The sequence below is a fragment of the Rana temporaria genome, chromosome 9 (assembly GCF_905171775.1).
Source record: "Rana temporaria chromosome 9, aRanTem1.1, whole genome shotgun sequence".
Taxonomy (NCBI): Eukaryota; Metazoa; Chordata; class Amphibia; order Anura; family Ranidae; genus Rana; species Rana temporaria.
In genome coordinates, this window is record NC_053497.1 from 41,501,749 (window position 1) to 41,557,496 (window position 55,748).

At 43.2% G+C, this 55,748-nt stretch overlaps 1 protein-coding gene across 1 annotated transcript; it reads right to left on the reverse strand.

Annotated features, from left to right (window-relative positions):
• Positions 1-2,109: 2,109 nt before the first annotated feature.
• NOP53 (NOP53 ribosome biogenesis factor) lies at positions 2,110-32,443 on the reverse strand. Its single transcript, XM_040323272.1, has 13 exons — positions 32,220-32,443; positions 28,715-28,779; positions 26,784-26,865; positions 24,492-24,685; positions 24,348-24,418; positions 22,754-22,849; positions 21,504-21,608; positions 18,518-18,673; positions 12,634-12,809; positions 10,447-10,513; positions 7,944-8,020; positions 6,707-6,763; positions 2,110-2,894 (listed from the first exon to the last, which is right to left on the reverse strand). Exons 1-13 carry the CDS (start codon positions 32,411-32,413, stop codon positions 2,888-2,890), a joined length of 1,347 nt encoding a protein of 448 aa, XP_040179206.1. The 5' UTR covers positions 32,414-32,443; the 3' UTR covers positions 2,110-2,887.
• Between the last annotated feature and the right edge of the window lie 23,305 nt (positions 32,444-55,748).

Below are 55,748 nucleotides of genomic sequence, written 5' to 3' on the forward strand. Positions count from 1 at the left end.
GTGTGAACCGGCTCAATTGAAAGCCAATCGCATTCACCTGTAATGCAGCTTAAAATACATTCAATTTGCATATATGTGAACCCGATTCCCACTGTGCATCAGGAAGGATATCACATTATAGGCTAGGGGTAAGAAGGTGACCAAACTATTACCTATATGGAAAGGGAAAAGTCAGGTCACCAACACATCTCTGCTTAGCATGTCATATCTCCAGTTTGACCAAAAATACAAATCCTTTTACAGGTAAAGCAGCTGCACATTTAGCTGTCGCAATGGAGTTTAGTTTTAAAGGAAACCTTTGCCGAGAGACATTTAGAGCCTGTCATTGTGGATTTCTCCTCAAAATTATGCTTGCTTGGTTGTCCTACTGATCCAATGGTTTCTGCACTTTCAAAGGCACCTGGAAGGATGCATGTTTACTCTGGAAGCAGCCCAGTGGATTTAGAAACTACTCAGGTCAAAGTATATGCACGGGAGCCAGGCAACCAGCATTTTAGGGAGCTTAGCAATGCAAGAGGCCAATGGAAGGAGCAGTGGCTCAGAGCGCGTAGCCCAATCAGCCCCTTGCTTCGCCTGCGTGAGCCCCCACCTAGAAGTGCGTTCCATGCTGGACCAGGCCTCATCCTGATGGCCACAGGACAAGCCTGAGGAAAACAGACTGCATTTTCTACATCTGTGCAGCCCACAGACCTGGGACGAGGACTACAGGATCTTTATAGACGAGCCTTCCTTTCATGCAAGTGTGGTCGATATTTGTGTCATTAAAATAATCGTTTAATACTGCACTCAGGTGGTGCTTTTTTTCTCTACCATTTGAACACAGGTTTCATAGTTGGTAAGGCTGAATAAAGACACTAGTCATCCAGTTCAACCTGTGTGGGTGTGTGCATTTGTGTCAACCATTTCCCATATACCTGCATATTGTGTTCGCTAAAATGCATGTCCAAGAGTCTTTAAAATAAAAAAAATCATCAATACTGCCTGCCGACACCACTGATTGTGGAAGAGAGATCCATTCTCATCACCGACGGTGAAAAACCCCCCACATAGCCTAAAGTTAAACCGCTTCTTCTCCAGTCTTTGGAATCACAATTGTATTTGCAGGCGGACAGATGCTCGTATTGGTACCAAGCATTTGCACGAGTATCGGTTCATCCCTAGCTTGCCACGAGAAGAACCCACCATATGTGGCCAGGATGTGTAAAAAATCTCACATGTGGTATCTCCATACTCAGAGGTAGCAGAATGTATTCGGGGGGGGGTGTCTTTTTGAAATGTACATGCTAGGTGTTGGAAAAATATCTTTTGAAATGACCAACTTTGCGTTTTTTTTTTTTTTAAACGGCATTTTCACATTTTCCAAACAGTTGTGGAAAAAAAATAATGTTCAGCATCGCCATACTTGGGAGGAGTAGCAGAATGTATTTTTGGGTGCAATTGTGGCTGTTTGAAATATCTTGGAAAAAGGACAACTTTGTGGAAAAAAGTGAGTGTTCAAAAGACTAATTCTGCCTCGTGAACGTGAAAAAGAACGCTTTATTTTTTTAACACATTTTTTAAATGACACCGACAGGGGCGCTGATGAGTACCACTAATAGGGTCGCTATGATGGGGCACTGTGATGAGCACATAAATAGCAAGCAGCTGCTCATGTCAGTTTAGCTCCTCTCACCAACACAATGAGCTAAACCGACAACGCCTGTTTGTTGACAGAGCAATCACATGGTAAAGGAACCAAGTCATTGGCCCTTTACCCCAATCCAGGGGGTATTGCATTCGTGGGAGATGCTCTCCCAGAACTAGCCAGCCATGCTGTAGCCATCAAAACTGCTAATCCAAGTCCTGAGCTTCATTATTAGCTGCTATACCAACCATCTTCACTGCCAAGGATACAAAATCAAGTTATGTTCACCACACTAGCAATAGATGCACATAGAGGGGCAGGGTGGGGGTTTAGTCTTGTCACAGTCAGGAAGAGCGTTTACAAACCAATGAAAGATCAGCCTTTATATTCTATCCAGAATGATCTACTTTTGGTGGGGTTGTGCTTGCACACCAAACTAGATGTTTTGGGTTATCTACAAAAAAAGGACAGGAAACATGGCAAAAGTATTTTATAAATTTGTTTATTCTGCACAGAAAAATAAGTTGTCTTTTCGTACTGGGAAACAGAAACCTGAACATTGTTCACCAAATACCCAAGAAGTTTTATGGGGAGGATTTCTATGCATAAATATGATGAACTCAGGTTAGAGATCTGACACAGTGGGGCCCAAATCACAGACATCCTCACTCAAGTTAAAAACTTTGTCAGATCAGATAATTATCCTCATGTCTACATGTGCAGACTACCAACCAATTTCAGGGTAAAAGGCCAAGACCTGTATTGGATCTTTAGAGTTGTTAGGACTTCCCAAGCACTACGTGGCTGACCCTTCTGTGGGAACACAAAAAAATTGTGCGAGATACCAGCAAGTGTGTTTACGGGAAGATCTTTGAAAAGTAAGCACTATTAGCAGATGGTGCATGCACGTCTGACTTTTTTCTTAGGTCTTTTGGCTAGCTGTAGTCCTGAAAGTGGCTTATTCTCAATGATGGAGTATAAGGAGGAATTTGATTAGATTATGGTGACCTGTGGTGGAGTTAAGCAGACATCACATTGACAGCGTCTAATGTGAAATAATTCAGTTTGGATAAACACGTAAACCAGAGGCCTGAGTCTAATGAATCTGGTTAATCCAATAGACAGAATTACAATGCAGGAAAGAGAGGCATGTCTGGGCTCAGTCACAACTGTAGCAGCTTCCAAGCCAAGCTTTCACGACGTCCACAATAAATAGAAAGCCCCATGCCAAGGCCAGGTGCTGAAATGGGTCCACGGTGTTGACTACAACCTAAAAATAAATAAATAAAAAAAGGAGATTAGGACAGTGCTTAGTTTAGAATAGACTTAAAACCAACCCTCAGTGCCATTATAAAAAGGGACATACTGTTAACAGGTTAAAAGTGATACCAACACACACACACATTCACATTGTTCCTTATATTTCTGTAAGTGGATGATGGCACTAATTTTTATTTTATTTTTTATAAAAAGGAAATTGGTATATTTTTCCTTTTTGATATACTACTGTCACATGACCCAGCTCTTTCCCAGCCTGTCTGCAGGGAAACATAAGCAGGAGGAGCCTCTCGTCCACTGCTGCTGGTCACATGTTCAAATAAACATGTTTAAATTGTCATACAAATATACATTTGAAATTAAATCTTTATTTTGTGGAACATGGTGTAGGCAGATTTCTGCCAGTCACAACCCTCCAGCTCGTGTCTTAAGATAAGAGGGAGGCAAAGCCTCCATCAATTTATATTCAATATCCCACCCCCATTGTGTTTAGCTGGTTAGTGGTCATGGGCTGCACAGATGTGATGGGGAGGAAACACTCAGCATAGAAATGCACTGCAAACTGAGCATGTGCAGAGTTACCACCACAGCTAAATTGGGAACATGAACAGAATGGGGAGATATAAAACAGCAGCATCTACCAGGCTTTGTGCAGAATACAGAAAGCAAACCCCATAGTGACCAAGTATGAAGAGCATGCAAGACATTTATAGTTTTATGCGAGTTTAGGGATTTTAACAGCACTAAACAGAAGGGAGAACATATTCCATGATTAGGTTATGTAGTTCTAATTATATATATATATATATATATATATATATATATATATATATATATATATATATATATATATATATATATATATATATATATATATACACACACATATATATACACATATATATACACATATATATATACACACACATATACACACACATATACACACACATATATATACACACATATATATACACATATATATACACATATATACATACACACATATACACATATACATACACACATACACACACACACACACGCATACATATTCTAGCTAGCTCAGACATTTTGACCACAAACATTTTCTCCCTATAAATGTTTATTCTTTTGAAATAAATTCATTAAAAGAAAAATTACCACACCTATATTGCCACATCCTATACTCTGCGCCCTCAGACCCCAGGGGCTGGAAAGCACACCAGACCCTGAGACAGCAAACATTTGCCTCACATTCCCAGCATCCAATGCTGAAAAGCCTCAGTGCAAGGATGGATATCGTCATAGGGCAAAGCGGATGTTCAGCAATTTAAGTACCATAATTCAAACACGTGACTGTACTTTTAAAAGAAAGTTTCCTCAAGGGACCCCAGTAGATATTTAAAACATGATTAAGGTTATGGGTAGAACCTGTAGACCATTTGGGCCCTCCCAAAAGCCTGGCTGAAAAACTCAGTTAGCAACTTCTAAGTCCTGTCGCTAGGATGTAAAAGCATTACAGGAGTGAAAGCCAACAATTTTCATGCCATTTTTCAAGTTGCAGTTTAATACTTACTGTGGCGTTTTCTGAAAAAGGTGATCTGACACGTATTTTAGCAGACTTTTTAAACCGGATGCAAACCCGACTTTCTGCTCAACTTACTTTTCAGTAAATGCAAAATAAAGTTTTGGCTGTACCACAGCTTTATATACTTAGGGTAGAGTCAAGAAATCCTTGTTAGGGTAAAAAAAAAAAGTGCCCTCTGACTTTGAAACAAAGAAAACTAGGGTTGGGACTTTATGAGGCGTATGAAAAACACACGCCTCCATCCCTATTGGATACAAAAAAAAAAAAGGTTTTTTTTGGGGACTTTAAATGAGATGCGTTTTTAAACAGTAGTATAAATAAAATAGTAAACGTTTATAACCAGGGCAGAGCCCGCGCCAAGGCCCTCTCCGAGAGCCTTGGTGCGGGCTCTGCAGCTTACTCATGTAATTGCAAATGCGTGCAACCAATCTCTGCTTTTAACATATACAGTTAGACAGTTGAATTTGGCTTGCTGTTTGGGTGGTATGTATGAGCCTGGTTATAAACGTTTACCATTTTATTCATACTACTGTTTGTTTAAAAACGCATCTCATTTAAAGTCCCAAAAAAAAAAAAACTTTTTTTTCTGACTTTGAAACAGTACCAGCATATACCATTGCCATCTTATAAAACAGCTTTAAGCACTTAGCTTGGTTTTGCTGAAACTCCAGACTGCACATGCAGCCAAGCAATCTTCTGATGCTTCTGGCTCAAACCATGAAAGCCAGAACTTGGGCAGGAGCCATTAAACAAACATCAACTACTAATAAAGTTAAGAGAAAGCAGTACAAGCTGCGTTTTTGTGGATGTCAACGTCATTGTTTATACAAGGACCTTAAAGTCTAAAACATATAAATTTACCTACGAATGGTTCAGATATTAAAATTAAAAGAGGTCCTTCAAAAGGGTAGGCGCAGTTTCAGAAAGCCTCACCCACTTTGTCATCCTTCCCAAAATATTAAATTGTTTTTACAGACCCCAGCTGTAGAGGAACGGTGATGTCCATGCTGTGGGGAGTAACTACATTGATGTTGCAGAGAGGGCTCACAACAGTGTAAGCTCAATCCGTAGGGTTAAAGCAGTCTCCAGAGACAGAAAACATTTTACATGGTTTTTACAGAAGGAATTTCAGAGATAGACTGCCCAGCCCATTGGCAGATAAATCAGATTGCTGCTCCTTTATAACTCATTTCATAATTTGAAATGGAAGGCAAAGGGGATGTGGGCTTTTTATCAATTACTGCTCAATTTAACGCTTAGCGCTTTGATTATGCAAACAGGGAAGTTGCAAGAGGGAATTTAAGATTTATATCCAAGTAGAAAGTATACATTTGCATACAATGCACATTCCCTGATTCAGGGGTGTCAAAGGCATGTGCAATGGAAATGTTAGGAGAAAAAAAAAAGTAAAGAAGCCTTTATGTGCCTGCCTTCTGCAGAATTAAGGTCTTCATAACAGGCTCATTTTGACACTAGTGATGCACAGTTACCTGTAAAATGTAACGCCCATGTTCAGCTATCAGCACCAAGACAAGCACCAGCAGGAATGCAGAGGAAAGGCATTCCATTGGGTACTGAATACTGTAAAAAAGTGAAGAAAGCCTATCTGAAAGGGTTTCCTAATGCTACAATGGACACAAAACCATACATGCGGCATTGTGTATTGCACCATAATGCATGTTCGCAGTTATCGGAACACAATGGTGGAAACTGACCACTTCACACTGCCCCTCACACTAACCCACAGCAATTTAGTGTGCAGGAAGCTGTCCATTTTGGCTGCAGTGGGTGGTGCAACACCCATTTTAGCACAACGCTTCCTTTGTTTGAACTTTGTGAAGTGATACAGCAATGACATGCAGGGCCATCCAGAGGTGCAATAATATGCAAAAAATTTGTAGAACATTGCATCTCTCTGCAACACAGTGAAAGTGCCTTTTGATGTAAACATGACATGCAGAAAACGTACATGTCATTGCAGTTCCCAGCATTTATGCATGAGGAAAAACGCAGGCAACTGCACAGTGTGACCAGATTCTAAAAAAAATTTCTTCAGCCCTCAAATTTCCTCCCAGATTTCTTTATTCCCTCAACTACATTGTATTTCCTTGGTGATGTGCATGCCTGTATAAACAGTTTCATGGATTACCATTTCCACAAGTGCCTAGCAGGAGAAGACATCAGATAAACCTACAATACCATTCAAAATCCCCATTTTCTTTAGTATAACTTACGTGATCTCCCGGAATGCCCGCTTCTCCACATATTTTACCTTCAACTTTCGCTTGAACCTGTAGGGAGCAAGAAAAACTGTTAATTGCCTAAAAAAAAAAAAAAATATATAAAACATTTTCCTGCAGCCATTACAAAATGTTAAAAAAGATAAATATACTGAATTTTTGGGACCAGTTTGCTATAAAAAGGTGTTAAACTGGGTTCACAAAACTGCATCCGGAGTCGTCCCTGTTAACCGATTCAGCTGCGAATCAAGTTAGAATTTTTGCCTCAATCCGAAACTGAATCTGAACCAAAAAGGCACTCTTGGGCCCTTTTTAAATGCAGACCGTGGTCACCTCAGAGCTGTGTGAACCGTCTCCATTGAGAGCTGGTCACTCATGTGAATTGGATGCAGAGGAATCTGCATTTGTGAATCCAGCCTCAGGCTATTTTTACATTTTGCCATTGTGAAAACCAGTATTTTTTCACATTTTAGATTGCACAATTACATAAAAGTTTAAGACCATAGTCAATTTCTCTTAAGCCCAGTAACATCTGGTTCTCTGCAAACGATTAGGGTTTGTAGTTAAAACTTTTAGGTGATTGGCATAAAGACACCCAAGGTTTTCTGACATCTATTGTGGACATCAATATCCAACAGATTCGATTTCCTTTCGCATATTCCCCTGCAATAACTTTACATAAGTGTAAATGCTGGCTGAAGCTTTTCCAGCTGACCTTTGTGTGGGATTTTAGGTTTAAAAGTTGGATACTACTATAGATAAGTCATTATCAGTGGGTTATTGTTCGCCATAAGCGAGATAGTAATGGTTAAAAAAAAAAAATCACCTGAATACAGTTGTCGTGTCACCTGAATACAGTTGTAGTGTCACAACAGATCTACTGGCAGCACAAGTAATAAGACTATATTGAAGGACATTGAAAACACAAACTACTGCGGTTTAGGGCTAGCGAGACTGAACAATGTTTTTTTCCCCCTTTTTGCAGATGGTATTATATTCTACAAAATCTGCAAAGTGAGGTGGACATTTATGCAGGACCCAGGCAGAATTTAGGAGCCAACAAGAAGTTCAAGCCAAAAGAACAAATGCTTCTGCTGACAATAGCAAAAGGCATTTAAAAATGTAGGCGTCAGCTGTAAATAAGGCACCCTGGCCTTTAGGATTTATAGAACCTGCATCAAACGAGTTTACTGATTACAATAATTCAACACCATACTCAGCCAGCACTCACTTGGCTCTCTCTCTTGGTTCAATGAGATTTCTCCTCTGGAAACTTTTGAATCGGTCCTTGGCAAGGCTTCCCGAAGGCTACATAAAATAAAAATAAAATTATATTAATGATACATACAAGGTCTGCTGATACTAGACATTTAAGACCGGGCCATTTATTTCAATCAGCGCATTCTAAATACCCTCTTCAACACTCCCACCCACAATAGGTGTTCAAATCCATCTACGCAGTCCAAAACTATAAAGACAATTTTGCCTTTAGTTATGCTTTAAGCAAGCTTTCTATATTCCACACCATATTTGCAAAAGCTCTGAAACCAGCTAACTTTCACACGTTTCTCTATAGCTGTGGTGACCGAACAAGCACAACTGATTGACTCCTTGCGATGCTTCCCTCTCAACCAGGTAGGGCTCTGTGGTACAACGACTACAGGAGGTCGATAAATCTTATTCAGATGCGTACACCACATACATTTAATAAAATACCGATTCTGCATTGTGTTAAAAGGGGATGCATTGCAACGCAGACTTAAAGTCTGGCCGCGGACATGACAGAGCAGATTCAACTCTGCCCTGCACAACAGATGACGGCAAAAGCACTTCACCGCTGACAGATCCATTTGTATCATCTAGTGTGCGATAGCACCAGACTGACAGAAGTGAAAATTGGTTCTATTGTACATTTCCCTGGATGCCTTTAGTGCCATCAAATTTCATTAAGCCTCAACACAGGCCTTTTTGTGCATTCTGGGTGTTTTTTGTTTTTGTTTTTTTAAACATGGACTACTAAAGGCTTCTCTCCCCCCCCCCCCCCCCTTCTGAAATACATTGGATTTGAGGCTACTTAATAAATGTGTGAAAAAGGCCTTCAAGCGAGATGAACTTCTGAACCAGGCACTCTGTACACGTCCAAGAATTTGTATCCTCAGATGTACAGGTATACGTCTTTTACTACCAATTCACAATCATTTACATTGCCCCAAACTGATACTGTTCTTCATAACACAACCATTTTCACAAGGTCTAAAGTGCCAATCAAATCATTGAATTTATAGTCATACCAAACTAGATCAGGATCAATTTGTGTGTTTAAATATATATTGTAAATCTTATCACCGTTACAGGACGCAGATTACATCTCTATATGCAAAATAGGCTTAAAAGTTAATGGCAAATGTGGCAGGGGGGGATTGCGAACAAGTGGTGCTTTCCCTTTAAGGAGGTCGTAAACCAATTTTTCGAACGAAGACGGCTGCGGGGGCTTCGATGTCAGGTAATACATAATGAGCTAGTATGCATACTAGCTCATTATGCCTTTGTCTTAAGGTATATGTATATGCAGTAAAGCATGCTTGTTATACGCACTGTGTAATCTAAGACCCCATACACACAGATTTTCTTCAGATTTTTGTCCTTGGCTTTACCAAAACCATGTAGTACAAGGGCCAGCCTGATTGCACACAAATTGAAACTTAAGGTTAGACCTCATATATGGTTTTGTTAAATCTGAAGACAAAAATCTGCAGAAAATCTAATAGCGAGGATGAGGTCTAAGGGGTTAATACTCTGCATTTCGTAAAAAGGCTGTTTTGATCCGGTCTTCTCTGATCCTCCCCTCGTTGCACTATCCTCAGTCAATCTGATCGTAGAGAGCCTAGGGGGAACACTGCACATGCTCAGTTTGGTGCGTATTGCTAGAGAGTTTTCCCCCCTTAGGAGGGTGCATGTGATCAGCACTGTCCAGACAGAGGGTCAGAAGTTAGGCAGCCTCACTGAACAGTCAGAGTACAAGAATAACGCCTACAACTTTAATCAGACACTGATAGAAGTTACAAGACGGCTATATACGGCCAATGAGAAAACATTTTTTAGCAGTTTATATTTACTAAAATATTTGCATTTTCATGTTGGGTACGATCAGATATTGTAAATGTAGGGTCCTGGGTTTAGTAACACTTTAATCCTTCCGAATTATGTATTCAAGTTTTACGTTTGTCACATTTGTAGAATGCCTATATATTGTTATCTACAGGTGTCCAGTTTCATTTATAAAGAAGCCTTTCAGAAAAATGACTTGTGATTTTATGAACCGAGTTATGAGCTTGTATGCCAATTAGCATTTAGGAAGCTTAGTTTGGCAACGTTCACTTTTTTTATTCGCTTATAACTGCACACTGAAAAATACATTTGGATTTTTTTTTTTTTTAAACATTTAGTCCTGATGAAAGGGATGATTTTTGACCCCGACATAGGTTGACTGCCATTTGATTTTCAATAACGGAGATAGTTTGAAACTGCCTCGTCACATCTGCTTTGGTGCCGTCAACACCCATTTTCACAATACAACAGAAAGTTCTGGTTTCTACAACATTTTCAGATCAAGAGCCCACCGATAGTCATGCCTTTTAAGATTTATTAAAACGGCATTCCCTCCACTGGATCCAGCACTGTTACACCTACTGCCTAAGAAGTTACACATGCTTTTACACACAGAGAGAGCTCACCGTTAACTTCCGCAGGGAGTCTGTAAGCTCTTCACTCAGAAGTACATCAATATCGGGCGCCTGGTACCTTTAAGAGGAGATAAAGCAGGGGGGTTATAGCAAAAGACAAGCATTTCTATGGCACAGAATACCACCATTACCTGGAATTCCTATAAAGATGTAAAAAAAAAAAAGTCCTCTAAAGCCTTGTGCACACAGTTCGACAGACTTGTCCTAAATTCTTACCGTTAGTATGTTTTAGACAAATGTTGGATGACAGGCCAGTACATTTTTGGTGGTCAACGGCTCCACGTCTGATTTTTCATATGGTCGGTACACAAACCTGTCACACAAAATGTACTTTTGACCAACACATGCTCAGAAACAATGCTCAAACATGAAATTGGCAGAAGGGGCCCAGAGGGTGACTCTCGAGATAAAATTCTGCATAGTATGTCACTACGTTCGCGGCACAACAATTGTGTAACACAAGTATGCAAGACAAGATCCTAGCACACGCTCTTTTGACAAAATAAATCAGGGCGCATGGTTGGCCAACAATCGCACCGTGTGTACAAGGCTTTAGACAACACCCACTAGAAGAATTCCTACATACACATACATATATTATACACACACACACACACACACACACATTCCTTATTTTCATGACTATGAAAATTGTAGATTCACACTGAAGGCATCAAAACTATGAATTAACACATGTGGAATTATACATAACAAAAAAGTGTGAAACAACTGAAAATAGATTTCATATTCTAGGTTCTTCAAAGTAGCCACCTTTTGCAGCAGACACATCTCTAGAACTGGTAAGAGGAGACTGTGTGAATCAGGCCTTCATGGTAGAATATCTGCTAGGAAACCACTGCTAAAAAAGGCAACAAGCAGAAGAGACTTGTTTGGGCTAAAGAACACAAGGAATGGACATTAGACCAGTGGAAATCTGTGCTTTGGTCTGATGACTCCAAACTTGAGACCTTTGGTTCCAACCCCCCGTGTCTTTGTGTGACACAGAAAAGGTGAACGGATGGATTCCACATGCCTGGTTCCCACTGTGAAGCATGGAGGAGGTGTGGGGGTGCTTTGCTGGTGACACTGTTGGGGATTTATTCAAAATTGAAGGCATACTGAACCAGCATGGCTACCACAGCATCTTGCAGCGGCATGCTATTCCATCCATCAGGACAATGACCCCAAACACCTCCAGGCTGTGTAAGGGCCATTTGACCAAGAAGGAGAGTGATGGGGTGCTGCGCCAGGTGACTACCTCTTGAAGCTTATCAAGAGAATGCCAAGAGTGTGCCAAGAAGTAATCAAAGCAAAAAGGTGGCTACTTTGAAGAACCTAGAATATGAAATCTATTTTCAGTTGTTTCACACTTTTTTGTTATGTATAATTCCACATGTGTTAATTCATAGTTTTGATGCCTTCAGTGTGAACGTACAATTTTCATAGTCATGAAAATAAAGAAAACTCTTTGAATGAGAAGGTGTCTAAACTTTTGGTCTGTAATAAAAAAAAAAAAAAAAAAAAAAATATATACATATATACATATACACATACATACGCACACCCAAATTCATGCATCTCAGTTCCACATTGACATGATTTTCTGACAGTACCACATGGTACAACCTTAGTTGTCCCCATCCGCCCCACTAGTCTATTCTTCTCTTATGTACGATGCCCGGTTTGACGGTTGTTTGGTGATAAATGTTCTACTTTTGGTTGTATACCGTGTCTCATTGTTTTGATCTGCTGGAGACTGCGGTTTATAAAGAATGAGTAAAAAATAAAAAATCTTTCCCGATCCTCTGCCCTCAGAGCCCCAGGGATGGCGAAACACACCACTACCCAAGGGCACCCAGTGTTGGCATCACATTTCCAGCATGTCATGCTGGAAATACTCACAGCGCAAGGATGCTTCTCATCACAGGGCAGAGGCCTACAGAGATACCCAAGATTACAAATCTCTGTAGGTTCTTAACAATGCATTTACGTATGTAGCCAATTTGTGATTAATCCAAAAATCCAGAAGTTGGGTGGAAAAAAAAAATATTCAAAATGTAGCTTTCCTGGGAGAAGACTTGCATGTATATCTGATATAGTCTTGACTTTGCCCCAAAAACGCATTGTATTGGATCCCCTCTCAATACTGATAAAGCATAGCCTTTTAATGGTTCTTACTTGAGGCGACCGAGCCGCCGCGGCTGCAAGGCCTGTAATTTGCGTTTCTCCTCCCGAAGCTTCTTGCGTCTTAAGAGCTCGGCTTGTCTAGTCTTCAGTGATGCATAGAGAGACTTCAGCTGGAAGAGGCTCTGACGTCGCAGTCTCTCCGTTTTCTCAGTTTCTTGGCTGAATTTCTGAGGAAAAAGCAGGACAAGCGTTTTACCTTTACATAAACCATGGCAACACTTTCTGCTATAGCAAGCCACTATAAATTTATAGCCCAAAATAAACTTGTTCATTGAGGGGTTTTATTGTACCTGTAGATTTATCCAATGCAGTCTGAATTAATGGGGGATATCGCAGGGCTTTTATCTCTCCCGTATCAAGAGTGCAGCATGTTTTCCCGAACGTTCACATTTTTGTACCAAAAGAAACCGGTTGTAAAATAAACAGTCTGCTGTTAATAATCTCTCCTTCCTAAAGTGTTTGTTGACCGTCATTGTGATCCATTAACTTCAGTACTTTATCTACTTTCTGGTTCTATATAAATGCTCAGACGTTGCTGACTTCCCAAAGCTTTAACCTTGTCCAGGATCAGGGATTCAAAATACTCAGGTCATTAGCTAGTAGGTAGTCCCTATCCAAGCTACTCCAGTCTAATGAAGATACCCCAATATGTATTGCCACACTGGTTGATTGTCCAAAAACAGAATGGGAAATGTAACAGTTGTGCAACCACCCCAGTTCTACTACCGACATATTCCCATCCCTTGATGTCAGGAAACCTGCATGTCAAAATGATCCTTTAGATTGGTAACAGGATGTGACCAACTACTAGCTATTCCATGACCTGTAGACATACTGAAAGTGATCGTAAAGTCTTGTTTTTACTTCTATAAAAATAACAAACATGTTATACTTACCTGCCATGTGTAGTGGATTTGCACAGAGGATCCCAGATCTTCCTCTCGGGTGCCTCTTCTGGGCTCCTGGCCTCACCCTCCTGTTGAGGGTGAGGCACACAGGCACCCCTCAACAGATCATTGATTCACTTTACCCGTTGGGGATATTAAACGTTATGGCTGATCGGTGTATCTTAGAGAAATGTTTTCCATACCCTATACCATACATTGTCTTCATGCTCTCAGTCACTCTGTTATATCCCCCCACCCTAAAGCCCATGAAAGCAGAATTTTTGCTTTTAACAAGATATGTATAAGCTAAAACTCCTCACAGAGCAGCAATAAATCTAACTTTTATATATATTTAGAAGGTCTCAAACTGTTGGAGATGCACCGCTTCAAGGCTGCATATAAAAAATAGGCCCCTATTTGATCCAGCTTATACCTCACACATTCATGTATTGTAAAAAAAAAAAAAAAAAAAAGTCAACTAAAGTATTTGCATCGGCACACTGCTTGAAAACATTTTGTAGGTTTAATGCAATGTCTGTAAAGCACTATAATGTCAGTATTCTTTCACAAGGATAATCACCATTTTAAGACAGATAAAGTGGTAAAAGCATCATTAGGATTTACAAGCTTAGTACAACTGAAGGAACATCGCCTTCTGGTGGTCAGAATAGGCAAGTACTGACTTAAAGGACCACTACCTAAATGAAAGTCAGCAATCAACTACAACCCCCCAGTACACAAAAATTTGCTATGGTAATATTCTAGCAATTGTAATGAAGCTTATTGATCCATAATGTCATGCGCAACAACAGTTGTCCTAGCATACCCCTTGGTAGCTTTTCTATAGGGTTACTGTAAAGGCATTTAACCACTTGAGTACTAGACCAGCAATACCCTTTTATTACCAGGCAATTTTTAGTGCTGTGATAGTTTGACAATTACTTGGTCACACAACAGTGCCCATAATAATGCTACGACAGATTTCTTTTGGCAGTATTTGAGGCAAACCTAAAATGAACTCATCTGCCACCTTCCCCCTCCCAGTTACACAAACGCACATCTTAAGGATCTTTTAGGAAAACTAAAATTACCTTTTATATTACATAGTGGTGTGGCACATCCCCTACCCATGCAATGATGACATAAGGATTGGCCACCTGCTGATGCGCGGGATGTCCACATCACACATTTGAGGCGGCAGTGGTTCAGCAAGGGACCAATTGCAGCACATTATTGATCATGGTAGGCATGCCACGCAATCTGCCAGATATTTGGCACCTGGCAGAGCCATGCAGCATGTTGGTATATGTGCAGGACCTTGCCTAAGCGCATACAAGCAACAAGGGCTCTGCCATATCCCAAAACATGGCAGAGAACTGAATTTCTACACATGTGCAGAATCTTGTGACATGCATGCACATGAAAATCAGGGCGAAAAAGCAGAGTTAGACTTACCGGTAACCCCTTTTCTGAGAGTCTTCCAGGACAGCCTAGGAGGAGCCCTAGGTCTCATGGGCTGTCCTGGAAGACGCTTGGGAGAAAAGGCGTTTCAAGATGGCAGCACAGAAGCAGAGCAAAGAGAACTTTGGCTGCAAGACTGACAACTTTGGACTCCATTAGACTAGTATTTTTACATTACCAAAAAGGAACAAAAATTGAATTTTAGTTTTATCTAGTCAGGTGAAGCTCCTCAAATAAGTTTTTTTTTTTTATAATAACATGCTATGCAATGAGAGCTTCATAATTAGCATTCAAAAGGGAACAGTGACCACCCATTCGTTTTTCTTTACACACACGGTCTGTAGCGCTGGAAGCATGCCGTTTTGGAGCCGTATTCTAGCGGCGTTTGGGAGGGCTGGTGCGACAACTGTAAAAATGGTCAGAGGGTGGCTTTTATACAGACATCAACCACTGCCCTGTATAGGCAAGGTGAAAGTCTCTTTAGACACCAATGCACAATCCCACAATATAGGAAACAGTGCATATAATTGTATCTGTCCACATCTCTGATCTATTGATCATTCCGACATGCAGTTTATGCCAAGGGTGACCCTTCTTCTGGCAAACCAATATCCAGCCATGATACTACTGCTGCTTTAAATGGCTTTTCACTTGCCAAGATGATTTTTTTTATTTTTTGAATTGGATAGTTTAGGGATGTTTTATAAATTATACCATGTAGAAACTTAACCCCCTTTGCCCTTTCTCCCCTCCCACCCCCAAAAATCCCCTGAACAGATAACAAAACCATTATTCACACTCTTATGGTTCCACGTGTTTGACTTTACATATAGAAATAAAGACATGCAATGTCTCTTCTGCAACGATCCATGGACTGTAAACTGAGCTGGTCAGGTCAGGTCAGGTCACAGATGCCAGGCTGATCTTGTGTACTCGGAGTGACTTCACCCCTCCCCAGTCAATGAAGAGGCCGAAACTCGGCACAGGAGAAGCTGCCAGTAAGGGAGCATTGGGAAGGTGAATATTTTCCCTTTAGTTCAGCTTTAACAGTTTGTTTCCACAGATCAAAAGTGGATAGAGATATACATCTCTCTAAAAAATATATATATTCCAAGCACAAAGCACTTAATTTATAGACCGTGTACAGTGCCGATCAAATTACTGGGCGAATGGGAAATTAGAGGATTTCTACCTGGTTTGGGGCTTTCAGGGGGGTTCTGGAAAAGCAGGCTTCTGCTTTTCATTTAAAAAAATGACTGGTTTAGCCTGTTATGGTTTAATTAGTACAGCGTTTACTCCAAAGAAAAAGTCCAGTTCAATGCACTTTTATTCAATGTCAATTTATATATCTGGGTGTGGACATGAGTGGATAATCCTTAAAGAGGTTGTAAAGGTAATTCCCCCCCCCCCCCTAAATAGCTTCCTTTACCGTAGTGCAGTCCTCCTTCACTTACCTCATCCTTCCATTTTGCTTTTAAATGTCCTTATTTCTTTTGAGAAATCCTCACCTACTGTTCTTCTTTCTGTAACTCCACACAGTAATGCAAGGCTTTCTCCCCGGTGTGGAGAAAGCCTCTTGAGAGGGTAAGCAGGAGGGTCAGGACGCTCTCTACTTTGCAGATAGAGAAAGGAGCTGTGTGTTAGTGGGCGTCCTGACACTCTTCTGCTTCCACACCAGGGAGAAAGCCTTGCATTAATGTGTGTAGTTACAGACAGAAGAACAGGAAGTGAGGATTTCTCAGAAGAAATAAGGACATTTAAAAGTGAAGTACTGCACTAAGGTGAAGGAAGCTATTTAGGGGGGAAAAAATGAAATAAAAAAATACCTTTACAACCCCTTTAAATGGTTAGAAGTATTCAAAGTGCACTGAAACATTATTTGAGCTATAGGGAGTCAAAAGATGAAATGCAGAGCAGGTCAATATGTTTTCTACCTGTAGCATCCAATAGTTCAAGATGCTACTCTTCTTGCCCATACAGAATTTTGTGGTTTGCCTAAAGTGCAATACCTAAAAAAAGTGCTTACCAGCCCATATGGAGTGCCGGGGTTTCAGGCAGCTGGCGGCTTTTTAAATCAATGGTCAATGTGCCTTACGTCACTATTACAAGTATAACTCCCTCTGCATTATCCTCTGCACTCGTGGCAGAACCGCCCAGATGGGTCCCGTCAAGCGGAACGGGGGGTTTCTCTTGCTATGGGGGTCTTCGGATCATTTTTACTTCTCAGCAACCATCTCTGATTACATATTAATTCATTAACCCTTGAGTGGTAAATATAATTTCAACAATATTCTCTCAGCAGATGTTAAACATTTTTGTTAGAGGGATGTAACTTTAATAATTTTTCTAATTATAGCTATCAGAGTACAATTCCCCTGAAGACCGTGACAGTTTAGGTCGAAACGCGTCGGGTACTTGTTAGATTTTAAATTCATTAATATTTTTATGTAATAAATTTATCTGAATCAATTCTTAAGACATGGTAGCTTTGAGGACAAACGTAGGTCAATGTAGTTACAGGAAACAACAACTGGTGTAGGTTAGGCCACATCTATTCTTGAAGCATACGTCAGGTGGTTGGAGATGTTACTTAAAAATACATAACTGGGCGTTAAAGCTCATCGTAACCTTGTTTGGAAAGCTAGATTTGTGCTTAGTTAGCTGTTAAACTTGTATAAGAACACATGATGAGCGTAGTGGTAGGAGAAAGGGACCTCAGGGTCACCCCCGACCCGACGGGGGAAGGGACTCTGCTGATGAGATGGAAGTTGGAACCCAACCTGCTAGGAGGGACTCTAGCCAGCAGAATAGATGTAACATCTAATTCCTGTTTCTGAATTGCCACCCTGCCATGATGTCTGTAATCAATGTAAGCATAAACTGTCTATTTGCTGTCATATCGTTGGAAGAATAAACCATCATATAATGAAGTTATGTCTGAATATTTTGGAACCGAGAACACGCCTGGAGAAGGGAGAGGTTTTTGTCACATCGCATGACACATGTTAGAGGCATATGTCCAGTATGTCCTCTCTGTTCTATCTCTGTCACCTCTTCCCCCAGCTTCTAACAGTACTCATACGGAAACCAATTGAATCATGATGTAACGTGTATTGTATTGTTGATTTTTGCCACTGTTATTTTTATATTCATGTATAATCAGAGTGTACTATATGTATATTATCTACACTATTTTACAAATGCTTCAACCATGTTGTACATTTTATTGTAATTTAATGTTGAAACCAAGTAAAAAGATTTTAACTTCAATATCATCCAACCACTCTAATTTATTGAGACCATCATGCCGCTAAAAAACCCCACTGGGGGACCTTCCCATTTTTGTTTTTGCATTTTCGGGGTGCGCGGAACAACGGACTCCACATATGCGTTTTTCCTTGTTTCAACCGCCCAGATGTTTGCCCCTGAAAATCCTCTGATTACAGCAGTTTCTATGTTGGTTACTTTTTTTATTGGATGCGATAATGTATTTATGTTTTCCACGATTTTAAAATAAAAGTGCTTACCAGAAATTTGGCCTCTTTCTGCTTCTTCTTCTGGCGCTCTGTTTTTCGTTCTCTCTGAGGAAAGACTATATATCGCTGTTCCGTGCTCTCCTTCTCTTCAATTTCATCATCGGACTCCTCCACCAGACCCTCACAAAGTTCTTGCAGGCGGGTCTCCTGGAAGTACACAGACCATGCATTTAGCTTTGCACCATTGTTTTCACACTCCGAATAAGGCCAAGGGGCTGCACAGAAATCAGTTTGTGGTAGGACTTTGTTTCAATGTGCAACACCAGTCAGAATTCAGAACAAGCCGCATATTAACAGCCTTCGTCAGAAAGACAAATCTCTAGACCATTTATACTGCACGGCTGGCACAAGTGCAGCATTACACAGAGCATGGCAGACCTGTCCGATTTGTCGGCTTCTGAGGTCTGTATTTGTTAACTTTTTGGTGTAGGCAAATATTTACACTTTTATATCTTCATAACACTACTTGGTATAGTTTACTTTAAACTGCAAAAAAAGTCTGCTTATAGTTGGACCAGATGGAAAAGCTTTCACTGCATTTGCATTCTTTATGCAAACATCAGTGCCGCAGCCATGATCGACACCACCACAGGTGTTGCGTTTCCATCTCCTGTGTAGGCTTGACTATGCATCAAACAGCCTGTAATGAGGATTGTGTTCACCCAGTGTGGAGGAGACCGCAATCCTCATCACTGGCTGTGTTTAGTGCATGGCTACTCCTACACAGGAGGTGGTATTGTGGCATCAGCTTCAGAGTAAATTATACTTGCAGTACTGGTGTCAGGAAAAAAAAACACCAAAATCGAAGGGGTACCAACATGTCAAATCATAAGCAGAATTTCTATTAAAAAATAAAAAAACCCGCTCTTCAGTGGTAAGGGGGGGAGAACAAGTCACAATATATTATAATCATGTGGCCTATAATTGAGATTTAAGTGTCCCTTTGTTTAATTTCCAACATGAAAGCCAGAGAAGCACTAAACTTCATTCATTTTGCAAACTCTAGAAACATACCAACTCAACTTAATTAATTGAAAAAGAAAATCCGGTATATTGGGAGATCCTGAAGTAGATCGGTCTTGAGGATATTATGAGCGTGGCTTGATCCCATCTACTCTTACCTGGTTGCAACTATCCAAGTAAAAAGCTCTATTCACAGACTTCCCTCGCAAACAAAAAACAGGCACTCCCTGTGCCTTATTTTAATTTTACATTACAGCGAAACATTAAGGGTATACAGTCTTCCAAACGCCACTAAAAATGTCTACATTAAAGCGTTAGTCCACCCTTACAGTAAACTCCCTGCATCTACGATCCAACACTAACCAATCTAGCCCAGTAAAGAAGAAATCAGTATACATACCTTTTATGAATCAAATCTAATCTCCAGCGGCAAAAGCTCTGTAAAAGGACACAACCAATGGCTGTGAAATGAATGGAGAGTGACGTTGCCCATAGACTTACTATGGGGCTTCCGCTGGCTGTGTCCTCTGCACCCACCTGCACAGCTGCAGCCGACAACTCAGCGTGTGACCAGATTGGCTTCAAAAAGGGTATGTTTATGGATTTCTTCCTGGGACTTAGTCTTGCGCCACAGGCGCTCGAGAGCACGGCTATGTTTTTTCAGACTTCTAGTATCATCTGTTTGCCAGGGTTGAAGGGGACGGGGCCTTATTCTATCTAAACCTCCTCCCTGGGTGAATTTACAGGGCTAGATAAGTCGTGGATGTCTGTAGATGCAGGGATTTGTGTTAGGGTGGACTTCTACTTTAAGCTATTCTCACTGACAAATCTGGAAAGCCCTATCCTACATCTCTGACAAGGTGGATACATACTTTGTTCTCACAAACCACAATATTAAATGTTTCAAACTCCAAAAGCATCAAACGCTAATATTACCAGTCACAGAACAAAGATTAAAAGTGCATGTAAACCCTCAAATATACCCAGTGAAGTGAATAGCCTCAGATACAGATGAAAAAAAAAAAAATCTCCCTATACAAGTATTACATGAATATCTGCAGTCTTTCCCTTTCTACATTCTTTAGAAAGTGCAGATCATGTTAGAAATCACTTCCTCATTCAGTGGGAGGGGAGTCTGGGCATGCACTGTGTGACAGCTAATTGGAGGAAAGGCAATCTCCCCCCCCCCCCTTCACTCCTGCTAGTGGACTTGGCTTCCCTGATCCCATCAAGTAACATCAGGCAATACAAATATCCAAAGTCTCTGCTGAACCAGCCAAAATTCTACGGACAGGCCGATTGTACCCAAGTTGATCCATCCATAGCCGCTAGCAGTAATCACTGTCGAGTTCAGGTGTGTTTGCAACTCCATGCGCCCGCCAGGCAGCTGACACTCCGCAGCATTAATCACAGTGACATTTCCCAATCTGTGCAGCCACGGATCGTGAAAGGTCTCACTGTCTGTAATTAGCGCGGCAGGGTGTCGGCTTCCTGATGGGCGCAGGCACGTGGAATTGCGAACACACCTGAGCTCATCCTTAATCACCAAAACACAATAGCTTCAGTGGCGGGATTCCCCCCCCCCCCCCCCCCCCCATTCAACACTGGCTGCATTGATGCCCAAATCAAGCAATTTTCTTACCTGCATAATTTATGGCCTGCTAAAATCCAAATCCATTGCAACATACCCTGTACCTCACAATTCCAAACAAAGATTGTAGCCTACCGCCTCAATTTCTTTTGACATGGAAAAGATACATGGTCTCACTTTCACTCAGGAAAATAAATCAATCATTCTTTTCTTCACACACAAATCTCCAGCAGAATCTAGGAAACAATGTAAAATTCTGACCAGGTGGTAGGGAACCCCAACTGTACTAAAAATCTGCCCCCCGCTTCTCCTCTAGAGCAGTTGCATCCCCTGCAACAGGGACTATTACAGAAAGGACACCATTAACTGCCCGGGTGACATGGAATATATTTCAGAAACACCAAATGGCTAGAAAAGACAAACCTCTGTTGGGAGCTCAGCCCCAGCAGGGAGCTTTAGCTGTCTCTCCAATTTCTCCTCTATCTTCAGCCTCTTTACTTCCAACTCATGAGCCTCAAGAAGCAGCACCTGAAAAAAAAAAAAAAAAAAACATTACAAACAAAATAAATCTCCATGGATAGAAGAGTGCTAAAAAGATTAATTGCAGTTTTAATGTTATAATTTGATAAAAAAATAAAAACGTATCAGCCATCAGGACTTTTGCATTTGCAAAGTGGCACTGTCAATTATGAATCATCTTTGCTGCAGTCTGTACAACCTCTACCAAGGGGCATTGTGAAAAGCCTATAGTAAACTTCCATAATCCATATACCGTATTTTTCAGACCACAATGCCCCTTTGACACTGGGGCGGGAGCGGCGCTATACCGTCGGAATTGCCGCGGTATTCAGCCGCTTGCGGTTTTTACCCACGCTAGCGGTTGAAAAAGGGTTAAAACACCGGCAATGCGCCTCTGCAGAAGCGTATTACCGCGGTTTCACATTTCTTTCAATGGGAAGGAGCAGTAAACACACCGCTCCAAAGATGCTGCTAGCAGAACTTTTGAAGCGGTCCTGCTAGCGCATCGATCCAGTGTGAAAGTCCTTGGGCTTTCATATTGAGACTGCAGGGCAGGAGTTTTTCAGGCTGTATTTAAGCGCTAAAACACCTGAAAAACTTAAGTGTGAAAGGGGCCCAAGACGCACTCCCCCCCCCCCCCCCTCAATATGGGGGGGGGGTGGGGTGGTGTAAGGTCTCTGCATCTTATGGAGCGAATGTAAATCAGGCACAGCCTCCCGCCGCCCCCTGCCTAGTACCGGAAGAAAAACATTACAAGCCCCCACGAACTTCCAGCGATCTCCCGGCTTGTCTCGACACTTGCTGAGAAGACAGAGCAGCCCGAGCGATGGCAAGGCTGCAATACTGGCACAGGTCAGGCTGCGTTTAATGGGCACTGGTAAATATTTTAGTACACCTTTTGGTTTAGAACTTTTTAGTTTCCTCCTCTAAAAACCTAGGTGCGTCTTATAGATCAAAAGAGAATAAATATATATATATATATATATATATATATATATATATATATATATATATATATATATATATATATATATATATATATATATTTCAGAACTCTAGTACATTTCATATGTTGCTTACAGCAGAAGTTGGAAAAAAGCTGCAATATTTTTACTTTATTTCACTGACAAGATGCTGACTAAATAAAGTCTTACCTGGTGTGACTCAAATGTTGGGTTGTAGGAGGCCCCAGGAGCAGCAACTTCAACCGCAGGTAGCTGTGATGGTTTCTTGTTTAGTCTTTCTGGACGCTGCAGAAAAATAAAAAAATATAAAGATGCAGAAAAGGTGAGGCATGGAGGGAGGAAAAGTAAAGCGATCATGAGAAAAGCAAAGCAAATTGAATTTATGGTTTTGTCAGGAACTCAGACTATCTTTTTGGGAAATTACCGAGGTAAACCTGCTGCAAGGACAACACATGGAAAATATTTGTCCTCTTATATTCTTGTTAAATTACATGCTGACAATTAAACCGTTATTTGTAGTAAATGGGAAATGCAGAACGTATTAGTCTCCAACCTACTACTGGACAGAGTCTTTACTAAGGGACAGCAATCATCTGCAGACCACAGAGCCTCCCTAGAGGTAGATGAAGAGGAACTGCTTCACCAGTATGAGCTATACCCTTGCACAAGATACTAAGACCTACATTTTTGCTTTGATCTGGCCTTTGCGTCATTCCTTCCATTGTCTCGTGCCTTTCCAAATACTTCAACCCAGTAACTCCCAATAAAAAAAAAAAAAGTTCTATAGATTTAATAATGCATCTCCAAACTTCAGGTATTGATTGCCATAAAACTATTCCAGCAGTATTCCAGCAGAGGGAAACACCAGTAGGTCAGCTAGACTAGTGGCAGTCAGCCAAAGATCTGCTCCTATCTAGGGAGGGATCAAAACCCAACACATTCACCCAAGTACCTATGCAGACCAAACCCCTGGCACCGGAGCCTCCCAGTTCTTTAAAGGGTTTCAGATGCCGGGAGGTAGGGCGAGGTGTATGATCATGTGACCACTCACTGGCTGTCACACAATTGGAAAGCACCAGCTCGCAAATACCAATCGGTAGCTTTCTGTTAGCCGCCAGTAACAATGCTGGGAGCATACAGGGCATGTGCTCTCGGCACAGCTGTGTTTGCAATCTGGTTTGCATATATGCGCCCCCTCTGTGCCAAGGCTCACCCAGCCAAAAGGCTGCATATTTGCGTACCATCAGCACCAAGGGTTTAATTTAAAATTAATTTAAATTTCGCCAAGTTAATTGTGGCAAAACAAGTTACCTTTCTGACAAGCGATTGTATCTAGGTTCTTGTATACATCTGCATTGCGAGATAAAAGGCACTGTGCCTTTAACTGCAAGCCTCAAGATTTGTGATGCCACTAATGTGCCGCTCACAATTGTCTTTCAGGAAGCTGCTTTAATTCTTGCGCTTCCCTCTGTCTCTGTTACCCACTGATCATTATCCTTCCAGGCATCAGATCACTAGTTCTAAAGGGAGACACACTGACATGAGGAAGCAAAGCCACGTTCCTCCACCAAGATGGCTGCCACCACACTGACCGTGCAGACTAAAGCATGGCGAGTCAGTAATAAGGAAAATTGCAAAGAGATCACAGGCAACGGTGAAGAAGCTGCCTTCTTCCATACAAAACATTAAAGTAAACCTCCAATTGGTTGGTAGAAAATATATATATTTTTTATGTCAGCTTTTTTTGCATTTTACTAAATATTTGCAGACAAGCAGAATTTACCTTAACACGGCTCTTCTTGGTCTGTTCTAGATACCATTGGTCTTTTCCTTCCAGAGCAGAGTCCAAGGGATCTGCAAAGGAACAACAGCGTTAAGATCCAGTAAGTTGGAAAGTGAAGTAAAGCACTACAGTACTTTTACTCACTGCTGTTTCCCCAGAGATCATAGAATCCCCGGGATGGGTTGTTGTTGGCCTCCGGTTTGTCTGTCTTGGTCTGGTTTAGCTGTGCTCTCAGAAGTCTCTCTGATCGAGGAAGAATCCCCTGCTTTTCTTGTTTCGCTACGCGCTCCCGTTTCCTCTTAAGCTTCTTCCCATTGGGTATTTGGTGAGAGGAAACACTAAGGGGGGAAAAGGCATATGTGATGCACAAATGAATTGTAACAAAATAAATACTTTTGTCTCTTGGAAATTGGCAGTATATCAGGGAGCAAGCAGAGACTGTAGTTAAACTGTAGTAAGCAAACTGGAAAACCAGGGAAAAAGAAAATGACCACACCTATATTGCCACATCCTATACTCTACGCCCTCAGACCCCAGGGGCTGGAAAGCACACCAGACCCCGAGACAGCAAACATTTGCCTCACATTCTCAGCATCAAATGCTGAAAAGCCTCGGTGCAAGGATGGATATCGTCATAGGGCAAAGCGGATGTTCAGCAAGTAAATTTAAGTACAATAACACAGGACTGTACATTAAAGTGTGGTTTTAAAGGCACAGGTTTACTCAAGGGCCCCCAGAAGATATTAAAAACCCAACATTGATTAAGGTTATGGATACAACCTGTAGACCAGGGATATGCAATTAGCGGACCTCCAGCTGTTGCAGAACTACAATTCCCACGAGACATAGCAAGACTGACAGCTACAAGCATGACACCCAGAGGCATGATGGGACTTGTAGTTTTGCAACAGCTGGAGGTCCGCTAATTGCATATCCCTGCTGTAGACCATAACACACAATGTCAGATCAATATCACACAAAAAAAAAATACAAACACTGCCACCTAGTCCACAATCATAGAAAGCCCTTGTCCTAATTAAAAAAGGAGAAGTAGGACCAAACATCTTTCGGGCCTACTTCTCCTGTGGGTCACAGCAATGCACTTAGTTCTGCATTCCTATGACCAGTGTTCAGCCGACAGTGGGCCAAGCCTGCCGTTTACCAGGCATCCCTTAGCCAGTCCAGGCTTTGTGGGGATCCTGACTTTTACCACCCTATAGCATATTTACTGCTACAGGGCAACTGTTCTGTGCAGATTCATGTGATTCTGCTCTTCTTAGGGGACGCCCGCGCACCGCTTTTGCTGCGATTAGTCACAGCACAAGCCAATCAGTGGGAGCTGGCCAATGAATATCCACCAGCCCCCACTGATTGTTGTGAATAGGCTGAACGAAGCTCTGCCTACGTAAACAAGGCAGAGCTCCAATGGATTTTTTTTCCGGCAAAAAAAAAAAAACACTGGCTAGGCACACGTTTAGCCCTTTGATTACCCAGGACGTTTAACCCCTTCCCAAACTGTCATTAGTACAGTGACAGTGCATATTTTTTTAGCACCAAACACTATTTGCGTCACTGGTTCTCACAAAGTGTCAGTGTCCAATGCAATATTGCAGTCCATCTATCTATCTATCTATATACCCATCTATGCCCTTCGTTTTCAGACGCTATGACTTTTGTGCAAATCAATATATGCTTATTGGGATTTTTATTTACCAAAAATATGTAGAATACATATTTGCCTAAATTTATAAAGAAATTGGATTACTTTTTTTATTGGATATGTTTTATAGCAGAAAGTAATGGTTTGTTTAATTTCAAAACGGTTGTGTTTTTTTGTTTATAGCGCAATAAAAAAGTTAAACACACAATAAATGAAAACACGCAGTGGTGACCAAATACCAAAATAAGTCCATTTATGAAAAAATAAAAATAAAAGAAAAGGTCCCTGCTCCATTTTTTGAAAACGATGCACTGTTAACGCTATTGACAGTCAGTAATACATCTTTTTTGATGTTGACTATATAGTTGCACTTTAAAGCGATACTAACTTTTTTTTTGTTACATTTACTTGCTCTGTGTAATGGTTTTGCACAGAGCAGCTTCGAACCTCTTGGGTCCCCCTGCTGATGCTCCTGGCTCCTCCCCTCTTTCCAAGTGCCCCCATATCAAGTGTGCTTGCTCCCAAGTCCTGCTGTGAAAGTCCTTAATAGCTCCCACTGCATTCTCTGAGCCAATGGGGGGGGGGCCTCATTGCTGGATCAAGATGGGGCTCAGGCAAGTATTATGGGGGCTGAACGGCATACAGTTTTTGTTACCTTCATGCATTCTATGCATGAAGTTTAAAAACCTGCAGCCTTTAGAACCACATTAAACATGATTACAGAGAAGTATTAACATATCCAGCATATTCCAAAACACAACACAGCGGGTACTTACTCTTTGGGTACAGGTACTTTAGAATCTGGCTGTAAAATTAGGTCTATCCTCAAGGGCTTTACATGTTTGTTGACCTTCGAATCTATAAAAGATGGAAAATATCAATTGTTATACATTCAACACTGTATAATTGTGCCTCGTAGGCAAGCAGAGCCCCCAAAATAAAAGATTATATAACAAACTCCAACTTAAATTAAAATAGGTTGAGTAGATTTTACTGTCAACCCCTTCACGCCCAGACCCGAGGCCGCTTTAACATGCGCCGTTGGTAGCAAAAGAGTTATATGTTGGCACGCCATGTGTAACTCTGTCAAGCAAACTATTGTCTGGAAACATTCAAGGAATGGAATTGAGAGCAGGCAAAATGTCAGGGGTCTTTTAGAACACACAATTTGGGGTTGACTATGCACAAACATGTTGTGCTACACAAGTTGTAGACTATCGCCGGATTTAGAGCAATAATTCTAGGCACAATTTTTCCTTAACACTAAATTAATGACTTGTAGGGGCTTTAAAATAAAAAAAAAAAAAAAAAAAAAAAAGTGTATGGAAAATTTGGGGTACTAAATTTTGTTGCAGTTTCACGGGCGCACATGCATTTTTAATTCTTTACGTGTTGGGCATCTCTTTTCTGACTGCAACCTAATTTTTTTGATATTTTACCAAGAAATGTATATTAGATTGCATTTGTGTGGCCTAAAATTAAAGCGTTTGTTACCCCATTTCATATTCCCGATATGCGACTGCTGTACCATGTACTTTTATATTAAAAACGTATCCCGTTCTCTTTGTATTGCTTTGTTTATGTAAAATACCTGGTGAACCTGCTAGTCCCTTTGCTTTCCTATTAACAACTGACCACACTAAGCAGGAGAGCACACCGTGGTCAGTGCAAGATCCATATGCTCTCCTCCTATGATCAGACATCACCTGACATGCCCCCCCGCTGCAACCCATTCAATGGGAAGCTTGTGTGCCGCTTCTACTCCCCACCAGCTCTTATGCAGCTGAGAACAGAATGAATGATTTTTTTCTATAAAAAGTATTTATATGCATTTTTATATTTATATACAATTTGTTCTGCCTTTCATGTCTACTTTTAACTTAATGAGTTTTTTTACAAGGTGATCTTTTGCAATCACCAACTGTACTGGTGTTTTTACTGAAATTTTGTGCCATGAAAAATTCAAACTACCACTATTTTCCCCAGGGTGTCTGCTTTCAGAAAAATATATGGCTCTGGCAGCGGGCCTATATGCCTGGAGGGGGATGCAGACTGCCCAATCGCATAACCACTGTTTGCCTGTCACAGTGGTCACATGATCAGGTCCCACCTAAAGACAGAGAGGCATCCGTGACAGCCCATTTACTGTGCTAAAAGTACGCCATGGGTGTGGCCTTCGCACAGAACCCTCACAACTTCATGGCTTCAAGAGCAATAGTGTGCATCAAACTACACTGAGCTACTACAGCTGATATCGGGTTCTATGGATTGCTGTAATCCTTACAGAAGAAAATGGGTATTTAGAAGCCATCAATGGAAGTGAGACATTTGGAGAGCAGCTGCATCTGGTAACAATGTCAAGCTGTACCCAGTGTCATCGGAAGAGATGCCGGAGCACGATGACCGCTGGAATGGACCAATGCCTCAGATGACACATCTGGCCAGAGGTCTTACCGACCCAAAAGCCCTAAAATGAAATGAAAGCCAAAGAAAAAAAAAAAAAAAACAAGTGCTGGGGGCTTCAGGAGTTGCCCCTGTAAGCTACAGAACAAAATCCTGGCATGGGTATTACCTGCCCACAAGGGGGAATCCCTCTAGTCAAAAACTCCCAGCTCAGCAACAGTGAATATGGGACCACTGATCCAACGAGAAAGAACAAAAATAAATAATAGTCTAGATTTTCTTCTGGTGGAAGGGGGGTTCTTACCTTTTTGTTTATTGCCAGTGTCCACAAAGAACAAGTTCTCATCCTCCTTCTCGGCTAGCAGACCACTGTTAGAAGAAAAAAATTAAAGTCCACTTTATACATTTTCGACTTTCACAAATTCCTGTCACCAGCCCATAACATGACTGTAGTCTAGGAACACTCATCTGAATGATGCACACAGACATACGACCATCAGGCAGATAAGGAAAGGATTCCAGATCTTTGTGCACACTGTCACTCTCAGGAGTCACACTAGTGGTTGGGGGGCAGTAACACCCCACGGTTGAGCACTGCTTTACCTACAGAAGCAGTGGCTGAGAGCATACACATGCCACGGTGCTTTGCTTCACGGAAGCAATTATTCCCCAGTTGCTTTACGTGGGTGTAGCACCTGCTGAACAACTCATTCAAGTGAAAGGGGGTGCTCTGCAACCGCATGCAAGTGCGGGGTTCAAGCGGTTAAAACATGCGGTTTATAAAGAATGAGGAAAAAAAAAATCTCTCAATCCTCTGCCCTCAGACCCCCAGGGATGGCGAAACACACCACTACCCAAGGGCACCCAGTGTTGGCATCACATTTCCAGCATGTCATGCTGGAAATACTCACAGCGCAAGGATGCTTCTCATCACAGGGCAGAGGCCTACAGAGATACCCAAGATTACAAATCTCTGTAGGTTCTTAACAATGCATTTATGTATGTAGCCAATTTGTGATTAATCCAAAAATCCAGAAGTTGGGTGGAAAAACCAATCTTCAAAATGTAGCTTTCCTGGGAGAAAAGACTTGCATGTAAATCTGATATAGTCCTGATTTTTTTGCCCCAAAAAGCATTGTATTGGATCCCCTCTCAATACTGATAAAGTATAGCCTTTCAATGGTTCTTACTTGAGGCGACCGAGCCGCCGTGGCTGCAAGGCCTGTAATTTGCGTTTCTCCTGCCGAAGCTTCTTGCGTCTTAGGAGCTATGTATGTATGTATGTATGTATGTATGTATGTATGTATGTATGTATGTATGTATGTATGTATGTATGTATGTATGTATGTATGTATGCACACACACACACCATAGGAGTCATCCCAGAGACTGCGGACGAGCTTCAGATGGTCATAAACAACTATAATAGGACAATGGAAAAACAGATCCATGTCTGCGGGGGTCCCAACAAGGGGCCACACAAAATGTACCAAAGGCCCGCAGTTTGGGCTCCGGGCTCTATCAGTTTAATGCTGTCTGTGCCCCCTGTTGGGGAGATCCTCCCTCTATTTGTCCTGGTGACAGGGACTAGAGAGGGGTGATTTTCTCCCCCAAAAAAAATCTCGAATTGAATCGTGAATTTTTATTTATTTTTTCACCAGCTTCCTGAGGAGCTGCGGGCAGTATTTTTTTCGACGAGGCCGCAGCTTCGGCCTTGTGCGCGAGGCTGGACGCCGCGGCCTCGCCTAAAAATTTTGCAGCTCCTCAGGACCGGCGTGGTGCCGTCTATAAAAAAAAACAAAAAAAAAAACACCTTGATTTGAATCGTGATTTTTTATTTATTTTTATATGGACACCACGCCGGTCCTGAGGAGCTGCGAGGCCGTGGCGTCCAGCCTTGCGGACAAGGCCGAAGCTGCAGCCTCGCCGAAAAAAAATCCTGCCCGCAGCTCCTCAGGAAGCTGTTAAAAAAAAATTCACGATTTAAATCGAGATTTTTTTGGGGGAGAAAATCACCCCTCTCTAGTCCCTGTTGGAATTCTTCCCGTCATCTATTGCGCTGGTGACAACTCTTAACATTTCAGATTTCCCCTTCACTTTCTGGTGATAATGGTCAACAGGACAAAAAGAGGGAGGATCTCCCCAACAGGGGGGGGGGGGGGGGCACAGACAACATTAAACTGATAGAGCCCGTAGCCCAAACTGCGATTCAAATCAATTTCCCCAGCCCTAACAGGGACACCAGTCTAAAGGCAGCCATAGACACTACAACCCGATTGTGAAATCTCATTCACCATCCTATATAATTCAGGGACTCCCCTATACAATTCTATCACACAGGCCTTACCATCACACATAGATTTAAAGCGGAGGCTCACCCAAACATGTATATACGATCATATTCTTTAGATTTCCAACATGTACAGTATGCCTTTTTTTTTTTGGCTGTACATATCGTATAATTGCTATTTTGAATTTGCCACCCGGCTTCTGGGTACTCGCTCCCGCAGAGGCCTAGATGATTGACGTCCTTGAGAAAAACTTCCCCCCAGAGGATAAGCCCCCCCCCCCCCATTGCGTAGCAGCGTCATGAGTTTCCAAAAGTAGCCGAACTACGAGTCCGCTCTATACGGCGCCTGCGCACCGACTAGGAGCCGTGTAGAGCTGACTGCGCAGGCGCCGTATAGAGCTGACTCACAGTTCAGCTACATTCGGAAACTCGTGACGCGCCTACGCAATGGGGGGGGGGCCTTATCCGCCGGGGGGAAGTTTTTCTTAAGGACGTCAATCATCTGGGCAAAGACCTAGATGACATTGCGCCTCTGCATAGGAACGCCTACTCCCACGGGAGTGAGTACCCGGAAGCCGGGTGGAAAATATCCATTATACGTAGGGTTGCCAACTCATCCCTTTAAAACAGAACACATATTAATTACACAGGTTCCAAGTGAGTTTAATTACCTCCTTAATCAGCCACAGAAACTGTGTAATTAATATGTGTTCTGTTTTAAAGGGATGAGTTGGCGACCCTAATTATACGGTATGTACAGCAAAAAAAAAAAAACATACTGTACATGTTGGAAGTCTAAAGAATATGATCGTATATACATGTCATTTGGGTGAACCTCCGCTTTAAAAGGGATTGTAACGTTTTTTTTTCTTCTAAATATGTTCCTTTAAGCTAGTGTATTGTTGGTTCACTTACCTTTTCCTTCGATTTCCCTTCTAAATGTTTTTTTTTCTTTGTCCGAATTTCTCACTTCCTGTTCCTCCTCAGTAAGCTTGCCCCCGTCATCCGAGCCGCTCTGGCTGGGGGTTAGTCAGTGTGCTCGCCCCGTCCCTCTCCCTGCAGGGATGCAGTTCCAAGGGATGGGGAGAGCACGATGGCTAACCCCCAGCCAGAACGGCTCGGATGATGGGGGGCAAGCTTACTGAGGAACAGGAAGTAAGAAATTCAGACAAAGAAAAAAAAACATTTAGAAGGAAAAAAGGTAAGTGGACCAACAATGCACTAGCTTAAAGGAACCTATTTAGATAATAAAAACACAAACCTTTACAACCCCTTTAAAAAGGAGATTGCACATTCGGGTTATACAATGCATGGTCACTTTAAGATGAGATTTCCTCGACTTTCCTTCTGTATCCCTGAACCAGGAAGGGAATCTCCCCAATGGAACATAACCAAAAACACCCTGACAGGGGATTGACTCTCCCCTCCCCCCAAAACTAAAACACTTTAAACTGAGAAGGTCCCCCTAGGGGGAGGGCAGGCGGGGACACTGAACTCCCGGGCCCCTCCAGGCTCTCACCCCGCAGTCCTCTCTTGCAACCGCACGTCCTCCAGGAAGTCCTCCACATCCCGGACATCGCTGTGCCGCTTCCAGTTCTTCTTCTTATTCCTGTTCAGCCGCTTCCTCTTCTCCGTTCCCTTCCGTCCGCATTTGGACGACGCGTTGAACCCCAAGAAGCCCCCCTCCACGCGAGGACCACTGGTGGCCGCCATGTTGGACTTAAAGAACGTGGGGACGTCGGCGCCGGAAGTACGTCAGCTCGGCGGCGTGTGAAGCCAGGCCGCGCCCATCTTTGTAATGGGCAACGTGTGGCAACGTTGTGAGGTGTTGGGAGAGGCGGGGGCTCGGTGAGGAGAGGTGTGTGGGTTGGTATCTGGAGTTCGCTCTGCCTCTCAGAAACGTAGCAGCTCAGTTTTTGTATGGTAAGGGATAAGTATACCTGCCAACTACACAGGGGTATGTGAGGGGAAATCTCCCAAATTGAGGGGAAATCTCCCAATGTGGGGATGTGTATGTGAGGAAATCTCTCAAAAGTGAGGGTAAATCTCTTCTAGGCCTCATGTAAATGGAGCTTAAAGCGGTGGTTCACCCTTATTGACAACTTTCTATCATTAAATTAGGCATAGTAGCGCGAGCTACAGTATGCCTGTATTTATTTTTTTAGCCCAGTACTCACTGTGCAATCGTATATTGAAGATTCCGACTCCCCGCGGGGAATGGGCGTTCCTATCCAGAGGGAAGGTGATTGACGGCCGGCTATGGCACGTCACGCTCCCCGAAGATAGCCGGAGTAGGTCTCGGCTCTTCACGCCGCCTGCGCACAGACTATGCGCAGGCGCCGTGAAGCGCTAAGTCCTATTTTGGCTATTTCCGGAGAAGCGTGACGCGCCATAGCCGGCCGTCAATCATGCTGCCTCTGGATAGGAACGCCCATTCCCCGCGGGGAGTCGGAATCGTCTCGCTAGGATTGCACAGTGAGTACCGGGCTAAAAAAATAAATACAGGCATACTGTAGCTCGCGCTACTATGCCTAATTTAATGATAGAAAAAATAAAATGTTTTATTAGGTTGAACCACCGCTTTAACCACTTCAGCACCGGACCATTTGGCTGGCCAAAGACCAGAGCACTTTTTGCGATCGGCACTGTGTCACTTTAACTGACGATTGTGCGATGTGGCATCCAAACAAAATTAACGTCCTTTTTTTCCCCCACAAATAGAGATTTATTTTGGTGGAATTTGATCACCTCTACGGTTTTTATTTTTTGCGCTATAAACAAAAATAGAGCGACAATTTTGAAAAAAAAAAACAATACTTTTTGCTATAATAAATATCCCCAAAAATATCTAAAAAAAACGTTTTGTTTTCCTCGGTTTAGGCCGATATGTATTTTACATATTTTTGCTAAAATAAGCGTATATTGATTGGTTTGCGCAAAAGTTATAGCGCATACAATATAGGTGTAGCGCCCCTTTACTTTCAGAAAGGACGCTATGTTAAATTTAGTGGGGAATGAGAAGAGTTATGTTGCTCTCATTCTTGATTTTGTCAAATTTGGCTGTCGCCAAATCTGGATTGTTCTGTGGGTCAGTCTGCGTTCCAGGGATGCAGTTTCATCTCTGGGCGGCAGGTGGCGCCAGAGAGGTCCAGGCGGAGCCGCTTCTTCCCAGCAGCCAATTGGAGGAGTTTTCCCTCGCGTGGCATGCTGGGGAGGGGTATTTCTGCGTTGGAGGCCGTTGTTCTGGGTTCTTTGCGGGTTCCAGGTGCGGCACCCACCTTTAGGGTGTGCGCACATCACGGGCCCCATCACTATGGCCTTCCTGGCCTGGGGTCGCGTGCTACGCGGTGTTCCAGACTCCGGGCCCTCCTGGCCTGGAGCAACTGATGCCACCAAGGGGCCCCAGTGACTGACTGGGTCCCCACTTCTACTGAGAAGATCCCAGGCTGTATGCTGTTCGGTGGGGGATCGGCTTGAGGAGAACCCGGGAGGCAGGTTATCCAAAAGGGCTTGAACGAACCATGGGGGATCTGGTGACCGGGCATTGACAGGTACACTGAAACTGTCAACCGGTGACCCCAACATGATTTGCTGGAAGGATTCGCTCTACTATTTAATTAAATCCTGCACTAGGCCTGTGGCAGAGGTCTCAACATTCACTCAGAGCCAAGTCTGTGGCAGAGACTTGTTCCTCCCAGAAACTTCGAGTGGCATTCTGGCTGTCAGGCCTGTGACAAGGGTCTGTCCAGAGGCATTTCACCCACTCCGATTAGAGTGGCGACATACTGACGCCACTACAGAAGGCAGGACTGCTTTCTTTATTCAAAGCCTGATACTGCGAAGTTGTTCTATTTTCATCAACCTATCCTGTCTACCTCAAGTTGGTCGTGTTGGACCAAGAAATAAAGCATTCAGAAAACTTCATCTACAGATTGGACATTCGATTACTGCTCTACTCACTACCTTCACCCCTAGACACTACATAGAGGTAACTTAATACGCCGATCCCAAATCAATCAGCGGCTCCTGAGGGGGTAGCGCTACATAGGCGATAGATTTATGGCATTTTTTTTCCTACTAATAATGGTGGCCGATTTTTATTGTGACTGCGACATTATGACAGACACATGGGACACTTTTGCTGCTATTTTAGGACCATTGTCATTTATACAGCGATCAGTGCTATAAAAATGCACTGATTACTGTGTAAATTACACTGGCAGAGAAGGGGTTAAACACTAGGGGGCGAGGAAGGGGTTAATTGTGTCCTAGGGAGTGGTTCTAACTGTGAAGCAGCGTACACACGACCATTTTTCATGATGTGAAAAATGCAATTTTTTAAATTGGTCATTAACCACTTTAAGCGGTTCTCCACCCTAAAGTGAAGTCGCGCTGATCGGAACCCTCCCCCCCTCCAGTGTCACATTTGACACCTTTCAGGGGGAGCGGGGTGCAGATACCTGTCTAAAGACAGGTATTTGCATTCACGGGCAAAAGACGGGCATTGCGTCACATCCCGTCGCCCCCCCGTTGTGTGCTGGGAACACTCGGCTCCCAGCACACAGCGGGAGCCAATCGGCGGGCTCGGCGTGACTCGCTCATGCGCCGTAGGGAACCGGGCAGTGAAGCCGCAGCGCTTTACTTCCTGGTTCCCTCAGCGTGGATGGAGGGGGGAGCAGCAGGGTGACGAGCGATCGCTCGTGCTCTGCTGTGGACGGCGCTGGACTCCAGGACAGGTAAGTGTCCTAATATTAAAAGTCAGCAGCTGCAGTATTTGTAGCTGCTGGCTTTTAATATTTTTTTGGGGTGGAACATCCGCTTTAAGACCCGGACCAAAATGCAGGTAAAGGACCTTGCCCCTTTTTGCGATTCTGCACTGCGTTGCTTTAACTGACAATTGCGCGGTCGTGCGACGTGGCTCCCAAACAAAATTGGCGTCCTTTTTTTTCCCCACAAATAGAGCTTTCTTTTGGTGGTATTTGATCACCTCTGCGGTTTTTAGTTTTTGCACTATAAACAAAAATAGAGTGACAATTTTGAAAAAAATTCTATATTTTTTACTTTTTGCTATAATAAATATCCCCCAAAAATATATATAAAAAAACTTTTTTTTTCCTCAGTTTAACACCGATACGTATTCTTCTACCTATTTTTGGTAAAAAAAAATCGCAATAAGCGTTTATCGATTGGTTTGCGCAAAATTTATAGTGTTTACAAAATAGGGGATAGTTTTATTGCATTTTTATTAATATTTTTCTTTTTTACTACTAATGGCGGCGATCAGCGTTTTTTTTTTTTTCGTGACTGCAACATTATGGCGGACACATCGGACAATTTTGATACATTTTTGGGACAATTGTCATTTTCACAGCAAAAAATTCTATAAAAATGCATTGTTTACTGTGAAAATGACAATTGCAGTTTGGGAGTTAACCACTAGGGGGGCACTGAAGGGGTTAAGTGTGACCTCATATGTGTTTCTAACTGTAGGAGGGCGGGGCTGGACGTGTGACATTGATCGCATTTCCCTATATTAGGGAACACACAATCAATGACAGCGCCACAGTGAAGAACGGGAAAGCTGTGTTTACACACGGCTCTCCTCATTCTTCAGCTCCGGGGACCGATCGCGGGACTCCAGCGGCAATCGGGTCCCGCGGTCACGGATCTTCGCACCGGGGTTGCGCGCACCCGCGACCCACGGCTGGGCACTTAAAGAGGACGTACATGTACATGCTTGTGCCCAGCCGTGCCATTCTGCAGACGTAAATGTGCAGGAGGCGGTCCTTAAGTGGTTAAAGGGACACAAAGTACAGGGGTTCAATAGTAAGTGACGCAAAGGTTCAGGAATAAGTGATTCAAAATGTAGGGGTCAGGTGTAAGTGACGCAGAGTTCAGAGGTTGGAAGTAGATGATGCAGAGCTGAGGGGTCAGTAGTAAGTGACACATCCGCATAAATAGAGTTCAACAATGTTCCCAGAAGCTCGAAAGTAATTCCACAAACTGTCTCCTGATTGTGGTTTTCTCAGTCACAGTGAAATCCCTACTTTCTGAGATTGGTAGTGGCAACCAAGTGGGTCATCTTCCTACAGATGGTGGGAGGGGCTAGCAGGACTGTGATTGTCTTTTGTAGTGGCCACGACAGTCCTCCTCCTCCTGTAAACAGGGAACCCCCCTCTAGCAGAACTGCACCCAATCTCTTCCCCATCACAAGAGCAGACATTCGCAGCTACAGCCAAGTTAGAGTTTCCAATCTTTTACAATGTGTGGGGGCACAGTGCCTCCCCCTCGGTACAGGGTGGGGAATTTAAGATTGGAATGCATTAGTGCAGCAGAAGCTGTGTCTCACTGACACTTCCCTGCACTGCTCTGCTGATGGGGAGGGAGTTGAGTGCCGGCAAAAGAGGCTTCGCATGCCACTTGTGGCACCTGTGCCAGAGGTTGCCTACCCCTGCCCTACATCCTCCCATCACTCCGCCGCCCCCCTCAGGCCGCGCAATACTTGTCTCTGTGGGTGTCGAGCTGTCAGTACAAACAGAGCCCAAGTAGTGGTGCAGGGATTGGGAATTCCTGCTCTCTCTCTTATTTCTGCAGCACTTCCGGGACGGATCATAGTGATGCTCCGCGCCAGCGCTGGCCAATCAGAATCACTTTAAATATTCATTATAAATCATTTCTAATGTTCTTTCTTTTTTGACAGGAAATAAGTAAAGACTGTAAAAATAATTCACCTCGTGACGAACACCTGTTCAGATGGAGGCCAAGATAGGGAAATGCAACAGTACAGACATACATAAGAACCTCAGTATGACCAGCAGCACAGGTATCAGATTATTATTACTATTATTGGCAAATGGTTAAGCAGCCTTTCTCAAACTTTTCACCTCAGAGGAACATTTAAAATTATTTTAAGGTCTTAGGGAACCCCTAATAGGTGATCAGTAAGTTGTACCTAAACTTGACAAGGCAAATCATTTTTAAAGGGGTTGTAAAGGTACAATTTTTTTTCCTAAATAGCTTCCTTTACCTTAGTGCAGTCCTCCTTCACTTACCTCATCCTTCCATTTTGCTTTTAAATGTCCTTCTTTCTTCTGAGAAATCCTCACTTCCTGTTCTTCTGTCTGTAACTCCGCACAGTAATGCAAGGCTTTCTCCCTGGTGTGGAGTGTCGTGCTCGCCTCCCTCCCTTGGACTACTGGAGAGTCAGGACGCCCACTAACACACGGCTCCTTTTGTCTATCTGCAACGTAGAGAGCGTCCTGACTCTCTTGTAGTCCAAGGGAGGGGGCGAGCACGACACTCCACACCAGGGAGAAAGCCTTGCATTACTGTGTGGAGTTACAGACAGAAGAATAGGAAGTGAGGATTTCTCAGAAGAAATAAGGACATTTCAAAGCAAATTCGAAGGATGAGGTAAGTGAAGGAGGACTGCACTAAGGTAAAGGAAGCTATTTAGCGAAAAAAATTGTACCTTTACAACACCTTTAAGTTAACACTCTTATGAGATAATTATTTTAATAATCACAAAAGTAATATGAAGTAAATAATATTAGTCAGAAAAGTAAACCAGGTGAAAAGAGTGTTTAATGACATTTGCGGTCAGCAGAAGAGGCTCTTTCCTTACATTGGTGGTAAGTAGAGAAGGTGGCCCTTATGTTAGTGGCCAGTGGTAAAAGGACCCTTTGACGCTTGTGGCCATTGTATTTTTCCCTTACATTGGTGGTGAGTAGGAGATAGGCCCCACTACTATGGTTGTTAGGGGGGTCACGGGGAATAAAGCCCTTTACATTAGGGGTCAGTGGGAAGAACGTCGCCCTTATAGATGAATAAAAAGATCTTTGGTGTCAGTGGTTACATATCAGAGAGAAGTGGGGAGAGACTCCACTGGTTCCACACCACTAACACAGCTGGATGACATTTCCCTTCGAAATTTTCCAAATTTTCTCATGTTACAATTAAAAACGTAAATGTATTTTATTGGGATTGTATGTGATAGACACAGAGTGACACATAATTGTGAAGTGAAAGGAAAATGATAAATGGTTTTAATTTTTTTTTACAAATAAATATGTGAAAGTGTGTTGTGTATTTGTATTCAGCCCCCGTGAGTCAATAATTTGTAGACCCGCCTTTCACTGCAATTACAGCTGCAAGTCTTATTGGGCATGTCTCTACCAGCTTTTCACATCTAGAGAGTGAAATTGTTGCCCATTCTTCTTTGCAAAATAGCTCAAGCTCTGTCAGATTGCATGGAGAGCGTCTGTGAACAGCAATTTCCAAGACTTGCCACAGCTCCTCAATTGGATTTAGGTCTGGACTTTGACTGGGCCATTCTAACACATGAATATGCTTTGATCTAAACCATTCCATTGTAGCTCTGGCTGTATGTTGTCCTGTATGTATGTATGTATGTTGTTATTGTCCTGCCGGAAGGTGAACCTCTGCCCCAGTCTCAAGTCTTTTGCAGACTCTAACAGGTTTTCTTCTAAGATTTCCCTGTATTTGGCTCCATCCATCTTCCCATCAACTCTGACCAGCTTTCCTGTCCCTGCTGAAGAAAAGCATCCCCACAACATGATTCTGCCACCACCATGGTGTGTCCAGGGTGATGTGCAGTGTTAGTTTTCCGCTACACATAACATTTTGCTTTTAGGCCAAAAAATTGACTTTTTATGGCTTTCTTTCAACAATGGCTTTCTTCTTGCTACTCTTCCATAAAGGCCAGATTTGTGGAGCGCAGGACTAATAGTTGTCCTGTGGACAGATTCTCTCACCTGAGCATCTCTGCAGTTCCTCCAGAGTTACCATGGGCCTCTTGGCTGCTTCTCTGATTTAATGCTCTCCTTGTCCGGCCTGTCAGTTTAGGTGGACGGCCATGTCTTGGTAGGTTTGAAGTTGTGCCATACTCTTTCTATTTTCAGGTGATGATAAACTGAACAGTGCTCAGTGAGATGTTCAAAGCTTGGGATTAATTTTTATAACCTAACCCTGCTTTAAACTTCTCCACAACTTTATCCCTGACCTGGCTGGTGTGTTCCTTGGCCTTCATGATGCTGTTTGTTCACTAAGGTTCTCTAACAAACCTCAGAGGGCTTCACAGAACAGCTGTATTTATACTGAGATTAAATTACACAAAGGTGGACTGAAATTACTAATTAGGTGACTCTTGAAAGCAATTGGTTCAACTAGATTTTAGTTAGGGGTATCAGAGTAAAGGGGGGTTACTAGTTCTGGGAGGCCTAAAGGGATTCCTTTTAATTTACAAGAATTTCCTCTCACTTCCTGGTTTGACAATCGGACAGGAAGTGAAGTGAAATCTCTGAAATAGGACACAGATGGGGTAGAAAAAAACCTGATGGATTTTAATCCTCCCTTAAACTGGGTACACACTATACCTTTTTTTCCTTCAACCCAGTGCTCTGAACATACAGATCACTGTACTAACACAAGTGATGTTAGTGCAGCGATCTCCCTCACTGAGCTATTTTGTTCAGCACTCGCAGCCATTAGAATAATAGGGCTTGATTCAGATAGCCCGCCGTAACTTTGTGCGGGTTTAGCGTATACGCTACGCCGCCGTAACTTAGTGAGGCAGGTTCTGTATTCACAAAGAACCTGCGCCCTAAGTTAAGGCGGCGTAGCGTATGTGGTCCGGCGTAAGCCTGCGGAATTCAAATAATCCATGTAGTGGGCATGTTGTATAGTAATGAAGTAATTGACATTTTTGACTAACGGCGCATGCACCGTCCGTGAACGTAACCCAGTGCGCATGCTCCAAATTAACCCGCAAAATGCCAATGCTTTCGACGTGAACGTAAATTACGCACAGCCCTATTCGCGAACGACTTACGCAAACAACGTAATCGACGGAAAATTTGACGCTGGCCCGACGTCCATACTTAACATAGGATACGCCTCATATAGCAGGGGTAACTTTACGCCGGAAAAAGCCGAACGTAAACGACGTAAAAAAATGCACCGGGCGGATGTACGTTTCTGAATCGGCGTATCTACCTAATTTGCATATTCCTCGCGGAAATCGACGGAAGCGCCACCTAGCAGCCAGCGTAAATATGCAACTAAGATACGACGGCGTAAGAGACTTACGCCAGTCGGATCTTAGCCAAATTCCGGCATATCTTGTTTTCTGAATACAAAAAAAAGATACGCCGGAGCATCCTAGAAGTTACGCGGCGTATCAATAGATACGCCAGCGTAACTTCTTTCTGAATCTACCCCATAGTTTCCAGCATGCTTGTTCGACAGATGTTGGTTCAACTGAAAGTCGGCTGGTTCCTAATGAACCAATCACTTTCATCTGATTTTCGTCCCATGTGTACTCTATCCCCAAAAAAAGGTTTACTTATAGTTCTACTTTAACTATTTCAGTACTTGGTATTATTGGCACATTAGTAGTAGTTGTCATTAAGGACTTGCATCAATGAGTTGATATGGGTTAATGCAGTTTACGTTCTGTTCTTTTTAAATCAGTGGAGTAGCACTGAAAATTAAAATGTGACTTATTACGTAATGATTTTTTCCACTTGCTATAAATAGTTCAAGTTAGTATTTCTCACACATGATAGGGCATGCCCACAGATTTCTCCTCCAGACCAAAATTCCTTTGCAATCCAGATCTGCCCTCCAAACCCAAATTTCTTTACAGTCCCAGTTACACCCACATCTGTACTATGTGCCGATTAGACCATTTTCAGGACCTGACAGTAGAGGGCGCTTCTATATTATTTATTCAGATTTGCAGAATGGGAACTCCCTGTCTTATCTCTCTTCCTATATGGGAGCTGTTTGATGGATTCTCCCTTGTGATTACCAGGATTCCGGCCTCCACTAGATGATAGATGGCTCAGGGTGGTGATGGGGTTTTCATTTTAGTTTTCCTTCTGCTGGTTAGTCTAATCTGTCATTATTACTTTGGCCTCACAAGGCAGATTTTCTTTCACATTGAATCTGTTAAATCAGCAAAACAGTTTGAGTTCCAACCTGCTTGGAGGGCACAGCTTAAATTTGAAACAACATTTTGAGACTGCTTGTGTCCAGTATAAGTTTAGAACCAGAAACATCTCATTGTTCATTATATGTCTCCCACCCCAGCAGTAAATGAGTATTGGAGGTTCTGTGAGTGACTTCTATATAAATGGTTCATACTGATGGAATTAAAGCTGCCATCCAAAACTTGATTTTCTCTTGTTCATCCTGTGGGCTGCACAAGAGAAAATGAGTCAATTCCCCCCATACACTCTACAGCATGGATGGAGAAATTTCTACTGCCAACATTGTATTCAGCTAGTCGCTGCACCTGCAGCTGCTTAACCACTTGACCACTAGGCACGTAAACCCCCTTAATAACCAGACCAATTTTCAGCTTTCGGTGCTCTCACAATTTGAATGACAATTACTCAGTCATACAACACTGTACCCAAATGAAATTTTCGTCCTTTTTTTCACACAAATAGAGCTTTCTTTTGGTGGTATTTAATCACCGTTGGGTTTTTTATTTTTTGCGCTATAAAAGAAAAAAGACTGAAAATTCTGTAAAAAAAAAATAATTTTTCTTTGTTTCTGTTATAAAATTTGGCAAATTTAGTATTTTGTCTTCATTCTTTTGCATAAATGTGAAAGATGAAGTTACGCCGAGTAAATAGATACCCAACATGTCACCCTTCAAAATTGCACACGCTCGTGGAATGGCGCCAAACTTCGCTACTTAAAAATCCCCATAGACGACGTTGCAGGGTATTGCGGAGTATTGTGGGGTATTGTGGGGTATTGTGGGGTATTGTGGGGTATTGTGGAGTATTGCGGGGTATTGCGGGGTATTGCGGGGTATTGTGGGGCATTGCGGAGTATTGTGGGGCATTGCGGAGTATTGCGGGGCATTGCGGAGTATTGCGGGCATTGCAGAGTATTTTGGGGTATTGCAGAGTATTTTGGGGTATTGCACAGTGTGGGGGCATTGCAGAGTGTGGGGGCATTGCAGAGTATTTTGGGGTATTGCACAGTGTGGGGGCATTGCAGAGTGTGGGGGCATTGCAGAGTGTGGGGGCATTGCACAGTATGGCTGGTACTGCAGAGTATTGCACAGGGAGGGATCGATGGCTGGATCTGTGACTGCATGTGTCACAGATCCAGCCCGCAGCAGCAGCAGCTGCTGCTGCTTCCGCTCTCTCCCCTCTCCTCTCTCACACTGTACCGTTCGGTACAGAGAGGAGAGGGAGGAACCGGCGTCATCACATGACGCCGGCTTGTTTACTAGTGATCGCTCCGTCATTGGACGGAGCGATCACGTGGTAAACCGCTGCTATCAGCGGCGATTTACCGTGATCCGTGATCAGCTGGGTCCGGAGGACCCGGCGGTCACGGAGACTCCCATGTGCGCGCCCCACAGGGCACGCGGGAGCGCGATTCTAGGAGGACGTACATTGACGCCCTCCTAGAGTTAAGCAACCGCCTTGTAGACGTATTTCGTCTATAGGGCGGTTGCTAACTGGTTAAATACACTGGCACCTATTCAGTCAGTGATTTTTTTGATTTTTTTACCAGGCTCAGTCAGTTTTTAAATTGGCTTTTGTTGAACTGGGTGGTGCTTGCAAGGCCAACTATGGCACTAATTGCAACCAATTTAGCAGGTTTAAGCTAAGAATTGAGCCATTTATGGGGGGTTTCAGACTGCCCATAACAATGCGAATATGTCTTAACAATCACATGTACTATCTACAAAGCCTAATTCAAAGTGTTACATCCTGCAATATACCCGTGTTAAGACAGCCATAAATGGTTTGAATCTTGATTCAATCCATCTATGGGCAGGCTGATTGTACCCATGTTGATCCATCAATCCACTTGGGTACAACCAGCCTGTCGTATTTCTAGCATGAGATTATTGCCAGTGGCTATAGCCGCTAGCAATAATAATTGTGTTCTCCCACCAAGGAGGGTTCCCCGCGCCCCCTCCTTGGGAGAACACAATAGCTCTACAGGAAGGATTCCCCTATCTGAAGGTGTTGATGAGGGAATCAACCCATGGTTGCAGGAAAGAAAATCACATAATCTATGGCCTGCCTTACTGTGCAATAATAAAACAATTGTAATGTTAAAAAATGGTGCAATGTACCTGGTTAGAGAGTTTGCACTGTTGTATGTAACATTTTTACCTTTGTTATTGGGCGAGGAAACAACATTTGGGTAGGCTCGTTTCACACCTGTGTGTTGTATTTTAGGTTCATTTTACATGCAGTTCTATTAAACGCTATACAATGTGTGTCTTGTGTAAAGTTCTTCAAATATGCACCACACTTGGAACACCCCTAAAATGCAGAGGTGTAAACTACTTTTAGACACAAGATGGCAGTCATCTGATTTTTGCATGGCTGTAGTCCCATATCTGAACTCATTACCTGGGTGGATAGTCAATCACCCAGAATAAAAAACTTGCCCAGTCAGGTCTTGTAGGCACTGAAGAACAGTTGGACCATTCCATGTAATGCCATACATACCCTTTGGCAGGGCTTTTGGTTTTAGTTGTTTAGAAATGCTGATGGGCTTATTTTAAAGTTATAGGCAAGTATAAAAGACACAAAATAATGCATTTCTGTATTTAATAATGCATAGATCAATATAATTTTTAAAATTAGTGTAAGTACCTGAATTTGACCTGGCATCAGCCTTTTGCCATCCCCTGTACGCCAGAGCACAGACTGGGAGATGCAGAAGCATCACCAGGAATCATTCAGTTGTCATGTGTTCATAAGGGACATACTGATAGGAAAACAGAGTAAGAGAGAGATAAGCTTTTTAGTTTGCTGCCTCTCCTTTAACTGTCCAATCACAAGGGGAAGGACAAAACTGTTAAAGGAGAAGCCCAGCCTGAGCTTTTTAGGCTGGGCTTTTCCTCTGGGTCACAGGAGTGCAATTAGTTTTGCACTCCTGTGACCCGTTTTCAGCGGTGAGTGGTCTGAAGGTCCGCTCTCCGCTGACGTCACTGCCATCAGTTGGGGCAGCACGTTATCACGACTTCCCAAGATTGGATCTGCTGCTTTGATTGATGACAATCTCAGCATCTCAGTGAGCTGCTGAGATGGCCGCTCCCCACCCCTCCACAGCTCAGCGGAGGGGGGGGGGGCCGAGACAGCCACCGAGGGACCCCAGAAGACCAGGGTTTCTCCACCAATTACTAAGTCATGTTTTGCTTGAGGATCAAATACTTATTTTACTCACTGAACTGGAACTTAATTTATAACGTTTGTTTTATGTTGTTTTTTTCTGGATTTTTGGTTGATATTGTGTCTCTATCATTTAAAATACACATATGATAAACATTATATACCCTTCATTTCTTTGTTAGTGGGCAAACTTACAAAATCTGCAAGGGATCAAATAATTATTTTCCCCACTGTACTTACATTGCTCCAAGCTGTACCAATATAACTGCAATAAAATCCATAGCTGGAGTTCAAGTTTAACGAGATGATGTCAGGATAGGAAACATGAGCTGCCATTCATGACTTGTTCTTTTAGGAAGAAAGCTTTAGGCTGGATTTGTAAATGCATTGTAGGGGTGAATGGGCCCATAGAGCTCCTCTTTGTCATTCACACTAAGCTGCATTGCAAAGATTTGAACCAGCCCCATAGAATAGAATAGGATTTCTACTTGTCATGCATTTTCCTGTAGAAAAGGGTAAGACTTTTGCTGCATCAAAATGGACAAATGTGAATAGGGCCCTAAGGTGTCATTGTTATCCTTACTTTAATACTCGGCGAGTCACTGATCCACAACAGTTCATATACACTTCAGGTGTTCTAATAGCAAATACACACGCTTGTTCCAGGTAAGCAACTCTTTTAGCAGGGAAGGGTGAGAGTCATGGAGTTTGCACCTACAGCATATGAACAATTGAGTTGTGAAACCTCCCAAATTCCTATCCTGACAGGTTCCCAACAAACATCTGACAATCCCTCTCTCCAGCTTCATACAGCAACACTGTCATGTGGCAGTGAAAGGGTGGCTGCGTTGAATGTGGAGGATGAGTGTTGTGTGACTGAAGTGAGAAGTGTGTGTGAAGTTCTCCAGATTTGGACCATATATGAACATTCCTCTCTGTGTAAATAACACCCCCCCCCCCACACACACACACACACCCCCCTCCTCTTTCACAACGTTAACTCAGAGTTTCCCTCGACTCCCCCTTGTATGGGCACACCCAGAATGTACAGGGTCACATTTGGGTTATGCCCAAAGAAAATCCAAGGAATTAAACACCTCTCAACGGAGTCATTAATTACGCACTCAGAAAATATGCCGGGCAGGACAATTGAGGGAAGCACCAGGCAGCTGGATAGGAGATTTTCTAGGAATGTGTGTTAATGAGTCCTATTAAACAACATGTACGGAATCCATGTGTGTAATATATACTACAACTCCATATAAATCTAGGATGAGCTCATTTTTGTATGCAGTCCTCGGTTTTCTCTCTGTCTTCACAATATATGTAGTCTTTGGTTGATACATAATGTCTAAGATGTGTCAGGCTCTGGGCTAGAGTTGGAGGGATGTCTTTGGACCAAGAGAGGGAATTTCATGATTGTGTTAGACAGACTATTTGAGTTTTATCCTGAAGAAAACTAATTAAAAGGCAGATGTGGGCAGGGTTGAAAGAAGAGATAAATACATTAGGATCCAAGCATATCACCTAAAAAAAAAAGCATGGGGTTGGGGAAAAAAAAAAAAAATTCTACTCACCTAGGTGAATGCAGCATCGAACCAATGCTGAATTTATCCCCCACTGGTTTTACACAGAGAACTGAGCAATCAAACACCGCTTATCTCTCAGTTCTCCTCTCTGCTCTGAGACAAGAGCACTGACTGTCTGCTCTGCCTCTCCAGTGCTCACTGGAGTTCCAGGCTTTGCAAAGAGCAGGAGCAGCTGGCTCAGTCTCCCAGCATCTTGCTGAGAGTCTGAGCCAGCTGCCAGTCCAGGTATATGGGTGGATCCCAGCTGTAAAGTTGGGATCAATCCAAAGCCTGGCCTGGCTGAGTAATGTCAACCGACAGCGGACTTTATCCCACTGTCGGCTGAAAACAGGTCACAGGATTGCAGAACTCCTGTGATCCATACAAAAAGTAGGGCCAAAATAGCCAATGCTAGCTTGCATATGCAGATAGATAAATAAATAGATAAGATTTTTTTGTCATTGCAAAAAATATTTACAAGGATATTTCAAAAAGAAACTCCTCACTATACCACACAAATCCATAAACACTGTACAAAATTAAATAATAAACATCCCTAAAAATAACAAAAACACAAACCCTGTGTATTAACTTCAGCTTGTTCAATTAACCTTTGGCAATAAGGCTGTGTTCACACTGGTACAACACCACAGTCGTACCACTTTGGATCCGACTTTGCCCTTGCGACTTAAATTCTGACATGTGTCCGACTTCAATGAACAGGGATCCGACTTTGATCCCCGACAATACCAGGCACTGCATCTGGTATGAATCTTTAGGAGGAACTCCATGCCAATTAAAAAAAAAAACAGCATGAGTTCTCCCTCCAAGAGCATATCAGGCCCTTTGGCCTGGTATGGATTTCAAGGGGAACCCCACACCAAAAAAACGGTGTGGGGGTCCCCCCCAAAATCCATACTAGACCCTTATCCGAGCGCACAGCCTGGCAGGTCAGGAAAAGGGGTGGGGACGAGTGAGTGCCCCCAACCGCCTGAACTCTACCAGGCCACATGCCCTCAACATGGGGGGTGGGTGCTTTGCGCCCCCCACCCCAAAGCACCTTGTCCCCATGTTAAGGACAAGGGCCTCTTCCCGTCAACCCTGGCCATTGGTTTTAGGGGTCAGCGGGCGGGGGGCTTATCGGAATCTGGAAGCCCCTTTAACAAGGGGGCCCACAGATCCCGGCCCCCCACCCTATGTGAATGAGTATGGGGTACATTGTACCCCTACCCATTCACCTAAAAAAAAGTGTCAAAAATAAAACACACTACACAGGTCTTTAAAGTAGTCTATTAAGCAGCTCCGGCGTCTCTTCCGACTTCTCCCCTCTCCGGCTCTTCTGCCTCCTCCACTGATCTCTTCTCCCCTCTCCGGCTCTTCTCCGCTCTCTCTTCGGTTCTTCTCCCTCTGTCCGCTGTCTTCTGCCAGGTCTCCTCCGCTGTCTTCTGCTCTTTTGCTTGCTCTTTTGCCCCAGTCTTCTCTGCTGTCTTCTCCCTCTGTTCTTCTTCCGATTTTGACTCAACGCTCTCTCCCGATCTAATCCCGGGTGCACGGTGTGCCACTACTTATATTGGCATGGAACTGTGTACGCGCACTATGACGTCACCGCCCGGAGCATGATGGGCAGTGACGTCATAAGGGGTGGGTCTCTGGTGATCCCGTCCCATGCACCATGTCTTCCGGACACCTTGCACCACACCCTTTTAACCCCCTGCACCATGTCTTCCTGACCCCCCCTGCACTACACCCTCCTGACCCCCCTGCACTACACCCTCCTGACCCCCTGCACCTTGTCCTCCTGACCCTCTGCACTGCACTCTCCTGACCCCCTGCACCACACCCTCCTGACCCCCCTGCACCATGTCTTCTGACCCCCTGCACCATGTCTTCCTGACCCCCTGCACCTAAACACTATGTCCGATTATCGTTTAATTAGTACAAATTGTAAGAGCAAGACTATGCATGCTCAGAAACTAAAGAAAACATACAACGCTATTTAACACATTACATCACTTCTAAAGTTGAATTCTGTCGCACTAGAATTTTTGTATGTCGAGTAACCTCTTCACTTTCGATATGAGACTAGCATGCAACAAAAAATGGATAAATGTTTGTCTGAAAACGTAGTCGTGTGTACGAGGCTTTAATCACAGTTGATTTCAAACAGCTGCAGCCAGGAAGCCTGTACAAATCAATGACCGGCTGACAGCAGCCATATATGTCCTCGATTTTCTGCTGCTGTTTGCATATGTCTGCACATCCAGCAGTTACCTGTGGCTAGGGACAGAAGACTGGCCCTGGACCCAATCTGCCTTTATTGATTTTTGCTGTTGGTAAGATTGTTGCTTACTTCCTGTTGAGGTTATGGCTATGCAGGAATCAAGAGGAAATCTCCCCAAGAAGGACAACAATACAATATTGACCAGTTTCTAACTATTCCTCACCCACAGGCATTCCAATTTTTTTCCATCCACACCTTAAAATTCATAATGATGTGTTTTATAAATCACTGTTATTATTCCCTTCCAATACATCTTATTTTGTTCATTATAACCAATTTTTATACAATATTTCTTTTGTATATATACACTCTCCAGCTCCAGATGGCTGTGTCTATTCCTTGTAATGTAGTGATGAGGAAGCTGTTTGTTCAGTGAGAAGCTGAGAGTGAAGTGTCTCATTCCTGAGCACTCTTAGAACCATCTAATCTGCTGATCCCCTGACCCAGCATACTTGCACCGTGCTGAGGAATCTGGGGCAGCGCTGGCAAGAGAGGGTGGGGTTATGGCACTTCTTGCCGAGCATTAATTGTGCAAATGTAAAAAGAGGAAAAAGGGTATTGTCATATGTATTGTGAAATAACTGTGGAAATACGTGTTAGTGTAGCCCTTTGTGTACAAGCGTTTTGACAAATCTAAAAACGTGCCCATGGTGATTGCCAAGTACCTTGCTAAGGCCAGTTCTCCTTATCAACTTTTTTTTAAAGCTATTGTACGCCATCATGCTTTGTTGTTTTTTTGTTTTGTTTGTTTGTTTTGTTTTTTACAAATACTTTTTATTGGAGAGTTTTCAAGCTTGTACAAAACATGCACAAAATAAAATAAAAGTAAAATTAAAGAAAATATAAACATGACTGTTACATTGAAGTTGGTTAACGTACATGTACAATCATTAATCAGTAAAGCCCTATACACACGATCGGTTTGTCCGATGAAAACGGACCGATGGACTGTTTTCATCAGACAAAACGATCGTGTGTGGGCCCCATCGATTTTTTTTTTTTCATTGGTGAAAAAAAATAGAACATGTTTTAAATTTTTCCTATGGATAAAAAAAACGATAGAAAAAAACGATCGTCTGTGTGGAAGTCCATCGGTCCAAAATCTATGCATACTCAGAATCAAGTCGACGCATGCTCGGAAGCATTGAACTTCATTTTTTTCAGCATGTTGTAATGTTTTACATCACCGCGTTTTGGCACGTTCGGACTTTTGACTGATGGTGTGCAGGCAAGACTGATGAAAGTCAGCTTCATCAGATATCTGACGAAAAAATCCATCGGATTAGATTCCATCAGATATCCGATCGTGTGTACGAGGCATAAGTGTATAAATCTTCCACCCCTATGAGAAACAAGTAGTAAGCACAGTGACATCTCAAACAGTAATAACAGGTTGTTCGTTCATAGAGAAAAAGTGGATTAGACCAATCCCGGTGATTCTAATTGCCCCTGGTGGCGGATGCGCCTTGGCAAATTTATATTGTGTTCACTTCACATGGACTTTCTTTATATCATCCATTGAAGCTTCTGGCTTCCTTATATTCTTTCATCATTGAACTTTGATTTTCATTCATTTGTTTATCATTCATTATTCACATTGTGGTATTTTTTTAGTATGCACATCACTCATTGATTGTTTAGCACTGCACTTTTTATTTTTTGTTCTTGGATGCCCCTTGGCGACTGCCGATGCGAGAGGACCTTCTGTCGCAGGGTCCCATACTTCATCCTGCTTTACAGTTGCTGGCTTTAACGGCATGGCTGTTGAAAGTCAGGTACTAAGGGATAGAGGCCTGTTGGATTCAGTTATTTCCACCATGCTGAGGGCACGGAAGTCATCTTCTCGGAAGATCTATCATCACACTTGGCAGGCCTACATCTCTATGTGTGAGGAGATGGGGTGGCACCCACAGGCTTATTCGGTTTCCATGATCCTGCTGTTTTTACAGTGAGGAGTGGATCAGAAACTTGCCTTAAGCACCATTAAGTGGCAGATATCAGCCTTGGATGTTTTCTTTCAACGACCCTTGGCGGACTCATTCACTGGTGAGTACGTTTGTGCAAGGGGTCCGACATGTGGCTCCTCCGGTGCAACCACCACTACCTCCGTGGGATTTGAATCTGGTGCTATCGGTACTTTAGAAACCTCCCTTTGAGAACATCAGAGATTCCTCTTTTGACACTCTCAGAGGGTTGCCTTTCTGGTGGCCATTACTTCTGTCAGGAGGGTTTCTGAGTTGGCAGCCTTGTTTTGCAAGTCCCCCTACTTGATCCTTCATAAGGATAAAGCAGTGCTACGACCGCAGCCTTAGTTTCTTCTGAAGGTGGTTTCGGCTTTTCATCTGAATGAGGACATTGTACTTCCATCCTTGTGTCCTCGGCCATTGCATCCCAAAGAGGTTGCGTTACATTCCTTAGATGTTGTATGTGCTCTGCGGGTGTATCTGTCTGCTACGACTCAGTTTCGGAGGTCAGACTCGCTGTTTGTGTCGTGACTGGTCCAAAGAAAGGCCTGGCGGTCTCGTCGGCCACCCTTTCTCGGTGGATCAGACAGATTGGGATTCAGGCTTACGCCCTTAAAGGGCGGAAGCCTCCCTTTCCTGTCATGGTGCATTCAACCAGGCGGCGACCTGGTCGTCAGTTCACACCTTCACTAAATTTTACAAGGTTGACGTGCATGCATCTGCGGATGCTTCCTTCAGCCGCAAGGTTTTGCAGGCGGCTATTTAAGGTTGCAACTCCTCCTCCTCCGTTGAGGAGCTCTGTTTGGGGTGAATTTTGTTTGATTGCTGTTCCCTCCCCTCGTTTTCTGACACTGCTTGGGGACGTCCCAAATGTCAAGATTTAAGGAAGCTGTGTCCGTCAATGGACGAAAGAGAAAATAGGATTTTTGTACTCACCGTAAAATAATTTTCTGTAATTTTTCTCATTAGAGCCCTGCAGGTGCATAGCTGGTTGATAATTATGAAACCACTCCCATTAGACCCACTAAGCACAGAGGAACAAATTGTGATTTCTTCAGAATAACAAAAGCTCTGAATCTGCAACAAAGTTTGTTAAAATCCTTGCAATGTACATAGATCACCCAGAGGGGATTTTTTTTTTCTTAACAAAAGTGGAGTTACGCTTTAATTGAACAAACTGAAGTTAGAAGCTGACTGGCTGCCATGCAGGGCTACACCAGATTTTGCACTCTCCAGTTTTAATAAATGAACCCCATTGTTTTTATCAAAGAAAATAAGTGTATGGAACTTTCATTATGGGCCGTGGCTTGTTCATATGGTTGGCAGTAGTTATGTGACCCCCCTCCTTTCAGTGTTTAGCTCCTTTGTGTTACCTGCTGCTCTGCTTTGCTTTCCTGTGTGGAGAATGTGAGTCATGCACAGTGATTCACAAGACGAGCTGAGCCAGTGTTATTCCTGAGAAAAACACAGCAACATTCCGGAGCGGAAAACCCATCAAGGAACAGAGATCTCTGTAACGGCCTGTCTTACTCGCTGCTTATAGGTGGGGCAGCAGGGCTCTGAGCCTTATGCTAGACACACACACATTCAATTTGAACACGTTTTTAAAAGAGTTGTAAACCCTCAAGGTTTTTCACCTGAATGCATTTAGGTGAAAAACCTTCTGCGCTGCAGCTGCCCCCATGACCCCCCTTTTTCTTAACTAAACCCAATCGTTACAGCGATGAGCCCAGCATCTCCAGACGCTGTCTCGGGTCCTCATTGGATAGATTGATAGCAGCTGGAGCCATTGGCTACAACTACTGTCAATAAAATCCAGTGACACCGGAGCCAGGGGCTGGGCCAAGTCTTTGCTGTCTGTGCCAATAGACGCAACAGCAGGACTCGGGAGCATGCCCGCACGGGTGCCCCCATGGAAAGCATCTCTCCCTGGGGGCACCTGGTGAAGGGAAGGAGCCAGGAGCACCGCCGGGACACCCCAGAAAGGAGGATTGGGGCCGCTCTGTGCAAAACCCTTGCACAGAGCAGGTAAGTATAACATGTTTGTTATTTTACAAAAAAATAAAATAAATCTATACAATCACTTTGAGTACACATGGGTGCTGGATGCCGAGCAGCAACTGTGTTTCCTACCCTTGCAGGAAACATTCTCCAGGTGGGGAAAAAGTAAGGGTGAGCATTTAGGGTTCTTTTTAATTGTCATTTAAAATAGGCAATTGGGTCATGTTTTTACAGCTTCCCAAACACCTATCAACTCTACTCAAAACTGTTAAAATATGGAGTGGATGGAGTTAAATACACTACAGAGTAGGCGGGGTTCACATATAGGTGAATTCGCATGACAGGTGAGTGTGATCGGCTCTCAATAGTGTTGGTTCACACAGGTTCGGGCGAACCATGGTCTGGATTGCAGAAGGGTCCTGTGCATCTTTTGGGTCTGGTTCAGGTGCGAATTCAGGCAAAAATTTGGACCTGAATCACACTGGACCCAATACTTTGAACCGCGGCCGCACAACCTGGCCTTAGCGTTGCCTTGTGTTTCAGGCAAGGCAAAAATATCCCTTCTGCAGATTTTGGCAGGTGTTTACACTTTGCATCCGCCTCCATTCACTTCTATTAAAAACCATAATTGTGCTGTGAATGCACCCATGACTTTTATAGCGTATTTAACCACTGCAATACCGCTTTTATCCCTTTCCTGCCCAGGCCAATTTTCAACTTTCAGCGCTCGGTCATTCACCACTGTACCCATAAGAAAAATTTATAATTTTTTTCAAACAAATAGAGCTTACTTTTGGTGCTATGTAATCACCACTGGGGTTTTTATTTTTGGCTAAATAAATGAAAAAAGATGGAAAATTTTGAAAATTAAACGGGTTTACCTTTTTGTTTTATGTTTTTTGCAAATAAATAATCTTTCTTGATAAATTTAGATCAAAGTGTATTCTGCTACATTTCTTAGGTGAAATAACCCAAATCAGTGTTTATTATGTAGTCTATAGGAAAGTTATAGAGTCCACAAACTGACACCCCATCTCATTTCTTGAGGTGTGAAAAAACCAGGACAGTACAAATACCCTCAAATGACCCTGTTTTGGAAAGTAGACAGTCCAAGGTATCTAGTAACCAGTTCAGTACAGTGTTATTGTAAAACTGGTGTGGCAGTGATCAGGGACACTGCCTGGAGACAGTATGTAAAAAATAAATAAATACATCTTCTTTTATTTATTTTTTATTACATATATATATTTTTTTTCTCAGGGCCCTTTCACACGGACTTTAGGACCAGGTCCGCCTGTCAGTTTTTCAGGTGGACCTGATCAGACGCTCCATTCATCTCTATGGATCTGTGACATGTCAGCTGACATCCGCAGATATCCGATCTGGGAAATCCAGATGGATGGAAATCCTATTTTCCTTTCATCTGGAGAATCAGATAGGATCGGATGAAAACGGACAGGCGGTCCATTTTCATCTGATCTTCATAGAGGACAGCGGGGCTCTGACAGGTCCATCTCTGCACAGTGAGTGGAAACAGACCTGTCATCCGTCCAACAACATAGATTCTTGGCTAGGGTGTTTACTCGCCTCTTTAGATCAGAACATGGGCTCCTGGTGGTGGGGGGCGACTTTAATCTGACCCAATCCGCGACTGCCGATCGTCATGTGGTGGGTCCCCGGGCGTTGTCGGCTCGGGCCCTTAGGGACTCTAAGCTATTCCACCAAATCTCTAGACATTATGCTCTTTTTGATGCCTGGAGGGCCCTCCGCCCGGGCGATCGGCAGTACACCTTCTACTCGTCCCCCCATAGAGCTCACTCCCGTATTGACTATTTTTTCACTAACAATTCTACGCTCCGAGTGATACTCCCGATATCGTGGTCGGACCACGCCCCTATCTTACTTACACTAGATCTGGGTTCCCCTGTCCGGAGGCCCTACAACTGGAAACGAAACACCTTCCTCCTTCAGCACTTACCGGCCAAGACAGAACTCCCCTCCACCCTTCAACTTTATTTCGCGGAGAAAAACACCACCGACGTCTCCACCTCAACGCTCTGGGAAGCCCATAAGGCGGTCCTTCGAGGTAGATGTATGGCATTGTCCGCCGCTTTAAAAAAGGATGCACTGGCCACCAAATAGAGAACTGAGAGGGAGCTTGAGGTTCTCGAGCGCCAATTGCAAATATCCCCTTCTGACGCTCTCCTTAAGAAAATCACTAACCCCCGAGCGACCCTGAGAGATTTGGCTCTGGGACGGGTGGAAAAAGCCCTTGTCAGACTGCGGCAGGTTTATTATGACAAAGGCAATAAAGCCCACACCCTACTAGCGAGGAAACTGCGATGCCCACCTTTCGACGACGCCCCACCAAATTAAGGACAGCTCAGGCTGCCTACAGTCCCACCCCAGAGACATAGCCCACACGTTTGCGGAATTTTATAAGCACCTTTACAATAATCCTGACATACCCAGTGACCCACTTCCCCTGGACATCTCCCGTAGTATGGAACAATATCTAGAACAAAGTGGCGTTTCCAGACTCCAGCCCTCTGACCTGACATCCCTAAATATGCTGATCACGGAAGAGGAGATAGAGCAGACTATTAAATCCCTGCCCTCCCATAAGTCCCCGGGCCCAGATGGTCTGCCCTATGAATATTACAGGGCCTTCCTGCCCCTCTTGCTCCCCCACATGTGTAAACTTTTTAATACCTTCCTCCGGGATACCCCTGTCTCGGCAGATATGCAGCGCTCCTTTATCACCCTGATTCCCAAGCCGGACAAAGACCCCGTTCTCTGTGCCAACTATAGATCCATCGCCCTGCTAAATTCGGACCTGAAATGTTTTAAAAAATCTCTCGATTCGTTTGAACATGGTCCTACCGTCCCTTATCCACAAGGACCAGGTGGGCTTTGTGCCGTTCAGGCAGGCAGGCAATAACACCCGAAAGATAATTGATTTGGTGAATGTGGCGAACAGAGAAAATACGGCGTCCCTGCTTCTAAGCCTGGATGCCGAGAAGGCCTTTGACCGTCTCGGGTGGCCCTTCATGT

Excerpts from the sequence above, each read along its gene's own strand:
- NOP53 (XM_040323272.1), bottom strand. The coding sequence starts at position 32,413 with ATGGCGGCCACCAGTGGTCCTCGCGTGGAGGGGGGCTTCTTGGGGTTC. Across the intron at positions 24,419-24,491 it reads TGATCTCTGGGGAAACAGCA|ATCCCTTGGACTCTGCTCTG; the intron begins GTGAGTAAAAGT and ends GTTCCTTTGCAG. Across the intron at positions 22,850-24,347 it reads CCAAGAAGAGCCGTGTTAAG|CGTCCAGAAAGACTAAACAA; the intron begins GTAAATTCTGCT and ends ATTTTTCTGCAG.